The 71,177-nt window shown below is 44.2% G+C and overlaps 4 protein-coding genes across 9 annotated transcripts in view; 3 read left to right on the plus strand and 1 right to left on the minus strand.

Moving 5' to 3' along the window:
• Positions 1-4,270: 4,270 nt before the first annotated feature.
• Positions 4,271-21,563, plus strand: aatkb (apoptosis-associated tyrosine kinase b). 2 transcript variants are annotated; one of them, XR_013767582.1, is made up of 13 exons: positions 4,279-4,391; positions 9,447-9,526; positions 10,227-10,345; positions 10,925-11,012; positions 11,875-12,008; positions 12,471-12,555; positions 12,774-12,895; positions 13,105-13,254; positions 13,702-17,308; positions 17,895-18,024; positions 18,163-18,369; positions 19,293-19,453; positions 19,592-21,563. XR_013767582.1 is itself a non-coding variant. In XM_079182787.1 (12 exons), exons 1-12 carry the CDS (start codon positions 4,289-4,291, stop codon positions 19,319-19,321), a joined length of 4,854 nt encoding a protein of 1,617 aa, XP_079038913.1. In that variant the 5' UTR covers positions 4,271-4,288; the 3' UTR covers positions 19,322-21,563. The 2 variants fall into 2 exon arrangements, 1 of the variants encoding a protein (XP_079038913.1); XM_079182787.1 differs by having other exon boundaries at positions 4,271-4,391; positions 19,293-21,563.
• A 3,344-nt stretch (positions 21,564-24,907) lies between these two features.
• On the plus strand, positions 24,908-41,341 carry plekha1b (pleckstrin homology domain containing, family A (phosphoinositide binding specific) member 1b). Of its 5 annotated transcripts, none has more exons than XM_079183358.1 (13): positions 24,908-24,966; positions 30,076-30,261; positions 31,233-31,289; positions 31,695-31,740; positions 32,407-32,504; positions 33,631-33,759; positions 34,224-34,361; positions 34,647-34,715; positions 35,801-35,868; positions 35,945-36,008; positions 36,441-36,527; positions 37,678-37,751; positions 39,563-41,341. In XM_079183358.1, exons 2-13 carry the CDS (start codon positions 30,121-30,123, stop codon positions 39,801-39,803), a joined length of 1,212 nt encoding a protein of 403 aa, XP_079039484.1. In that variant the 5' UTR covers positions 24,908-24,966; positions 30,076-30,120; the 3' UTR covers positions 39,804-41,341. The 5 variants fall into 5 exon arrangements, with proteins under 5 accessions (XP_079039484.1, XP_079039486.1, XP_079039485.1 ...); XM_079183360.1 differs by having other exon boundaries at positions 37,678-37,718; XM_079183359.1 differs by having other exon boundaries at positions 35,804-35,868.
• Positions 41,342-51,615: 10,274 nt separating this feature from the next.
• LOC306713414 (serine protease HTRA1B-like) lies at positions 51,616-70,785 on the plus strand. The gene is made up of 10 exons (XM_079183090.1): positions 51,616-52,200; positions 55,707-55,806; positions 56,132-56,246; positions 56,536-56,625; positions 64,142-64,336; positions 64,787-64,819; positions 65,345-65,459; positions 66,228-66,285; positions 67,224-67,319; positions 68,663-70,785. Exons 1-10 carry the CDS (start codon positions 51,741-51,743, stop codon positions 68,829-68,831), a joined length of 1,431 nt encoding a protein of 476 aa, XP_079039216.1. The 5' UTR covers positions 51,616-51,740; the 3' UTR covers positions 68,832-70,785.
• Positions 70,786-71,060: 275 nt separating this feature from the next.
• cUnh10orf88 (chromosome Un C10orf88 homolog) overlaps positions 71,061-71,177 on the minus strand; it is a 7,047-nt gene continuing 6,930 nt past the window's right edge. The window contains exon 9 of the mRNA XM_079183121.1: positions 71,061-71,177. This exon is cut by the window's right edge and continues 922 nt beyond it. The gene's annotated coding sequence lies outside the window, so the exon portion shown is untranslated.

Raw genomic sequence — 71,177 nt, forward strand, 5'->3', positions numbered from 1 at the left:
TGAGGTATGTTGGCCTTTGGGTACATCTCTCTGCCAGCCTTTCTTCCTTTTGTCAATATCGCTCCACTTTGAATGTCTTAGGAAGCACAGAGCTGCAGTGTCTGCAGCCATGTTACGTAACATCCTGTCCTTTCTTGAACACTGTGTGTGTGTGTTCATAAGTGTGCATCCAGAGTCGTGTTCCTTGCACACAGCCTAACGAAGATATACAGTGTGAATGATGTGCTTCATGTCTGGTTTGTGTCGTCGGCGGGTCGGACCACCCAGCTCGGACCTGGGTCGGGGTGTGTCCGAGGAAGGGGCCAGGGTGGGAGGAGGGGGAAGAGAAAGGGCGTGAGGAAGGGCATACCCATGAGGCCACAGTGCATCCGGCCTCAGGGCCCCATCTGGAACTAGACACAGCCTCTCCCAGAGCAGGAAGAGGGAATTTTAAGAAAAAAAATAAACTGTAAGAGGAGATGAGAGAGAAAAGCTCTCTGTGTTTCACAGACAGGAAAGATGAGAAACGTCCTCCGACAGCCCTCTCCACTGTAGATGGTCAGAGCTAGGTTCTAACCTTCAGGCTAGCTGTTTCCCCACTTTATTCTAGTCTATATGCTAAGCTAAGCTAACTGTCCGCCGGCTGTAGATTCCTACAGAGCTGTGACTATAGTGAGTGACAAACGAGAGTGACTCCCGAACACAAGTGACTCGGGGGACAAACGTAAAACATTACTTTTAGTCTCCCACAGGACACGAACGGTGCTCTTTGGTTTGACCCATCCACCTCCACCTCCACCTCCACCTCCACCTCCACCTCCACCTCCCTATGTGGACTATTGTGTTCTACATCAGTTGCTCTGAACATTTATTAATGACCAGGCTGGTTAGTTAGCCGGGTGCATCGGTATTAGACGCCTCGGGCCATCGACCGGCCGTCGTATTAGACGAGTCGGGAGTGAGACCGGGTTGAGCAGAATCATTCTTTAAAAAATCTAAAATGTCTTCAAACACACCCTTCTAACTCAGAGAGCCTTCAAGCTCAGAATTTCTCAAAAATCTCCTAATTTGTACGATAACGGGGCAACAGCCTTAAATAAACCTCAAATCAGATTAGAGAAACCCCTTAATAATGAATACAAGGGTGAACATGAGCACAAAAGCAACATTTGGGTCAACAATTAGTTTCTTTTAAGAATCATATTCAGTTGTTAGACCTCTTAAGATCATTCTGCACACACCCCTTCATCTTGATATAAAAGTTGAAAAAGGGTTCTGATGAACGTAAAGCTCCTACTGTACAGGGCTCAAACACACAGCATGCAGTCAGTTTAATGTTCATGTTCAGGTTAAGTCCGTAGTGATGAAGATGAAGGTCAGGAATGAAAGCAGTCAGTGAACAGTCCTCACAAGTATAGCGTTAACCACAAACATGTGTGTGTGTTGTCATGGTTTTGTGGGGAAGGGGACTGCCCTGCAGATGTTCTTTGGCTTTTGGGAGAGAGAGAGAAGAAGAGAGAGAGTGATGTCACATGTATAGTATGTGAACACCCTCTTCCTCCCCCTCCTCGTCTTCCTCCCACTTGTATTTTTCTCCCTCACATTTTTGTGGGGGGCTCAGTTTCTCTCCTCTCCCTCATGAGACGACCTCAGGTTGGGTCTGGCCTGTGGACTGGGAGACAGTGCTCCTCCTCCTTCCTCTCCCCAGCGTCTCCTCTTCTCTCCCTCCGTCCCTCCGTCCTCAGCAGTCTCGGGGACAGTCAGCTCTTCCTCCTCTTCCTCCTCTCTGGACTCAACAATGACACTCTCTCTGCAGAATGATGATGCTCTTTTTCCAGCAGCCGATCCTCCCGGCACCGCCAAGCTCCTGCTGCCCTGCATCCATCACACCAATGGGAACCTTGGGGGGGCCACTGAGTGTGTGTGTGTGTGTGTGTGTGTGAGTGTGTGAGAGAGAAAACCTGAAAGAGGTTGAGATGCTGAAGCCAGAGCAGAAGGTGTTTGTCATGCCATCCTTACCCGTGGACTCTGAGGAAAGGTAAGCTAAGCAGACACATGTACACGCTGAGCGTTGTGCTGCTTCTTTCACCAGCAGGGAAGTCAGCTGAGCGTTGTATTAACATAGAAAGATGGATTAAAAGGACAAATGTTGATCTGTTCATATTTTTTAATAATATTTTTTTGTTTGTTGGACAATTTGAGAATGAAATCAAAGGATTTCTCAACACTTCATTGTTAGTCATATTAAACTAAATGTAAATCTGTTCATGCTTTTTTTGGTTTTAAAACATGTTTTTATTGAAACTTGAAATTGGAAACTGAATTTTATAAAACATTCATGAAAAGATTCAGATTTCAGTTTCTCAATTTGACGATTTGCTGCTGCTGTTTGACATGATTGCACCGTCTTTAAGTTTTGGACTGTTGGCAGAAACATCTTTTATTTTAAGACCTCAGCTTGCATTCTAGGATTGCTTTAGGAATTTCTTTAATTTGCTAATTTACTTTCTTACTTATGGATTAATCGATTGTAAAAATACTAATTATTTGCAGGCCTGGTCTTGGTGCCTTTTTACTGCAGGAAGTATCGAGAGAGGATGTTGCAGCTCTGTAAAGGCTGGTGTGTGTGTGTGTGTGGGTGTGTGTGTGTGTGTGTGTGTGTGTGTGTGTGTGTGTGTGTGTGTGTGTGTGTGTGTGTGTGTGTGTGTGTGCGCGTGTGTGTGTGTGTGTGTGTGTGTCTTTGACAGAGTGTGTGTCGATGTGGAGAGTGAAACCACATGTTGAATGGGAGGGCGAGCGGGGCCGTGTGAAGATTTGGATCTGAGGCCGAGGGAGGGTGTGCACATGTGTGTTGTGTGTATGTGCTCGCATTCTTGGGGGACAGGATGAAGTGACGGACGGAGGTGTGTGTGTGTGTGTGTGTGTGTGTGTGTGTGTGTGTGTGTCTGTTGCAGAGGGCTGCAGCAGGTCACATTTTTCCAGTATTGGGACCCCACCACTCTCCAGCTCTCATCTAAGAGACTTTTATTCTGACATCCGGTCGGTGGATGCAGCCAACTCCCTCCTCCTCCTCCTCCTCCTCCTCCTCCTCCTCCTCCTCCTCCTTCATCCTGCAATGTGTCCCTGAGTTCAACAGACAGAAAGACTCTTTCAGGGGCTCCTCACTGTTGTGTCTCTTTTTTTATTCTCATTATTCATCTTATCCGTTTCGTGTCTCTCAAAGCATTTAAGTGAATACAGAACGGTTTTGTGAAAGACGCTCCACCCAATGAGTCGATCCAGCAAATGAAAAGAAAAACCTATTTCATATACACATACAGATTACAGATGGGGGCGATATATGATTTTATCGTGATAGAAAACACTCACAATAAATTGATTTTGGTGAATTTACATTATGGGATTGAGAAAGCTGTCGAGCTCGCTATCATGGTACAGAAAGAAGAAATAAAGCCGGGTTTAAAAAGTAATTATCTGGAAAGAACAGACTCACAATGTTAGCGTCCCGTGATCCTCTATTAATGCAGGAGGACCTTATGAGTCATGATAACCTGATTCTATATTGTTTGATCGGTTCATAAAACGATGGTTTGTATATGTATGAGTAGAATCTTTAGACATTGATCAGGCTATCAGGCTCTCTAATCTCTCTCGGCCACTCAGTTGTAAAGACGTATTGATCTCCTGCTTGGTGTCATCCTGTGAAGCTGAGATCAGGTGTCAGCTTAAAGAAGTGCAGTAAATCAAGTCAAAAGTCTTTTTCCCTTTTCTCATTATTTTGCGAATATGCTCATTGTGGTTTTTGATGACATCACTTTTGAATATATTACGTTCTGTCCGAAGCGTTTTTCTCTCCAGGCTTCGCTCCAGATGTGATGCTTCCAGAAAGCATCTCAGCACTGAAATCATCAGGCTTAAAATGTGAAAATGTTGAGGATGGAGATATTTGTAATCTTTTGGGTAAATCAAACTGGCTTTGTTTACACTATGATGTTCCAGTCATGAAACACTGCAGCGGGACAGCTGGCTTCAGTTCATCTCCGCTCTGACTCAGTGGTCGAGCCAAAATAGCTTTCATTTTAAATTGTGTGTTTTGTTCATCGATGCAGTCAAATATGAATGCATAGAGTAGATATGCACCCATTATATAATCTGCCACGCCTCTAAAGGCAGATGAAGGCACTCATTCTTGCAAGTTACCAGTTGTGAGTCTAATGCAGTCAACCTGTTCCTTTGCTTGATCTTTGCATTTTTGTGTCTTTTTTTCCAGGAATTCAGGAATGTGGACAGGGAGGAGTACCATGCAGATATGTCCACCTTGGCCTCGCCGGCCTCCCAGGGCAGCCCGGACGTCTACATCCTGCCGCTCACCGAGGTGTCGCTGCCGGTCGCAAAGCAACCTTCTCGATCGGGTGGGTCGAGTCTTCAAATCTGTTCAATTGAACCATTTAAACGCTGTCGGTTCTACCAGTGGCTCCATCTATTGTGAACCAATTTACAGCATGTTGTGCAGCGAAGCACAAACTAAAGTTTCCAATGAGAAAAAGTCACCTTGAAGGTTTGTGAACATTTACTGTTTGAGGTTAAACTTGTTCTGCTACATTCCAGTTTTTCATTTTTTGGAAATCCCCGCTCTACATGTAAGAAGATTTACACTGTTCCCCTGCTGAAAGAGATGAAATATAAGATATATATCCAGTCAGTGCTTTGTCAGTTACATCTTCAGTCTTTTGCTGCGAACAGATGCAAGCCTTGCAATAGCTTTATAAAACCCGCCGTACACTCACGAGTACATTTCAAGGGTGTGAGAGTAAGGAGAGAGCGAGGAGAGCTGTGCATCTGGCCTCAGTCAAAGTCTGTCCCCGGAGTGAGCACCGCCCTGACGCTGGCCTCGGTCAGCTGGGTCTCCACCTATCCCACAATCCCTCACTGCATGTCCCACAGAATGGACTCTGTGCTCCTCGGCTTTCCCTCTCTCCCACAAACATCTGCCTGTTGCGTAATAACGTCCAGGCCGCCGGCCTACACTGCTGCTTGTAGGAATGTCCGGCATTCGAGAGCACAAAACCCCAGTGAGAGTATTCCTCTCTCTCACTCTATCGCTGTCTGTCTCTCTTTCTGCCTCTATGTGACAATGGGCCTTGTTGTGTGTTAATGGGCCGATGCCGCCTGATAAACTGATGACACGCGAGTGTGGCGGGACTTAATGGATCACGCAGTTAACTTGGATCAGTGTAGAGCTAATCTCACATAGACGTGAATGTTTTTACATTCATACGGTTTGACCCACACTAGTTCAATGTTAAAACAAGAACCTATTCAGAGAGAGAATAACGGGGAAACGTTAACGAATACGAAAAAAACGAATCGGACCCCAAATCTGGTGCTAACGCTAGCAGCTGTGGCTAGCCCCGTTCCTTGACCAACGTGCATATCAGCTACACAAGCCAGCATATAGTGTCCTTTGTTTGGATGTTGAGGTAGTTGTTGTGGTGTTTTTGTTCATTATTGGGTGTTCAGAATGGGACTGCTCGTTATTCAAAAACACCAATAGTCTGAAAAATGTCCCATGTGTCCGTCAGTCTGTCGCCCCGGGAAACAAATGCCCATTCTTCCTCAAATACACACTCGCAACAAACGCAAGCACCTGCTGATCTTTATGCAGAATGAAGATATTTGATATAACATCAGTTGGAAGAAAGGATACATACATACATACGTACATACATACATGTCTGCAGGCAGAAATCCGAGGAAAACGAGTTCCATCCGAAGATTATTTCTGCTGCACGAATGTTCTGCAGGAAATATGCAAACATTCATGAGAACCCATAAATATATATTCTAAACAGCTTCTCCTCTCAGTGGGAGCCGTGTAGAACTCAACCGATCCACAAACCTTTTTCCCACTATGTTCTGTGATTTCAGTAAACTGGGTCTTCAACATATGTGAATAATAGAAACCATACGGTATGACAGAGGTCAGGCATTCATTACTGCACCTTCAGGACTGCCTCACCCACTGACATCATGAATCCATCCTACTCTACTGGAGCATGTCCTCTCTTATACTTTCTGATTCTTTGTTCTTATATTTGTTGTTAATTGAACTACGCCAGTTCAAGCCCAAGTTTATTTGTTTACCACCACTTCATATAAATGCAGTTGAAAGTGCTTTACAGGGGATACAATGTTAAAGCTAAAAAGCTAAACTTACACAAAAAACGAAAGGAAGTATAGAAGAATAGAGAAAAGCACAGAACCACAGAGAGGCAAAGAACAGGAATAAATAGGAGCAGCAGTTCTTAAGATTAACATCTGTTGTATAAGAATGTAAATAGAAACGTTCTTGCTTTTAAACAAACATGGTGTAGGTTCAAGTCTCGTATTTCAAATCTCTAATGATTCCTGAGAGCTGAGGTAGACGAGGGAGTTGAAGTACTTCGCTGGTGACTTTCAGCCAACGTTCCCATCTCCTCTGTCATCCTGCTGTGTGCACTGGGACTGTCGAAGGACTTTGTGGAGGAGGAGCTCCTAATGAGACTCCAGTACTGTGAGAGCTTGGCTCAGTCCGGGGCCCGGTCCCCATGCAGGACCCGCCCTGATGCAGCTGCTCCGTGCTGCAGGCTGCAGTGCACAGACTAATGGAGCTCACACACCCGCTCAGAGAGGACATGTGAACACAGAGTAATCTGAGCAGAAACACACACACATTGAGATCTCCTTCCTCTCAGAGCACATACATATAATCTCTGCATCCTTCTAACAAACACTCACTCACATCAGCCTCTACATCAGCACCATGCTGCCGTTTCTAATTGAGTTACACAACAGGAATGGGCACACGTCATAAGTGAATTTAAATGTCGAAGGACAGCTCTACGGCTCAGCACCTCACAGACTCGAATGTACTGGGCTGGAAGAGCATTTATGGGGATTCCATTTGGCTCTGAGTGATTTAGCCGCCGTGCATTTCGCTAAAGACTTCCTGGCTACTACAGCGATTAAGCTAGACGCATTCTTCAGAGAGAGATGGAGCACACAGCTAAGACGAGACCAGACAGGGCGGTCAAATGGAAATTGAGTTAGTGTGTTGGCTGTAAAGACATCTGAGAACTCACCGGGTTATTCAGGGTGTTTCAGAAAGAGAAGAATAAGCAGGATGATCACCCTCCACCCGGCTTTGTCTTAAATAAGGTGATGGAAGTATTCAAATCAGAGGGAAGCCTGATCAAATAATACAAATAATAATAATGATTTAAAAACGTTGGCACCTCCGGTCACCTTGCATGACCCTGCAGGGATACTGAGGCTGCGGCAGCTACTCGTTTGTACGTAGATTTGATTTATTAATGTAAGTGAAGCAGCTCATATATAGTGAACGCTCTTCATTACATTTTAGAAATCGTATCACTTGTTTGCTGACTCAAGGACTTTTCTGTTTCATTGAAATCTGCAAGTTGTTTTCTGACATTCTGTTAAGAAACAGAAGACAAATATTATAATATCGTCTTTGAGAATTTCTCCCAAAAATGTATCATCTTGGCCTCATTGTTCCATTAGTGTTATGAATATTTGAGGTTAACATGATGGCGTTGGTGGGACCCATTGCTCGCCGTTGTTATCTAGAAGTCGTTCATTCCTACGTGTCACGGAGCAGGTTGATAATAGCCCCAGTGTGTGTGAGCACTAACTGGTCCTAACTGGTGCCATGCTGCCCCAAGCAGCCAGACAATGGTGGTTATTCTGCCCCGGGCCGGAGAGAGCGTGAGTGGGTGTAAGGAATGACCAGTCTGTGGGGGGGGGAGAGTCAGGGGTGTCCAATATGGCCTCCACACAGTGACGGGACTGTGTGGGGACGACAGCACCACAAAGACCTGTCTGTCTTCCTCTACACCCAGAGTCTGAGTGTCATTGTGGGAGACACAGAGAGAAAGAAAGGGATGGATGGTGAGGGGTGAGAGATGGAGGGGAAGATTGGGGGGGATGTTGTCGTCAATCTCGTTTCGTTTGACCGGGACGGGACGGTCGGGCGTAGTTCAGCAGGCAGGAAGGACTCGGGTCATCGGGGGATGCTGACAGAGATGCATCAGGGTAGTTGGAGGACAGTCAGTGCCAGAGTTGGCTCAGCAGACAATTAGACCCAAGAGTCAAGTTACATGATTCACTCGAGGACCATGGGCAACGTTCACTGGCATGTTCGGATATTTCCTTTTAGAGACGGTTAATAACAATCGATTGGACAGACGATGGATTCTACAGTGACCACTTAACAACCTGGACATGGTGCGTTCCCTCATCTGTGCTCTCTGTATTTTCTATTCTTTATTATTGACGTTTATGATTCACTTCCATATAAGTAATATATACATATCTTCTGTGACGCTCTCAGACATGATTGTTTCTGTGTGTATGATCTCTTTGGTCCCGACATCATATTGGAAATGAGCGACAACAACAAATCTTTTATCTTTTTCCTTATATTTAAGTTCATCCATTTCATGTCAAGCCAACTTTACATTTATTTCGCAAATGAAATGTTGCACACACAATGTGTCACGTCTCCTTTTAGTTCACGTGTTCATTCTTGGAAATGTAACTGATTAGTAGCTGAAGCGTTTCAGAGCTCTGTATCTCATCCTGTGTGAGACTCAGAGACATTTTAAACTAGATCATTCTAAAAGCATGCTCTATTTAAAAAACAGGATGAAGGATCATTCAAACACTGATTGAAAATGATTTAATTCATGGATGTGCTGGATTGTTTTAGGTCTCCTTTATGTGAATTTTCTTTATGTTTTTTTGCTCTTTTAACTTTTAACTTTTTTATTTTTTAAGCATGTTATCTTTGTTTTTATGTGGTAAAACCTTTCGGCAACGAGCCCCTTTGTGAAAGAGATTCAATATCTCGATGGGATTATTCTGGCTAAATAAAGGTTGCATGAATAAATCAATGAATAGATGTAATGGTTGCATCGTCTTACATGAAAACATTGCTGCCTGTTCTAAGCAGCCATATTGTTTCAATCCATTTACTAATGGTATGAAAATCAATAAGCATTGCTAAGAACTTGAGCTTCCTTGAGTACGATCCATCAGAGTGAACATCAATCCTGCATTATCTGTCCGTTTCATACTATTGCTGTGTGATAATGCAACTTAAATGTGGAATTATTTGCAAAGACTGCACGGCATTTGATTGTTACGATAATGTAACTTTGATAGAAACAGAATGAATGCAGACTTGATGGTCAGTCTGCACGTTTTAAAGGGTCTGCCAATAGATTTTTACATCATATGGAAAGTAATGGGAGCCGATGGCTAACAAACACATGAATTATCTCTGAAACACATTAGCCTGGTATGTGAACTAGTTAGCTGAAATGTGATTCGTAGTTAACAGTTAACAGCTTATCACAACGACATCATTATAACTAACATCCTTTTTCTCTCTCCTTCTCCTCCAGTCCAACTCCTGAAGTCCACGGATGTCGGCCGCCACAGTCTCCTCTACCTGAAAGAGATCGGGAATGGCTGGTTTGGGAAGGTAAGCCCACTTCTGACGCCTTCATATCTTCATAATCTCCCGCCGGTGGCTTTGACAGACGCTCCTGCTGTCCCTGCAGCTACCTGCCAGGTAGATGAAACGCAGCACCAGTGAGCCTCACATCACGGCTGTTAGTCTTTGCTGTGATCCCAGACGTGTGTTTAGGATGAAGTCAGTAAAAAAAAAAATGTCCGACACGCAGAGTTAAGCTGTAACGTCTGAGTGTGTATTGCCAACCTGATCCCCGGGCCTTTGATGTCGGCCTGTCCAAGAAGTGCTAGACTTAAAGGACGAATTGAAGCTGGTAAAAGTGATGACACAGCAGGCTGATCATTGTGTTCATCTCGTGTTTTTACAACCAGATAACATGTTGTTGTCGTTCTCTCTTGTTCTCTCCCTTCTCTCCGTTTCTCCTCCTCTTCCAACTCAAACTGTTCACTCATGACAATACATGCGTCCTCTCCATCCTTGTGTACCTTGACTGGGTATGTCCATCTGTACGTGTGTTTGTCTGCATTTTTCTGTCTCTGCACCATCTTTTGGATTCTCTCCCCTAAAACTCCTGCATGACCGCTTCACGTCTCGTTTGTTTGTCTTCGTGTAACGGTCACTCCCACTCCATGCTCCAATGTAAAATGTCTGTTTGTCTGTCCATCTGTCTTCCCCGTGCGTATATATGTCTCTTTCTGAACGGTTTCAGGTTCTGCTGGGGGAGGTGAACGCAGGCCTGAACACCACCCAGGTGGTGGTGAAGGAACTCAAAGCCAGCGGCAGCGTTCAGGACCAGATGCACTTCCTGGAGGAAGCGCAGCCTTTCCGGTATTTATTTACTCCTCTCACCCGTCACCTGTGTTTCTGGTTGGTTTTCTGTTCTTCTGTCTGTCAGTGATGGTAAAGTAACTCATACATACGTTCTCTGTCAATTCTAACTTTCCCTCCACTACATGTCAGAGGGGATTTTATATATATATATATATATATATATATATATATATATATATATATATATATATATATATATTATATTTTAGCCAAGGGTCAATCATTTTGGTACCTCCAAAATGTATAATATATACAATTTATATATAACACGTAAGGGACCATGCCTCAAAATGAGTACTTTATTTAGTATTTTACAGCGTAGAAGAAATGTTATGCTGAACTTTTACATCATCTCCTTTATTAATTATAACTTGCTCTACTATGCACAAGTTAAACAATTGTTTAATGTTTGATTTAGAATTGGTTTACAATAACAGCATCATTTGTAGTTTATTTTCCCCATAAGTCAGTGTGGGTGTTTAGGAAGTTTTTACTTTCATTCAACTACAACGTGACACCGCTCACTGTACCTGGTGCTGTGATCTCACGCTGTTCCTCTCCTCCTCGGCTCCTCAGTGCTCTCCAGCACCCGGCTCTGCTGCAGTGTTTGGCCCAGTGCACCGAGATCACTCCCTACCTGCTGGTGATGGAGTTTTGTCCACTGGTGAGTATCCAAACCCACAGGTCCGGTTACAGTAAAAGAGATTAGTAAATATTAGGTAACACCTGAAGATAAATCAAACCTGCTGCCTCGGCCCTGCTCTGTTCCCAGGTTGGAAATCAGTCATTTACTTTAAGAATTACATTTTGTATTAAAATCACTGGTCCTTTGCAGCTAAGTGTTTTTTGTCAAGTCTTTTGATCTTTCCTCTTAATTCAACGTCTGCGATACATCCTGTAACAGTTCAGTACATTACATGGATTAAAAACTTCTAATGTTTTGTAGTTTAGATGATTTTTTGTTAATTATCTTTGGCAATAAAAACATTCTTGGCAGCTGCTGTAAATATTTGGCAAACTACAAACTGCAGCCTATCGGCTCCAACAGGATCGATTGGCTCAGAAGATTTAACGCTGATAATTGAGGAGATATTTAAGGAATCAAAGAACTGGCTTCCACTTTAGATCTATACATTTTGAATTCATTCCACAGTGTAAGTGGTGTAAATTGGTTATGGCTGATAGCTCAGGTATATCTGAACAGAAGATGTTCATGAGGAGGAAAGTCAGTCATTGCAAGCTAATCATTTAGTGTGATCAGTAAGACGGAGGAGGATGAAGGCTCTGTCTTTGTCCAAAAACAACCATAATTCCCTCAGATGCCTGTCCATCCCAAACATGTCAATACATATAAAACAAGACACCAGATATGTTCATCTGGTGCTCTTCCATGCAGGATTCCAGACTCTAATAGGAACAAGAGATGGGTGACTCTTGGCCCCATTAAGCACATTATGATGACAATACTGCCCTCCAGTGGACAGAGGCTGTAACATATATATATATATTTTATCTACTGTGTCCAGGGGGATGTGAAGGGTTACCTCCGAAGCTGCAGGTCCTCAGAAACCATGACCCCAGAGCCCTTGATTCTTCAACGGATGGCCTGTGACATCGCCTCGGGACTCTTGCACATGCACAAACACAACTTCACGCACGGGTAGGAAGCTATTTGTCAAGAAGAACACACCAGGCCCGTAGCCTTTTATGTCTTTTATCGATCAGTAAACTCTGCCTTTTGCTTCCCGGTTGCTTCCTGGAACAATATCCTGGTGCTGCCTGAGTGCTCCTTACAGACTCCAGCATCAGTGATTTTGTTGCAGGCGGTGACCCTCATCTCCACAACAACTCAAGCCTCCATCCCGTCGACATTTCAGCACCATTTTCAGAGACAGGAGTGGCGGTTGATGTGTTTTCAGAGACAGCAGTGTTGAACTAGTCTAACTTTGAAAGATGAATTATTTCATTTTGCAGTCAGTCAGTGTTTAGCATGAAGGGCTTCTACAGTAACTATCTGTGTGCCTAAATACATATGAGCATCCTGCAAATGTTTCTTAATAATGAAGATCTGTAACAGCTGTTTACCCCCCCCCCCCCCCCCCCCCCCCCCCTTTGTGACCAGTGACCTGGCTTTGAGGAACTGCTTGTTGACTGCTGATGTCTCAGTGAAGATTGGAGATTATGGTCTGGCCCAGAACAAGTACAAGGTCTGTTTATCACAAAAAAAAACATGCAAACAGTAAGAAATGTAAAAAGTATTATTTTAAATTTTGGAAGTATTTGGGGTGAACTCGACCTTCAGTAAAAAAAGGAACATGTGAAGTGAAGGAGAACTGATTTTTATTTGTATCTTTATGTTTTTTTGTGTTTTTACTGTGCAGCTGACATGACTGATTGTCTTCTGTGTCTCTGTTCCTCGTGTCAGGATGATTACTACATGACATCAGATCAGATGTGTGTGCCGCTGCGCTGGATTGCTCCAGAGCTGGTGGATGAGGTGCACGGAAACCTGCTGGTGGCTGACCAGACCCAACACAGCAACATGTGGTAGGACACACACACACACACACACACACACACATCTATGTAGTGATAAAGTCCCGACTGTGAATGAAAACATGAAGGAAGCAAGATAACCAAACATTGTTTAGCGACTAGCTATAGTATTAATACATAGGGCGGGGATGACATATACTTGTTGTGATTGCTGTTTTTATGTTTCATCATCACATCATCCATGACATGCTGTGTCTCAGGTCTCTGGGCGTGACGATCTGGGAGCTGTTTGAGCTGGGCAACCAGCCCTACAGACACTACTCTGACAGACAAGTGCTGACCTACGCTGTGAGGGAGCAGCAGCTGCGACTGCCCAAGCCGCTGCTCAAAGTGCCGCTGGCTGAGCGCTGGTGAGACTCAAACCAAACCACATTTAGAAACATCTTTAAAATATTCAGATCAGTTGCTGTTTTTTTCAGGAGATGCGCAAACACGGCAAAACACAATACTCAGAGAAACACAGTTCAATTCCTTTTCTTCTGCAGATTCTGATTATCATGCAAATTCTGTTAGTTTTTCTTCCCTCTTACTGGGGACAGTGTTCTCCTCTGTCTATTCTTCATTCAATATTTTATTACCCAGAATGTATTGCACCATAAATATCTGGAGCAGTGGCACGTTCCCTTTTCATATCTATGAACATTCTCGATGGGCCCCTTTTGTATTTCCTGTTGCAATCTTTTGTTAATGCAGCTGATAGGAAGTAAGCTTTGACCAAAGCTGTTGCTATAGCAACAGAATGGCAATGAAAAAGTCTTATTTGACTTTCTCTTTTTCTTCTGCTTGTGCTCCTGCAGGTACGAGGTGATGCAGTTCTGCTGGCTGCAGCCTGAGCAGAGACCCAATGCAGAGGAAGTCCACTTGCTGCTCAGCTACCTGTGTGCCAAGGGGGCCAGCGAGGTCGAAGAGGACTTTGAGAGGCGATGGAAATCCCTGCGTCCCAACACTGTGTTCAACATCCACCGCGGTGCCTCGGCAATGTCCCGAGACCACCCCTCATCAACCAACTCCTCTTTTCCCCTCCTTGAGCAATTTTCAGCCGGCGATGGCTACCACTCGGAGTCCGGGGACGATATTCTCACCGTCACAGAGACCAGCCAAGGCCTGAACTTTGAGTACAAGTGGGAGCAAGCCAGAGCAGACCAGTCGTACAGAGCCCCGGACTCCTCTGGTACCCTGGATCAGGTCACCAATCATCACCAGGAAGCGTTTTACCCACCTGGAGGCATCGTGGGAGGCTGCCCCATGGAGAGTCTCAGTTACGGACTTTCTCCTTCATACTACCAATCAAAACATCTACACGCTCCGGGCGTACTTCCTGTCCTCAGCGCCCACAGCCCCTCAGTAAGCAGCGAATACTACATCCGCATCGAAGAGCCAGTAGACTGTAACATCGACCTGGACTACACCATGTGCTCCTACAGCCCAGACTACCAAGGCAGCAACGGGAGCTTTCTGACCGGGAGCGCCGACTCAGGCGAGTGCATGGCCTGCCCGTCACAGACCAAGAACACGGGTCCTTTTTGGTCAGCAGACATCCATAAGTCAGATATGTACGACTCAAACGACTCAAGTCCCGCTATCTCCCTGACAATGGAGCCCCTTTTAGGGCAAGTGTTGGACAATAGCCCACTGCGACCCTGGGAGTCTAGTCACTATGTGTCCTATAAAGACAGAGACGGCGGTTACTACTATGAGCACTCGCCCCCTTTGGGAATAGATCACTATCTGATCGGACGTGACTCCTCCAGTGAGCGTCATCAGGAGAGCTGGGGGTCGAGGAGCCTGCGTCAGGCCTTGGGTGAGTTGGATAACCCACTGGGCATAACCCCCGCCGTGAACAGCACGCCTCAACAGGCCTACACAGACGCATACATGGACGCAAGTCAGACCTCCGTCATAGGAAAGAACATGACGGGGGGCTACTACGACATGATGGGCTCCCTCAGGAAGACCATGCCCGGCCACACCAGGCACAACAGCCACTCTGTCAGCATTAACATGGAGACAGAGGGGGCGCTCTTCATCGGGCACAGAGACAGCGATACGGAGGAGGAGGAAGAAGAGGACATATTTGTTGAGAGACACACCTGCAACACTTGGCCTTCAAAACACCGCCACAGCAGCGCGGGTCACTACAGCAGCGCGGGTCACTACAGCAGCGCGGGTCACTACAGCAGCGCGGGTCACCACAGCAGCGTGGGTCACCATAGACGCGCTAGCCACAGCTGCAGACAGGACGCCTACGTGGATTTCCACTACACAATGCCAAGTACAGACATTGAAGACTCCTGGCCGGAGGAGCACAGCCTGGCCTTCCACTCTCTTCCCAAACCCGTTGACTATCTGGAGCCCCACCAGGCCAAAGACAACAGTGCGTGCCTTAGTCTGAGTAAACATCATGCAATGGTGCCCTCAGACAACTGCAACGCCTACATCTACCTGTGCCATGAAGGCGAGACTCAGGCGCCGGCATCTGGAGATTGCTGCCACTCGCACTTTGTTGACCCGCTCACAGACTTGCTGGTCAGAAACAACAGCTACAGTCACAGCTACAGTCACAGCAGCTACGTCAGCGATAAGACCGTTGACACCTCAAGCAATGACGAGATGATCAATCTATCACCGGCTCCGGGGGGTCCCATTGTGGCCAAACCTTCTTTGATAAAGACCGAAGACAGCAGAGAGCAACATGTTGACCTTACACCTGATAAAGCTCTCTTCAAAGAGAAGAGGGAGGATGTAATCAAAGAAAATCTAATCATGCAAAAGCCGGCAGAGCCTAAAATAGAAGAGGTGACCCTGACAATGACTGTAACCACTCCGCCTCCTGATGACAACATGCACGTGATGGTGGCCCTCACAGATCCGCAGTCCGAGTTGAGTCACGCCGGCGACAGCGGTGTCGACCGGGGGGGCTCCAGCGTGAGCCTCTCCGACATCCTCGATTGCAGTGACGACGACGTCACGGACGACATCACCGACGTTACCTCAGGCATCTTTGCAGACGAGTCCAGCGAGCTGAATGCCTCTCCCGCCTTCAAGTCGCTCCAGAAGCAGGTAGGAACTCCTGATTCCATGGATTCCATGGAACTGCCCTCTGCAGCTGGGTCCTGTGAAGGCTTCAGCCCCGCGTCCTCCCACCCCTCCAGCTCACCTAAAGCTATGGACAGTGGATACGACACAGAAAATAATGAGAGCCCCGAGTTTGTACCCAAAGAGCCTCATGAACCCCGTGAACAACCTCTGGGAAATGCTACCCTTCATGCAAGCCTGGAGGAGGACAAGGAGCTGGAGGAGCAGGAAGCCAAGGGTGAAGTAGAGCGAGAGGCTGAACCATCACTGGGGATAGATTTGGCCTTGGGAGCCTCACAGACCGGCGACCACAGTCTTCTACCGCTGAGCGATAAGACTCCATACAGAGACTCGGCCTACTTTTCAGACTATGAGAATGAAAGGCAATCCAGGGATGACGGGGAAGAACTGTCAGAGAGACTGAGAGATGAAGAAAATGTTGAAAAGGAAGAAGGCATGGGACAAAGGAAGGGCGAGAAAAGGAAGAACGAGGAGGAGGAAGAGCTAAACGACACCGTAGTGAACAAAGACATTAAACTTGACATGAAACACATATCAACAGGACGAACAGAATCCTCGTCTCCGGTAGAGATGGATGCATATTTGACTGAAGAGTGTGACCAGGATGAGGTACTGGGGCTACATGTGGAGCCCTCTGACACCACTTCAATAGCAGAGGGTGGGCTGGATGAATGGCCCTCTCAGGAAGAGACCTCGTCCCTAGGAGACTGGGCGGCAGAGGTGGTGGGGGCCATGGAAGAAGCTCTTGGTGCCCTGAATGGAGATTGTACCTCCAACGTCAAGTTAGAGGAGGAGGAGGAAGCAGAAGACGCTGTTCAATATTTAGAAACAAGAGAAGAGCCAGAGGTCAAGAGGATTCAAAGCAGAGCTTCGGGGATATCCGGTGATATCCTGCACACTTTACCCAAAGATGAGGTGGCCTTGCAGCACGCGGGCACCAGGCGGTTTTCTTCGTCCTCTCCTCCCCCTCCTTCCACCCCTCCCCCTCCGCTGACTGCAACGGAGGGCCGAGGGTCTCCGGCCAACGGGGCAGAGGCGGACGAGGAGGACGGCGACAGCGATGACAGTGACGAGTCGGATGAGGAGCTGCGAATCTACAGCGTGCAGGAGCAGAGCGGCGGGGAGGAGAGCGATGACGAGTGCTACCTGGTGCCCATCGTGGTGAGCGACAGCAGCGAAGACCACAACCTGCGCAGCCTCCTCAAGATGCCGACCCCGCTCACAGCAGAGAACCTGGAGGAGGAGCTCCAATGCAAGAAGAAGACAGTGTCTTTTTTTGACGATGTCACCGTCTACCTGTTCGATCAGGTGAGTGGCAGAAAGGGTTTAATTCATTCATTTATACTTCAAACCTGCATTAATCAATGTTTATTATATTAACAGTAATTTGAGTAGGGCTACACCCTGAATCCTGATTTGGTTTACAATTAAATTGTTTATTCGAGCCCAATGTTTTTCATAGACGTTGCCTTTTAGAAAACAAACCACGGCTCAACTTGGGGTCACCTACAGATGATTCAACTCATTGACTTTTAGGGGGCAACCCCACATTTAACATGTGGCTTAGTGTAATTATTGTTATTATGCAGCGCTAAAGAGCTTTTTAGAACAAAAAATACTTTAAGTAACCCACTCTGCACTGCCTGCCTAACAGCAAACAGCAGACAATGTTACAGCGAAGCTGGTGGAGGAACTTACTGTATTTGAGCACCAAGAAGGTAGAAAATGGTTATTTTCCTCAGAAGTTAGTGGAGTCAAAAAGGGTGAACATTTAACTTGCATTCATCAGGTGGGCTATATGACTCAGAAGTAATGCTAGTTTTGCAGTAAGAATCTTGCTAATACGTCTGAAGTCCATGGAACAGTTTCTTCTGCTTATCTTCACGGTCGCTAGGAAAGCCCAACTAAAGAGCTGGCCGAGCACGGCTTCCCTCTCGGAGCGGAGGGTCAGAGTTCACGCAGCAAATCCCAAGAAAGGCTCAACGCCTCAGACGACTCTTCAGATGGGAACGTCTCAGAGGAGAGTAAGTAATGCATCCCATAATGTAGATATAGTGTTTCAGCATCAAGAAAACTCATTTAGTTGGCAAATATCAATTCTTAAATGAAAGATAGAAATATCTAACTAAATACCTAACTATCTTATTATGGTCTGCTCTCAGGTGCAGGATATGAGTGGGAGGACGACTTCCCCCTGCTCCCTCTGCCAACATCCTCAGTGGCGTCTGAGTCCCCTCCCCCCCGCTTTACCCCCAAAGCTCCGGACCCCAAACCAGCCGTACAGTTCTCCCGCTTCACCGTCTCCCCCTCCAGCGTGTCTCGTTTCTCCATCACTCACATCTCCGACTCTGACATGGACTCCGCAGGAGGTGGGTGACGTCATCTTTCCTCATAACAGACGTGATTTTTTGAGTTTTTACTGATTTGATTCTCACACATTATAAATAATTTGTTTTCTGAGACTGAGATGCAGATTGAAAATGGTTCATAGATCGAACTTAAGGAGAAACTCAATGCCGTAGCGTAGCCACCATTTTAAGGCGAAGGTGTTTTCACAGCAAAACTAAAAGACTGAAAGAAATGTTTCAAAAAAACGAAACCAGCATTTTCTTGATCTTTTGTAGATTAATGGCACTTTGCGACACTTTTCAACTGATTATGTGTTTCAGTTCATGAGTCCGACGGCTTTTATTGTCTAAGTAAGTAACTATTAAAGAATGTGAGCTCAAAACGCAAACATCATCAATCTGGCCATAATCTAGAGTCGTTCATTCTGGCCTTCTGAAGAACTCCGGCGTACTGGACTGATTAAATGAGATTAAATTACTACCTGTGTTAGTCAGCAGAATCCACCTGAGGGTGCAGTGACACAACCTCCTGGATAATCTGTAGACATGTGAAAACGTTTTAATCAAAGTAATTGTCAAAGTTGGTGCTAATTGTTTCAAAATACTCCGAAATGATCTTAAACATGGTTCCTCTTTTGGAGTAACTGTAATCTAAAGCTAGAAGAATTCCGAATCATGTGCATGTTTTAGTTAATATGGTTATTAAAAGACTTCTTTATCTTGTATTAGACTTGATCCCAGTTTTACAAACTGGCCCATTAAAGATGTCATTGTTTGCTACAGCGTGTTGCCACAGACTGATTTACAGTAAAACTTATGTACCGTGCTGATTAGTTAATAAACTTTCTGGCCAAATTTCATAGAAACTCTGCCAACATTCTGGAGGAGCCAGATGCCTGAAAGCCTGCTCGTTAATCGTCTGTTCCTCGTTCTGTCTGTTGCAGGAAGCAGCGAGGACGGGGACAAAGAGTAACGAGCTGTGGATATTTACTGCCTCTCCATGATGACGACTCGGCCTGCTAGCATGACTTCTACTTTCTTTTTTAACGTCAGGTTTTAGAAACACAGGACAGTGCCTCTTATCGCCCGTCGACACTTTTGAAAGGTCCGTCTCACTGACCTGAGCTGTTTAGAAAAGAGAATGGTTAATATATACAATTTACAGAATATTAATATATACTGTATGTATGATGTAAATAATCTATGAAAGCAGGGGGAACTTTGAATTGTGCATATTTTTCAGATCAAAGAGACACAATGGAAGGACAGACCTTTGAAAAACATCACATTTGCCGCCTCTTTCACCTTTTATTTTACAACGGGAGCGTTCCTGAGAGAGCGGAACCAGCTGGACGAAGACTGAACTGTTGTGCAAACGGTCGCTGAGTTAAAGACGTCACCTTTTCATCAGAGGATCGGCACTTTGAAGGAGACCGCACGGCTCCACAGACTTTGTACTTTGTAGGAAACTGCTTAACTCGTCTTAATAAATATCGACGAGAATCCTTTAGGTATCACAAGTAATATATTGTTAATATTTGGCTTCATCCAGAGACAAAGGACATGCGAGCGTGAAAGAAGGAAAGGGAATTCCGATGGGTCACGTTTGGTTGCGGAATGTTTTTTTTGTGTGGAAACAGCTGATTGAACCTGGACAATGTGATATTTTGTGACTCTTTCTTTTGTATCAGGACCAGTACTGTACTGTTTCACATGAATAAGTGGCTCATTCTCTACCAAAGTGAGTGCCAGCACCGCCATCACGACAAATCCCTCTTTGTTGTAAAGATCCGGCACAACATGGCCACTACAGGGACAGGAAGTCCTTTCAGATTTAACGCTTATTAAAGGCTTAACAGGTTTTTCAATTGAAGCAATGCATGGTTTCAAGTATCTATAGGAATGTATTGCTTAGAGACAAAAAGGGACAGTTTTCTGTTGTTCTGGAGAAGAGAGGCACACATGGTCAGGGAGATCCCTTCCATGTCTGGACTGCTATAAAGACACGAGTTCTCTAATAACGACATGGGCCCATACGGGTGGGCAATGTGGATGCAGTCTTCATCACAGCATATGTAATATTGTATCCTGATAGTGGTACACATCATTATCAAATAACACCTGGCAAATCAAGGTTCGTCATCACATTGATGCAAAGATCCAGTAAATCCAAAATGGCCGGAACGCAGTAATACTCATATTCATTTGCAGCAATATTCACAAAGGCCTAATACTAGCAGAGGTATTAAAGGGAGGGATACCCTGCTATAGTTATGGTCATTATATATCATCATATTGCCCAACCCTATCGGCCAATGTCTCAAAATACAAACATGCACAACAGTATTTAAGAGGCTGTTGGATGATATTTTTGCCTGCTCATTAGTCTGAACATACGTGCTTTTGCGTCTGTAAATCAGCACATCATACATCCAGTATTCCTCAGCTTCTGCTCAGCCTCCCATGTTATGTTTGTGAGAGAAATGAGAACAGCTGTCTGGCTTTACTGTTACTGTCACTTGCTGTATATTGGCTGCACTGAGCTTCATTTCATCCGTTTTGTGCAATGATGCTGCGCTGAACCGAAGAACCTTTTGTGGTTCTTCTAACTCGTTATAAGAAGACAAATCTGAGCATCACGTTGAAACGGTAACAGAATGAGATTTAAAAAGCTGAAATATTAAAAAACCCAGATCAATTCAGTGTTGAAGGGCAATCGAGGGCTGACGCCATGATCATGAACTGTTGCAATGCTTTGCTTTCTGTGTGCATAGATGGAAGGGAGTGAAATGGAAGAGCTGGCTGATGAGCTGCTGGTTGCCTCCTTTCAAAACGCCGCATCAACATATAATGTCTTCTAAGTGTTAGTTTGCCTTCCAGGGCTTTAATATTCTGTAACAGTTAAGCATAGAACCATCTAGACAGCTGTCCGTAATATTTTTGTATCTCGACAAGAATACTTTTAAGAGTATTGCTGTGCTGTACCTGTATATGAGGGAAGGTTAAATGTCTCATGTTTTATTGTTGCCAAAGAGATGTTGTGTTGTTGATTCAGGGGCAACAGTTGCTGTTGTTTTTACCCCAAAATGGAGACAGACAGGAAGAACATTACAGGAGCTTTGGCCTGGCCGTAAAAAAAATCACAAAGGTTTTGATTAGCGATGCTGTCGGTAACATGTGAGCCCCCCCCCCCCCCCCCCCCCGACCTGGTCACATCATTACTTTCTGTACCTTCTATCAAATATAAATAAAGTCTGTTTTACACATCTTAAGATATCTAATTACCTTTTTATTTTGTTTTAACAAAGATCATTTCGTGCTTAATTTGGTCTTAATTTATTATTATTGGAAAAATCTGCTTTGTGTTTGTAAATCTAGGCTTATACGGGGATCAGATTCCCAATGTTAGCCGACAATGGCGTCTAAGAATCTTCCATCTACAAAAAAAGTAAAAGGTTCATATTATTGTTGGTGCCGTCAGGTGGAGGCAAGAATGTCTGACTTTGATCACCTGATCTGACAGACGTGTAGTCTGTAGTCACAGCATTACATAAAAGATGTAAAGTACCATGTGGGTAAATACCTGATTCTTTATTTTCAAAATGAAATAGAAAAAGATATGCTATCAAACATGCTTTTTCGACATACTATACAAGACTTTTGAGTGACTCTTTTCAACATGCTGGCAGGGTCGTGCTTCAGTCAGAGGATCTGTGGTTCGATTCCCGGCTTATTATAAGATTTGTAACACAATAGAAACAGCAAAACTTGACACTGTTTTTGTGGACAAGTGTGTCTCCGCCTCCTTGTTTGTGAGGAGAGACGCTCCTTGCCATTTACCACAGGACCTGAACTGATCCCAGTGCTCGTTGACATGCACCCTGCTACGGCTGTCTGTTTCTTCAGGGCAGTCGGGTCGTCTTGGCGTCGAGCCTCGCTTCTTCAAAACCTCAAACACCAGTTACTGTGGAGCGCTAAGCCTGGCTGAAATCCCTGCGTGGCATGCTGCTGCCCCTGTGCCAACAGCAGCCTCGCTGCCAGCCAAGAGACTGGTGTTACTGTACCATGAGGGGTTCAGTGTTCTGAGCAGGCGTTGGTTGTCGAGAACCTGGCAGAGCTTTGCGGCGGCACCTGGAGTGTTCAGGCATCACACAGCTCTGAAGAATAGACTGGCACAGGGGCTGGCATCGGGACTGGCAGCGCCTTCTTCAAAAACAATTAGGCCTTTGACAGCAACCAGATAGCATCTGTAGGATCAACTCTGGCAGAGACGGAGAGGAAGGAGGCCAAACGACTTACCACCCCGGTAAAATTACTTTTGATGGTTCAGAGAGGAGAGGGGCCTCTGGTTCTGAGCGGCTCCCTTTGTCTTCTGCAGAGCCGTCAAATACAATCCCAAAAGACAATCATTTATCAGCTTGTGTGCACACAAAAAAAGAGCTTTCAGGACTTTGATGGCTCCGTAGAAAGACTCTCTTGATAGATCTACTGAGGGCAACCTGGCCTTCACCTACAACATGTGGACAACTCAAAGAGACACTATACCAACCAGGAAGAGACTCAAAACGACCTCAAAGAAACATAAAACAACTACAAAGATACACGAAATGACTAAAGAGAGACACAAGGTGACAACAAAGACACACAATAAGAGACACTAAACAACAACAAAGAGGCAAAAAGTAACTACAACGTGACCCAAAATGACTACAATGCGACACAAAGCACCTACAAAGAGTCAAAAAATAACCAAAAGGAGAAAATAAACAACTACAAAGAGGCACAAACTAACTACAAAGTGATGCAAAATGACAACAAAAAGACACAAAGCAACCAAAATGAAATGCCCGATGACTATAAAGAGACACATAACATTAACATGCAAAAGGCCCCACAACCTGTCCTACATCTCAGCTCAAGACTTTTAGTTGTTAAGCCTCTTTTTGTCTGTTCCACGGGGCCAGTTGTCTCATAATCAGCCCATGATTATGGAGAATATTTAGGGAGACCTAAACACTGAGGGCTGAAGATCAGCGTTAGATCATTGGTTGTTGTAGCAGCAGATTTTTGATTGTGCAATCATCCCCTGAACCGCTGTACTACAGTCTGTTAAGTCTGTCAGGACACAGTAACAATGTTGAACAACTGTTGTCCTCATAAACACCATTTAACAGACCTGGCATGGCCCTTTACATGTGACTTCCTCTTCTTTGGGAGCTGGATTGAGAGTGTTGTGGGCTCTGTGGTGAGATTTTGATCACTGCCTTTGCAGTGTTAGAACTATGCTGTGATTCCTGCCTGTCACCACTAGATGTCAGAGTTTACACATAATCTCTGTCTGTTGTCATTCATCTCTTCTTTTGCTATCTTGTTTTCCTCTAATCTCCCTTTGTCATCTGTTTTCATATTGTGAGATGTATTCTCTGTTTTATTGTCTCTTACCCCTCCTCCCTGTTGTCCTACCTCCTTAAAGGGAAAGTGACCTTTGACTTCTTATTTCTTTATTGTCTGTCTGTCAGTCCACCTGTTCATTCTGCACTCTTCTCCTCAACAAAGACTTACTATCTATACACAGAAATGCCTTTCCATTGAAATGAACTGTGGCTCACTCAGTCAGAAACAACACACACACACACACACACACACACACACACACACACACACACGTACACACACACGCACACACACATACACACGCACACGCGCGCACATGAAGCATTGTTAGAGCACTCTGATAGTGTTTGTGTGAGACTGCATTTGCCATCATGCCTTGCAAAGACATTGAGAGGAATAAGGTTTAACTCTGGCAGCGGATTGGTTGGAAATCTGCATCAAGGTTTCAGCAAGAAGACTGTGAGTAAACATAGCCTGCCTTCAAAATAAAAGCATAAACGATAAATAGAGAGAGAGAGAGAGAGAGAGAGAGAGAGAGAGAGAGAGAGAGAGAGAGAGATGGATGGATAGATAGATAGTGTGAAACTGAAAATGAGCATGATATATCAGGTTTAAGTAAACGTCTGCTACAATAGCATCAACATATATTAAAGTGCCAAAAGTAAAAGTATGCATTATGCAAAATATGCCATTTCAGGATTGTGATTATTGATGCATAAATGTGTTCATCAACTTGATGTTGCAGCTTGAAGTGAAGCTACTTTTAAATACTTTAAACTCCTGTGTAGCTTGACCTTTAATAACATACTTTATTAATAGATTTACATTTTGTATTAATACCGTAAATCTGCAAATTAGTAACTGAAGCTGTCAAATATATGTAGCGGAGTAAAAGGGAATGTATTTGCCGGCTAAAAATAGCATCAAAATGCAAATATAAGTACCTCATATGTGTACAGTGCAGTACCTACTTGAGTAAATGTACTTAGTTACTTTCCACATTTAATTTTGTATTCACATTTAGACATGACGTCATGCGTGCAGCCCTTTCGCGGTACGGTATTTTACTTTGAAGTCCACATGGAGGAGGATCATAGCTGAGAAAGTGCTTTTATTTGCTTAAGGTGAAACCGGAAGCTGTTTGCTCTGTGGCGGTTACGCCGTGTAACTTTGCGCTCGTGCCGTGGACAGCTGCCACACTGGATTCGGACTGAGCAGAACCGTGTAAGTAAACCCACAAACACGCCGGATTCTGCGGGCCACACGGCCCGTCCGCGTTACACACACACACACACACACACACACACACACACACACACACACACACACACACACACACACACACACACACACACACACACACACACACATCCGCCCAGAAAATATGAATAATGTAAAGTACGGAGTGTGGAGCAGGCGGGTAATGGAGGCGGGAGAGGAAATCAGTCGATGTGTTGTTAGGAAGGCCTGTAACAGTTTGATCTGCACAGGGAACAAATGCGCTCTGATGACCCTTTAAATGGATTTATTTACCACGTGCGGCCGTTTGAGTAGATGATGTCTAACCAGCTGTTTCATTACACTCAATTACATGCAGATCACTGTGGTTAACGTGCAGGAAAGGAGAATAGCTTTGTGTCTTGTCTCGTGTAAAGAAACACGTTAATATTCCTATAATCTATTTTTAAACCTCCTAATATTTCCATAGAGGTCGGTAGTGTGTCTTTGATTGATAATATAATTATAAATATAGACAAAGGCGTGTCTCTCATATAAAGCACAAATGGTTAATCGATTAGTTGATTGAAAGAAAACGAATATTCAATTAATGTGGTAATCAATGAATCACAAACACCCGCTAGATTACGGAAGATATGAGTGAGGAGCAGCTTTACTGTCATGTGTATGTTCTTCTATCATACATGACTGTTTGTGCTGTAAGTGAATGCAGAAGATCAGAGGTTTATTCCCCAACAACAGAGGCTCCTGGAGCTCCTGATGTTGTGCAATTTGGGAAACTGACGTGTGTGTGTGTGTGTGTGAAACAGGCGCTGTCCTTGTCCAACTCTGTCTCAAAACACAGACGAGGCTCATGAACACTTCCTGCTGTACACTGTGAACTTTTCTTCAGGTTGCATTTTGAAATTCGTCTCGTGCAATAAAAAAAATAAGCTTGAATAGACGGCGCTTGTTTATGATCCATGTCAGGAGCCGTGTGAGGACACGGGAGTTCTTTGCGTTGTGTATCGGGACGCCTCTGGAGTTTATCACGCTTCATATCGCTGCTTAGCAAAGAAAAAACACTCGAGCTGTGTTTGTAGTCTGATCAGCTGCTTGTAGCAGCACGTTGCAGCTGAAGGTTTTAAAAAGGGCTGAACGGAGTCTCCTCTTATCTCAGCTCTAATATAATGTACACAGACATAGAACTGAATAGATTATTATCACCGCTAGCTGTGTGGGTCGGTGTCGGCCTGATGTCGGTACGTCTCTTCTCTGGAGGGTGTTACACGTTTCAAGTTCTATTTCACATCCACTGTGCTGTCACAGAGCCACCACTGTGTCACTGTTACTGTCACATGAATGTCATTCTTGAGTTGTTCTAAAGCAGGGGTCTCAAACTCAATTTACCTGGGGGCCACTGGAGCTAGGGTCTGGGTGAGGCTGGGCCGCATCAGGTTTTCAACAAAAAAAACGCATTTATTAAAAACAGAAAAAAAAAGAAAAAAAAACTGTCTTCAATGCTTTTGCTTCTGCTATACCCTACACTTTTTCAGTGCTTTGGTTCCGGTTTTCCACAAGAAAAGCTCTGATAAAACATTCCACTGTTCTCAAATATCTTAATTTTTAATTTTCTACACAAAATAAGATGAAAAAATAAATAAACAAATAAAGAATAAAGAAAATAAATCAATCAATCAGTAATAAATAAATAAAATAATAATAAAACAGCAAATAAGAAAAACTTAAGAAACCACATATAGTTGGTGGGTAGAGAAATTATTTTTTTTCAGATTCAAATTAACAGTATTAACAGTTATTTAACCTTTAACATGAACATTAATGAAACTTTCAACATGAGCTGTTCTGAACATGGCTTCTCTTGCCTACTTTTGGCTAGAGGTCTGGCAGCGCTTCCTCTTGCATAGCCGAGCCACATTTGGCTTGAGGGAGGAAGCAATTGAGACCCTCAGTAGACTTTGAAGATGCTCATCAGTAAGTCTGGTCCTGTACTTGGACTTATTGAAGTTCAAGGTGGAGAAGAGCTTTTCACACAAGTACGTGCTCCCAAAAAGGCACATGGTCCGCTTGAACATTCTGGAAAGCTCAGGGAAGCTGGGAGTCAATTCTCTCAAAAATTGCCCAAGCTTGTCTGCTCTTCCACTCACCTCCCTGAACTTGGCTTTGAGTTCAGAGTTGCACTGCAGGTCAATGAGCTCCATTTGAAGCACAGGAGGGGCATCTTGCACATCAAAGGAGAAGGGGTCCGCAAAAATTTGAAATGTGGCTCTGTGCGTCTTGAAGTCTGCAAATCTGTGGTCAAATTCCTCCTGTAGCTTCAAAATGGCATCAGCATACTTCTCACCACTGAATGGTGTGCCTGCATCCACAAGTGCCTTGCATGCTGGGAAATGGCAAAGGTTTGTCTGAGATAGCTGAACTTTCCATAGCATAAGTTTTGTGGAGAATGCTCTCACATTGTCATAGGCAGCACTGACAAGTTGCCCCTGGCCTTGTAACCTCTTGTTCAGTACATTAAGCTCATGCGTGACATCAACAAGAAAAGCTAAGTCCATGAGCCATATAGGATCACTTAACACAGGAACAGCCACCCCATTCTTCTCCATGAAGACTTTCACTTCTGCTCTCAACTCAAAAAATCTCTTCAACATGTTTCCCCTGCTGAGCCAACGTACCTCGGTGAAGTAAAGCACGTCCCCATATTCTGACTCCATTTCTTCTAAAAAAGCACGGAACCTTCTGTGTTTTAAGCCCCTGGATCTGATGTGGTTGATGCATTGCACAACAACAGACATCACGTTGTCAAATTTCAGGCATTTGCTGCAAAGGGCCTGCTGATGGATAATGCAGTGCAGAGCTATGGCTTCCTCCACACCCTCCTCTTCCAGTTTTTTTTGAACAAGTGCCACCAGTCCATTTTTCCTCCCTGTCATTGATGGCGCTCCATCAGTTGTTATCCCAACAAATCTCTTCCATGAAAAACCGGCATTCTCAATGGCATCACACAGCTGGTGAAATATCTCCTGAGCGGTGGTCTGGCCATGCATTGGCATTACTGTGAGCAACTCCTCTGTCACTTCAAAATTGTCATCAACACCACGGACATATATTGCGAGCTGGGCAGTGTCAGTGATGTCTGTGGTCTCATCAAGAGCGACTGAGTATACACTGAAACATTTTGCTTTCTCACACAGTTGATCATAAATGTCACTTGACATGTCACAAATGCGCTCTGCCACGGTGTTGGCAGAAAGGCTGATGTTGCTGAACTGACCTTTCTTTTCTGGACAGACAATACTTGCAGCCTGTAACAGGCACTTTTTGACAAATTCACCTTCTGTAAATGGCTTTCCTGCTTTAGCAATCATCTCACTAACCACATAGCTAGCTTCGACTGCTGCGTTATTCTCTTTGGTTACTTTCTTAAAAAAATCTTGTTGCTTCAGTAGACATGTTTTAAGATTGGCAACTCGGTTGGCTCTCTCATCTCCCTGGTATTTTGCATAGTCCTCAGCATGTCTAGTTGTGTAATGACGTTTCAAATTGTATTCCTTATGCACCGCAACTTTCTCTGTGCAAATAAGACACGTCGGAGTGCCCCTGTGCTCCACAAAGAAATACTGAATTTCCCACTTTTCCTGAAATTGTCTGTGCTCATCACCAACCTTTCTCTTCACTGCAGGCTTTGAGAAAGACATGTTTGGGGCTGTGTAATATATAATTCCACTAGGTATCGCTGTTGTGTTGAAGTTTAAGTTTTAGTGTTTAGCTGACGTACAAAGAACGTAATTTCCGCTGGTACCAGATTGGCTCAGGGTCCTGCGCCTGCATATGACGTCGAGCACGGCACAGTTAGTGATTGGTTGAACGTCAGAAACCATGGAAACACAAAGTGTTTGTGGTGGCCGTTTAATATTTATATTATAAGTTCTCCCTATAAACGTGCATTTTTTTCACACTGACAGGATCAGATAGTTACAATAAGTGTCCGACAACATACTAGAAAGGAGAAATGAACGTATGTCTACCTTTAGCTTGAGATCGCTGTTTGTTGCGAGAGCCAATCAGTGTGGAGAGTCTCATAACGTTACTGCACACAGGTCCTGTGCGGTGTCCTGCAGGCTGCTGTGCCCGCTGCAGTTTATGGAAGACAGAGTTTACCGACAACCGTTTAACGACCAGGAGAGTTTATGTTTCGCAGCCGGCTCTGGAGGGAGAGAGCCGGTGAATCCCCTGTGAACTTCCCCTGACCGGGGGAATGGGACTGGACCGGAGTTCGCTGGCGGTTTACCTGACCGGGAGTTTCGGAGGGAGAGAACCGGAGGAAAACCGACGAGATTACATACAAAGTCAATGCAGACCGGAGGTTGTTTATTTTTTTCGCGGGACTGGACCGGAGGACTGAACCACTGCTAGCTGGCAGGCAGCCGGCTCAGAGCAGCAGCACTGAAGGATAGAACTGGGGGAAAAACCCACAGTTTACCGGCGGCCGTTTACTGACCATGGGAGTATTTTTGAGTATTTTGCGATTATTTTTGTCGCTTTTGCTGTGAACACCCCTTTAGTCCACACAGCAACAGAACAACAACAAACAGCGATCTCAAGCTAAAGGTAGACATACGTTCATTTCTCCTTTCTAGTATGTTGTCGGACACTTATTGTAACTATCTGAGCCTGTCAGTGTGAAAAAAATGCACGTTTATAGGGAGAACTAGGGAGAATGTGACGCCTCCAGAGGGTATCATGTACCCAGAAATGACAGCGGAGCTTCGGACTTTCAGAGCAGTACAGCGCAGTGATGGTGGTGATCTCAGTCATGGATGATGAGAGAAAAAGCAAAACAGGCGGGCTCGCTCGCGTATGGGCGAGACAAAATCGTGTCAATTGTGTCCGGTGTGCACACAGCTTTAAGCTGTCATTTCTGGGTACATGATACCATACAGCATCCATGTCAAACTCGCGCGGGCCGCACTAACATTAAACTTTCATATCAAGGCGGGGGCCTCAAACTAGCGTCCGGCGGGCCGCATTTGGCCCGCGGGCCGCGAGTTTGAGACCCCTGTTCTAAAGTGTGGCCCCGTCCCGCCTCCTCAGCGTTCCTGTGATGCCCCAGGGCAGGCTGAGCTGGTCCGGGTCGCGATGCCTTATGTGGACCGACAGAATCGCATCTGCGGCTTCCTGGACATCGAGGAGAACGAGAGCAGCGGCAGGTTCTTGCGCAGATACTTCATCCTGGACACCCAGCAGGGCAGCCTGCTGTGGTTCATGGACAACCCACAGGTGAGGGGGGGGGGGGCGTCTCTCACACCTGGACAGATTCCTGTTTGATTAGTCAGCACGGAAAACATCTGAGCACACGACTGCGTCTTTAAACACACCGATCCCTGGTTGTAATGACGGTAGTTTCATAAACTAACTTCATTTTAAAGACATGTTTAGCGCGTAGCATCAGTTCAATGAGAGAGCGATTTCTTTCCCTTCAGGCAACTATTACCAACATCCGCTCACAATGAACATCAACGTGCAGGGACTTGAAACCTGCTTCAGGGAGATAATCATCACATTCATCTTCTAGAACAAGTCAAGTAGTCAAACAACAGTCTTTATTTAAACTAATGAAAGTCCATTCTATTTACAGCGTAAGTAACTCAAGTAAACCAAAGTACAGTTGGGGAGGCAGAAGATGTGCGCGGTGTATAAACTACGGGATCACAGGTCTAAACAGGAAGTTGTGGGTTTACGGGACAGAAGAACTTCACTGAACACAGACGTTAGTGCGTCGGGTTGAAGCAGTTTAAACACTTTCACTTGAGGGTGACGGGCTGGAGAAACACATCCTCTGTGTGTCAACACCAAGCAGACAAACAGGAACCAGAACAGATAATTAAAGGTTAGCAGTCGTAGTATTCACATTCCCCACAGCCGGGGAATTCCTCAAACACAGCAGCTGATCACACATATAGGTATGCAGCAGCTACGGGTTTATTTTAATCATGTTGGGAACATTTGCTCTCCAGAGTTTGGGCTTTAAACTGTCAGGAAATGCTCCTTTTTCTCTTTTAACCAAAACTGTGACGCAGGAATAATATGAACACATTGTTATGAACAGAACTTCATTCTGTCGTCAAATGTCACACACATATATATATTAATATAACTCGTCCCTTAGTGTTTACAAGCCTTCTTTCAGGGGATTAGTACCAAACTTATTCCTTGTTTCACAATAATACGAATTTTGTGTGTTTGTTCAGAATCTGCCTAAAGGTGCAGAGAACGTGGGATCTCTCAAACTCACCTACATCTCCAAGGTCAGTCCTCTCTCTCACACACACACACACACACACACACACACACACACTACAATGTGTCCATATCTTTGACCAAACCTAATGAGTTCAGTTGTACCTAGTGCTAACCAAGGTTAGCATGCTAAGATGCTGAACTAAGTTAGTAATGATCATAGTAGAGCGTTAGCATCAGTTAGCATGGCAATGCTAACTGATGCTATGTTGGTGTCATTGATCTGGTTAGCATACAGACATTAGCATTCTGTCTTCTTCGGCCTGTTAGCAGCTGTGGCTGCAGCAGAGCGTCACACATTTTAACCAGATGAAGAAGACGTCCGTGTATAAAACCTGTCTAATGGACTGAGTGAATGGTGAGTTCATGGGCCTGTGGGACGTTAAAGCTTTACTCTGCTCTCTGTCGTTCAGGTCAGCGATGCCACCAAACTCAGACCAAAGGCAGAGTTCTGCTTTGGTAAGTTCTTCATCTTTCTTCCTCCCTCCTTTTCTCTCCCCCCTCTGTTTCCTCCCTCCTCACCTCACTCTTTGTGTACATCCAGATTTGTTGCACAGTTTGTGTTTGTCCCTTTAACATGACCCCCCCCCCTAAACCCTGCAGCCACGTGAAACATCTGGAGGACTGAAAGCAGAAGAGAGGAGGCTTATAGAGTTCACGTCCTTCTGTCCCTCCTCTCCTCTACCCTTTCTCCTTCATTCCCTCTCCTTCCTCGTTTCCTTCCTTGTCCTTTTCTCTCTCCCTTCTTTTCCTCTCCCGTTAGGTTCGTTTCCTCTCTTTTGTCCCTCGCTGCTCGTTGTGGTTCCTCTGGTGGCCAACAGTAGCTTTTTGTCCCTCAATAGGAGGAAACTGTACAATGACTCTGACGTGTGTGTGTGTGTGTGTGTGTGTGTGTGTGTGTGTGTGTGTGTGTGTGTGTGTGTGTGTGTGTGTGTGTGTGTGTGTGTGTGTTTGCATCTGGATGGGACGTTAACACACACACACACACATCCTCTGAGAAACCAGAAGCCAGCTGATATTTTTAGATCATGATTTGCATGAAGCTCGTGGTGTTTCTCTTCTTCCTCTTGTGTTCTCGACTCGATGTTTCAAAGTAAGAAGACTTTTACGTTTCTGTCTCTCTAGTTGTAAATGCAGGAATGAGGAAGTTCTATCTGCAGGCCAACGACCAGCAGGATTTGGTGGAATGGATCAGTGTTCTCAACAATGCCACCAAGATTACTGTGAGCCTCTCACACACACACACACACACACACACACACACACACACACACACACACACACTCTGGTGGATCAATAGGTGACCCTGTTTCTCCTGCTGTAGTCGGCCGCTGTGTCTTCTGCCTCAGGCTGCAGCAGATGGAACATTACCCATCAGGCCAGAGAGATGAGATCAGGCGTAACAGAGTGTGAAGGAGAAAGAGAAGCGTTCATATCCACCTGCAGCTGCAGTGTTCTGTGGTGCTGAAAGTTATTCATTATTTCACACTATGAATCACATTCAAACATTTGCTTTCACTGATCTTTTTTAAAGGCTCATTAATCTCTTAAAACAGCTGCTCACGTTTTAATCAAACAAATAGTGCATTTGTTGGGGACTATTTTCAGCGGCGGATTAATCCACATTTGGCGCTCTAGTACGTATTTGTGGCAGCAGGAAGTTGTGTGTGTGGGATCAAAATAAACCTGTGTGTTCATGTTATAAAGGAACATCTCTTCCAGGGAAACAGTGAGGCTCATCGATGTAAAAGGTTAACGTTGGTGATATATTACATTGGCTTTATTGTCAACAAGTTCCACAACAGTGAATGGATCCACAAACAAGTGTTCAGTGTGTGTCAAAGCCTGATATCTCTTCTTCCTCTGTGCCATAGAGCTGTTAAACACACATCCACCTTAAAAAAAGCAACAAAAGAAATTGCAAAGTCCGTAGGTGAGCCTGATTTTATGTGCCTGAGAATTGGGTGGAACCTGCAACCCACCAGGAAGTAGACGTCGTTCTGGTCTGTTTGACTCTAAATGGACCATCATTTACTAAATGAACATCATGCTGTATTGAAGAAGACTTGAAACTAGAGATTGAGACCATAAACTCATGTTTACAATGTTTACTGAGGTAATAAATCAAGAGAGAAGTAGAGTCATTTTCTCATAGACTTCTATACAACCAGAGGAGTCGCCCCCTGGTGGACACTAGAGAGAATGCAGCTTTGACACGTGAAGCTCTGGCTTCACTCAGCAGAACCGGAGGCTGCCGCCCGGTTTAAACCCAAACCTCTTAAAAACCTGTGGGTGTGAATCAGGTGTTTGACAGACTGGACTCTCGTTAATCTCTTGTCGTGTCTTCAGGTGCCAAAGTCAGGCGAGGGCCACACGACGGCCCACACAGAGACTCCCCAGGAAGTCCTCGGAGCCATGAAACAGGTCTCCTACAAGACTGAAATCATAGGAGGAGTCCCCATCACCACCACGACACAGGTAACACACTCACACCGTCAGGTGTGTTGCTTCAGCAACTGTTGGCGGCAGCAGCTCAGCAGGCCCAGTCCTGTCAGTGTTGGTATGCAGCCGCAAACACGTGACCCAACACGCGTTCACACAGACGAGTGACGGCTGGTTGCAGTTTAATGGCTTCAAGGCTTTTAAAAGAAGTCCAACTGAGAAATGCTATGAAGCACATTAAGAGTCAGTGTGTGGAATGAGTTCAGTATTAAACACTCGGTAGAGACGGAGAAAGTCATCTGATGATCCGTGTTGCTCCGTCTTTACTGGTTGTGTAAATAAGCAACTATTTGCTGACATGTGCAACATATCATGAGGCGATATTCCACATTATACAGTGTGTGTGTGTGTGTGTGTGTGTGTGTGTGTGTGTGTGTGTGTGTGTGTGTGTGTGTGTGTGTGTGTGTGTGTGTGTGTGTGTGTGTGTGTGTGTGTGTTAGGAGCAGGGGGAGGGGCAGAACGAGGCGGAGCGTGGAGGTTTGAAGCGGGGTCAGAATCAACTGCCCTACTTCCTGTCCAGAGGAGCGCAGGACCAGGCCTTCATCAAGGCCGGATACTGTGTCAAACAGGGGGCTTTGGTGAGAGCACACACACACACTGTCGACTAAAACTATGAAGAATAAACACTGAAATGTTATCACACGTGTTTAAGCTCACAGATGAGCGTGAATAAAGCTTAAGATTGTAATAATTAACCCCTTCATGGTCTTTCCTGCCCCTCAGAGGAAGAACCCTTCTGACTTTGCATACTACCAGGACATTAAACATGTTTCTTATTATTTCTTATTGTTCTCAGTTTTATGTAAACTAGGAGGCTAAACTAACGAATGCACGATGTTCATCGCTCTGCTCCTCTTCCTCAGATGAAGAATTGGAAGAGGAGGTACTTCATGCTGGAAGAAAACGCCGTCAGCTACTACAAATCTGACCTGGTGAGAGAACGTGTGTTACAGCAGAGAGCTGTTACCAGGTTACTGCAGCGCATGAAACACACCGACTGTGGGCTACATTACACCTAATCATGGACACACACACACACACACACGGCTGACTAGAATGTATGTGTGTGTGTGTGTGTGTGTGTGTGTGTGTGTGTGTGTGCGCGTGTGCGCAGCGAGGCTTGTTTTGCCCTGGTTGGGTGTGTGTCTCCACACGCTGCAGTATGTGTCTTGAATTCCTCCTCATATGATCCACGTGTGGACAGATTAGTGAGTTCTAACCGCAGCCTGTCTGCACATAAAGGGACACACCCTGTGTGTGTGTGTGTGTGTGTGTGTGTGTGTGTGTGTGTGTGTGTGTGTGTGTGTGTGTGTGTGTGTGTGTGTGTGTGTGTGTGTGTGTGTGTGTGTGTGTGTGTGTGTGTGTGTGTGTGTGTGTGTGTGTGCGTGTCTTTATTTTCCTTTGTAGGTATTAACCTTAAGCCCCATCTCTCATAAATGAAAACACTGAGATGAATCGGGTAAAGCTCCTCAACCTTTTGGTAAAGATAACATTGATGAGTTCTTTTGGTTTCCAGGATTATATTGTTGACTGAAGAGACAATGATCCTCCATCTTTTGATCTCAACTTGCTTGTATGTTTATGAAGGTTACATTTGTTATATTTATATTTGTAATAAGAGTTTAGACAGCATCAAGTTGGTTGAATGAAGCTTAAGGCCTCAAAACGTCTCTAAATGATCCGTCTTCCATTGTGACTTTAGTAACTCGGGGTGGACCCCGTCATGGTTTCACTCGACCTAAACCTGTTTGAAGCGAGCATGATAACGGCTTCAGAAACAACTGACTGCGAGGTGAAGCGGGGAGAATGTTGTAAATATAGCGTTCACTTAAACTGAAGACGTCCTCAGCAGTGCAGTGCTTGTTCTCATGTCTGCTCCTTTAAACTGTGAGGACGCCGATCTCCATCTAATGCGTCAAAACGTCCAAACTGTCCCTCGAAGATGAGGTGGACACAGCTCAGCTGTGGTCCTGCATGTTTGAGCCGTGCGTGTTATCGTTCCCTCTCTTCTACCTAGCAGGAGAGGGAGGCGCTGAAGGTCATCCCGCTGAAGGAGATTCACAAAGTTCAGGAGTGCAAACACAGGTCAGTGTGCGTCCTCGTTAGCAGGTGAACATGTGCTTCTGCTCGTTAATAACTGCTGCTGTTCTGTGTCCTGCAGTGACCTGATGATGAGGGACAACCTGTTTGAAATGGTCACCAGCTCCAGAACCTTCTACATACAGGTAACACACAGGAAGACTGTGATTCTCATGTCATTTGTTTTTATTTTAGTTAAAGATCTTTAGCCATGCTAGAGACGAGGCTCTGGGGATGTCAGTCTGTCCGTCACACTGAAATATCTCAACAACTGTTGGTTGGTTTCAGGCGGTTAAGCCGAAGCTTCACGTGTTAAAGCTGCATTCTCTCTAGTGTCCACCAGGGGGCGACTCCTCTGGTTGTATAGAAGAAATGAGAAAATGACTCTACTTCTCTCTTGATTTATTACCTCAGTAAACATTGTAAACATGAGTTTATGGTCTCAATCTCTCAGTCCATCAATGTTATGTCTTTGCTGTTGTTTTACTTCTTCCTAATAAGCACTTTATATTATTATATATATATATATATATTATATTACGGCTTTGTGTATTTACAAGCATCTCTTTCTGTGTCAGGCTGACAGTCCGGAGGACATGCACAGCTGGATTAAGGCCATCTCAGGGGCCATCGTGGCTCAGCGGGGCCCCGGACGCTCCGCTACTGTAAGTAGTTTATACTCGTAACAACATAATACCTGAGTCTGCGTTCAGAGATTAAGACCTCGCTACAGAGATGTGCACATTTAGAACGTGAGCATGTCACATTATTGTTTTAAGTAACTTCATTTGTACTCTTTTGAATTTGAATAGAAACACACACACACACACACACACCGTCACCCAGATGATGAAGAGTGCATTTTGTTCAAATCTTCCCTCCCGTTGGTCAGCAAGTCATTTAAAATCCTCCACATGAAGGAGCTCCGTGTTGAGCCTCGTGTCTGATCTGGTGAAGCGGCGCCATCGTGTGGCAGAAGGAGTTACTGCCGAAGACGAACCGACCGAGCTTTAAAACATGGAGCATTTATATTAATAATTTTCATCTTTAGATGAATTAGATGCTTAATTTCTATCTCACATCATTTGTCTCTCATGTTTAGGACGTAATAATAGCTCAGTAGATAATATCTCTATTATTATTTCTTTTTTTTACCCTTTTTTAGGAGTTTCACAACCTGATGATGATGATGATGATGATGATGATGGTGATGGTTGAAATGTGTTTTCACGCCATGAAAAGTGTTCATTGTGTGCACAAAACAACTTCCACTCTGTGCAACACACACACACACACACACACACACACACACACACACACACACACACACACACACACACACACACACACACACACACACACACACACACACACACACACACACACACACCTTTCTCTGTTCTTCCTCTTCCTCATTTCTATCTGTTTGAAGAGTTTCCTTCCAAAGCCACACAATCACCCACCAGAAGAAAGAAGTTAAATTCATATGCAACAATATGAATTTAATGTATATTGATGGAAGTGTAAAGCCGGTCAGAAGCTGTAGTTTAGTGAGCCGATACCTTCAGAACTTGAAAAATGGTTCATAAATAGTTCATATTGTTGCATTCTTTGTCTCGTAGTTTGACGAGTCGACTCTTTGACATTTTAAAGGACTACTTAACGTTTCACGACGAGCACATTTTCACTTTCCTCCACTTTAAAAGAAGACTTTGCGATGAAACGGGGCTCGTCTTCCCCTGCAGACGGAGGTGAGCTGGTTTGGAAAGGAGCTCTTCACGTGACTGTAACCGAGCTGTAAACTGTTGTTTTCAGATCCGTCAGGCCAGAAGGCTGTCCAGCCCTTGTATACAGAGGTATACGCCATTCTGCAGCGGTGAATGCAGCACGTATGTGACCCCACCCCCTCCCCCCATAACCCCCCCATTAACCCCAGCTACCAGCCTCCCCTTTGCCGAGCACTTACCCTGCAAACACAACAGGAGCTCTCTGGTTCTGTGTCCATCTGAGCTCTTTGTTATTAACCAGAGTGAACCCTGCGGTGTTCATCCATCCTGCAGCCTCCTGCTGTTAAAGCGGTGAAACGACCCTCTGAGATCACAGCTGGAGCAGATAGTTTGGGCAGAACGTCAACACAACAAAGCTCTAGCAGTGTGTGATTGCTGCATGAAATATTCCTGGTACTTCCCCTCCGAGCGTGTAGGCAGGTGTGCTTCACTTACTCCTGAGGATCGTTTTCTCGCCTGAATGCTGTTTGTTTGCAGCATCCTCATCCTCCATCCAAACCCCCCCCGACACCATTGCCTCATTCAGAATACGACGGCCCAGATTCTCTCTTTTAACCTTTTTTATGTTGACATGTTTGCAAAACTAGAGCGTTGGGTCAAACTTTTCATTCTCACAACATGAGACCTTCTCTGAACTTTCCTCTTTATCGGTCTCCGCTTTATTTTCTTCATGTTGTCGTTGTTCACATCTTAACATTTACAGCGTTCCTGACTCCCAGCAGAACAAATTCATCCTGAGCTCTTCCTTTCTCCGCTAACCCTCTGTGTCTCTCTGTATTTCCTGTGTGTTTGTGTGTGTGTGTGTGTGTGTGTGTGTGTGTGTGTGTCTGCTTTCCAGAGAGTGAGGTGTGACAGTGACGTACTAACCTTCCCACAATGAGCCCTGCTGCCTACTTCCTGCCCCTCCCACCGCTGCTCATCGCCCCGCTGCCTCTCCGCTTCCTTAGCAGCCGCTGTTCGATTCCCGCCCCGCTCCTTCGGCGACCGCAGCGTTACCCGTTCGTACGTGTTGCTTTTTTAACCGCATGAACCCTTGTGTGTGTGTTACAATCCCGATTCACAGCGTTTTCCTTGTGGACGGATGTTGTGTGACCCTCAGCGGTATAACTGGAGTGAAGGGAGACGTTCACACCTCGTGTTGTGGCTGTGATCTGGCTGCTGTTTAGACTTTCCCGACTAAAACTAAATGTTTGCTTCATTTTAACCCATAAACCCTGCATGATGTTTTTTCTTCTTTTTGTATCCAGAGCGAATGTCGATCACATCACATGTCGACGTTTACCTCAATGTTCCCTCGATCCCCAGCAAACGTGACTTTGTAATCTGGTCTCTGACAAAAGCTGTTAAATAAGAGTCTGATGCTAATGAGGACTATTACACAGCTGACCCTGTTTCTACAGACCATAAATCTGTCTTCTAGATATCCTCTAATACTCACGGAAGCTCTGAGAGGCAAGAGACATGAACACACGTCTGATCTGAATAGTTTTCCCTCCTCTTGTGTTTGTTGTTGTGTGAGAAGGTGCTGCTTGCAGCTTTAATGTTTCGTGACTTCGATAAATGATCCTTGAAAAACCTTTATTTCACTTGTTCTTGAGTCTTAAACACAGAGGAGAGAAACCGGATCACCAGAATGTGTTTTACTTCCTCTCAGGCTTCTGAAGTACTGAAAGTGAAAATGAGTGTTTTCCAAACCATCAAACTTGAAGTTAAATAAGATTTCTGGTGAACGAGGTAACCCGCAGCTTAATCAGCTGCCCAACAACGACAGACTTTCTCCCCGTTTCCCTTTTTATTTCCTCCTCATCCATCATCCATCATCGAGTCATCGCTGTGCTCCCTCCATCCGTCGTTCACAACCGTCTTCCTCTTCCGCCTCTCACTTCCTCTCTCCCCTCCGTCTCTCTCTCCAGGAACCCATTGACCACTCCTCTCCCTCCTCAACGTCCTCCTCCACCTTCTACTACCCCGACCCGGACCCGTCCCACCCGCAGCCCTCAGCGGGCCCTCAGCTTCGCGCTGGACTCCCACCAGCAGGAGAACTTCCTGGGCCTGCTCCCGTGGAGGCTGAGCGGCGTCCCGTCCGTGATGATGCCCCTCCCCTCGGCGCGCTCCCGCCTGTCGCTGCAGGAGACGGTGCTGTCGCCAGAGTAACGGAGGACCAGTCGCCGTGGAAGCGGCGCAGCGAAATGGGGCTTAAAGGCGGCGGCGGCGGCGGAGAGGAGGAGCTGAACAGTCGCACCGCTGAGAAACCTGACATGCAGATGACCCTGATTTGATTTGATGACAATCTCTAAAGGACACACACACACCTACACACTGAACGGTGCTCTGTGTGCTCATCTGCCTGAATGATCCTTTAAACGTCCTGGGACCGTTTAGTGTTTGTATGTGTGCACATGTGGAATCGGACCTTCTTCCTCTGCTGTTTCTTCCTTCACTTTTGTCTTCCTGGATATTATTTTACACATGCAAAGAAAACCCGATGTGTGATGTTGTCCAGTGAAGGTTTTGATGTGAACACCATGAACCCTCGTCGCACAGCGGCGGGCCGGGGTCATGGGTCATGGGTCATGGGTCATGGGTCATGTCGGAGACGGACGGACCAAAGTTTGCAGTTGTGTCGTTTTCTCCAGCAGCAGCTCAGACGTCTGTGTCGACGCTGCAGAGAGAGACGGACTAATCCAGAACCTCCGTGTGTTTTGTAAGACAATCCAGCTTGATGTTAAAAACTCTTTGATCCTAATTATGTCTCTTCTTCTTCTTCTCCAGTAGAAACGTCGTCCTGTCAAACAAACGTTTTAGCGCTTTAGAGCTACTGAGTCCTGATTCACTGATGTTACGTTTCTATGTCTGCACATTGTTTTCATCTTCTTGACCACGTTTCCTGCCGGCGTCGCATAGAATTCTGAGATCGAAGTCGTACGTTGTCAATAAAAACAAACCTTTTAATGTCATAAATTCTGTAAGAAAAAATCTACAATTCTCTCTTTGATTAAAATCACAAATTTACAAGAAAGAACTTGTTTTTTGTGATCAGTACTGAATGAGGTGAAGTGAGTCTGCGAGGAGCTTCAGTTTAGAGTTCAACTTTTAAAAGTGAATGAGAACTCAACTTTCAACCTTAATCCCTAAAATTGACCTCGTATACAAACGTCTAGGACCAGAGATGCAGAGTTAGCTGTTAGCTTCTATCAGTCTGCTTTGTTTTTAAATGATCTGCATGAATTCAGTAACTTTCTAAATCCATAGAAGGAAATCTTTCAACTGAAGCAAAAACCTGAAATGGACCAAAGCAGTGAGGACTGAGTTCTCTGAGCGCTCGCAGTGAAACGTTTCATGTGTTTCTGTTCATAAACGGACTGAAGTGTTTTTATTCACTCACCGCTCTTCTTCTGTGACTCCATCAGCTGTTGGTGTGTTTGTGTCTTTAGTTCCAGGATCTCCTGTCGTCGGTTTGTTGATCTGCACGTTTAGTTTTTGGGGATTTGGGAGCTGCAGGCGAGCAGAAGCTCAGCAGCCGTCTTCTTGTTTTATGGGTGTTTTTTAATGTTCTGGTGTGTTTTTAATTTTGATGATTTTATTATTTACATTGAGGGAAATCAAACTACACATATATGTACTGATGTTTATGAACGCGTGTGCATGGACCCCCCCCCCCCCCCCCCCCCCCCTTCCATTGCTGTTCCCTGTTAACCCCCCCCCCCCCCTTCCATTGCTGTTCCCTGTTAACCGTTGGGTGAAGTGCCTGCATTGTTCTTTCTAAGCGGATAAGATGATAAAATGAGCTGTTCTGACCCTTTTTACTGTGTACGTGATTCAAAGACCATGTGCTCTGTTTATTAAAGACTTTTGAGAATATGTTTTCCTGGATTCAGGTGTTCTTTGCTAACAGGAGGATCGAGAGAACAGCAGCGGCCGGAAGGTTTAAACATAGCAGATGTTTCTCATTTCAAATTTAAGATTTTTTCAAATTTTTATGAGCCCATTGTTTAATTATGATTTGGTAATATATACACATATTTGGGTTGAGACAAAGAAACATACAAACAGGACTTCATAGGACGCACCTCCCACCAACCTGATGCAGTTAGCAACGAGCAGAGAAATGGATGTGAAGTGATGAATAAACGGTTCTGCCTCTCAAAATGCAAACTTGACTGAACCTAAAGAAAAATCCTAAATATAACTAATAGCAACAATCTCAGCTTTTATATGGTCGTGTTGAAGAGGGTTGAGGAGAGCAGGGTCTGTGTGCGTCCTCTTGGCATCACTGTTTCCAAATGTTGTAAATCTTCTCACAGTATTTCGTCTCCTCTCAGGAGGTTTGTCCATTCCTCATGCTGCTCCTCATCGGGTGGAGGCTCTCCAGATAAACTCTCCTGAGGCGGTCGCTGGTCGTTAGGTCATGATTTCTGGACGCCGGCTACAGAGCGACCGTAACGTCCCACACACCTCCAGGAGTTGCGTAAGGCGAACATCATCCAGCGTGATGAGGAAGACATCCGTCTGAGCGGATGCACAGCGCTGTGTGCGTCTCTGTGGACACAAACTCAACTCCAGTTTGAAATTCCTTTTGGACGTTTTTAATGTTATTTCTATTTCTTCCTCATTGATGCCAGAAAGGACACTTCCTGTGTCCTCGTCTGTGCTCAGTGTCTGCAGCTGTTATCAGGTTTGGAGGAAGATGCTATTTTTACATCTTTATTTGTTTGCGCTCAACTCGATCACATATGAATACCACATCATTGTTTCCCTGCTCTCTGCGGATATGTTATCTCGTATATTCGACACAGACGGTGGTGGAGTGGAGCCGCCAGCGTTTCAGTCATTTTCTATGAGAAGTGACAAAGTTCTGGCAATGAGCATGATGGGTAGTGAAGAAGGCAAAGAAAGAAACCTGTGTTCATCAATTTGTTGTAAAGAATTAAAAGATTTCCACTTACGATGTCGGGAAGGGTTAAAATATCTTCTGGAGGTCTTGTAAAGTCAAAACATCTGCAGTGGAAAAGACTTTTAAATGAATGTTTTATTTTCACCAGACTGTGACTAACAACAAGTTTATGATAAAGCAACTTCACATGAACCCACATTTTGGAGACAAAAGTGAGAGTGTGACCCAAAGCACAGAAGGAGTTATAAAAGGGGCCAAACGTGAATGTTGACAGGCAGCGTCTAAACACTGCCTTCACTTCATCACGTCACATCTGTTCTTCTCCAGCTGTTACAGTCAGCGCCGCTCAAATATCCACAAAAATATTTCCAACATCAAGTTGAGTTTGTGAGGACCGCTGAGGCCTTCAAGAGAAACTCCCCGAAACAACCGTCACTTATTTATTCCTGAGGGCGACGTCTCATCCAGATGTTTCCTAGAATGGAGTTTTCTCATTTCAGAAAACATTACTTTTTAAACAGCTTCCGTTGCGCTGAATTCGGTCAATCGTACAGAAATAAATCGGGCCTGAACCTGAGCTAGTCCTCAAATGTTATTGTAAAGTGAGAGTTGTGTTCAAGCTCCTCCAGGAACCGTTCACGTCCAGCAAACATGTCGTTTAGTGAGTTTGCTTTGAGTCTGTGTTGTTTACAGATGTGAAGATGTTCTAATTGGATTTGCAAGTTTTGAAAATCAACTCTTTTCACTGTGGAAATACACAAACGTCTGCAGCTGAAAATGAATCAAGTGAAATGTGAAACGTATTTTGGACAGACAACACTGACATCACATCATCTGCTGGATTCATCTCTGAAACACTGGTTCCACCGTCAGAGACATCAACAGGTTGATTTCTCCTGACGAACCGCTCCGAACTTTCATGCTGCTTTGCGAACGTTTGTATCACGTTCTCAAATGATGCTGAGACAGTTTTAGGACCACTTCTCTTCACGGATTAAAGAGGCAGCGGTTCACTTCAGGCTCAGCCAAAGATCAGCTTGATCCAAACCCACAGAGCGCCGCCGTTAATGGCTCTTTTGGAGCGAGCAGCTTTCAGTTGCTCATCGGCTGCCCGTCCTCGTAAAGAGGAAGTTTGAGTTGATGTGAGCATGTCAGTGAAAGTTAAACTCAATATTCTTTTAATGGTGGTACTTTTTATTACATGCATTACTACAGACCACATAAATAATACATGACAAAATGTCCCCATTTACAAAAGTGCTATCATCATAATACATAACTTAGACGACAGCGTCTTTAAAAACAACAATTCTTATTACTTTTCATGATAGTAGATCGTAGATTGTAGCCGACCCCTCTCAGCCTGGACACAAACTGTTCGTGCCGCTTCCATCTGGCAGGAGGCTGCGGTCCATCAGGACCAGGACCTCACGACGCATGAACAGTTTTTTCCCGTCTTCAGTTGGGTTCATCAACAGAGCCCAGGACCCCCCACTGACTCTGTCATCCCCAGGACGACCTCCTACCCCTGCACATCCCTTCTCTGTTTCTTTATTTAAACACACTCCACTTCATCATACTTGTTTATACTGTTATCTGTTTTGTTTGTGCACTTTATTTTATATTTTTTAGAATTCCTTGTATGTGCAACATACTGTGGCAATAAACGGTTGTGATTCTGATTCTCATGATGCCTCCAAACTTGGGGATCTTTCTCATGCAAACATGCTTATGTTGCAAAGATGAAGTGCTGCATGAACCTAAATGTGAACTAAGATGAATCTTTGAGCACGATGTGATCCGTAGCTCATACAGCTGATCTAGCGCAGCATGTTCGTAGTTCAAGCTTTTGATAACCAAACTTTCAACAAATGGCAAAACTTCAGAGGAGTGAAATGAAGCCAGACACAGGAGCTGTTGCAGCATTTGGTTCTTGTGGACTTGCAGTCAGACCAAGTTCTTGTGAGCAGCTGTTATCGGTCACGGTTAAGAATAGTCCTGCATTCTTTGGAAATATGCTTCATCACTTTCTTGCTGAGAGTTAGATGAGAAGACCGACACCACTGTCACATCTGTACGCTAAATATGAAGCTGCTACCAGCTAGTTAGCTTAGCTTAGCATTGACAATGGAAACAGGGGGAAACAGCTAGCCTGGCACTGCTCAAAGGTTAAAAAGCACTTTTAAAGCTCATTGATCAAAATGTTGTATCTGGTTTGATCCGTGCAAAAGACGATTCGTCAGCCTGCCGTGCAAAGGAACTTCCTGGAGTCTTGTCTCTGGGGAACCACAAAAGGAACTTCCAGGACCCTCATCAGGAACTCAACTCTACTGCGTGTAGACCGGAGGAACCAGGGAGCAGTTTTAGGTACTGAAAATGTTCCTTCTCTGGGTGAAGTACTATTAAACGACCAAAGATCTTCAGTTGTGTTAGATGTGGGGAAAAAACTACAGAACATTTAAAATGTCAAAAAGGTCCTATGTTGCTTCATTATCATGTGTGTTTAAATGATGTTGCAGCTCAGAAAGATGAGTTCTTGGCCTGGCAGCTCACCTCACACACCGTGTCCCGTGCTTCCACCTCCGGTTGAATCTTCCGGTCAGGTCGTCCTGATCTCAGGCTGCTGGTGAAACAGGAAGCTCTTACACAACCTGCTGTCTCCACCCTGTGATTTAGATTCAGCGGTACACTGAGGCTTCATCAGCGCTGGAATCTCCTCCGTCTAATGAAGCCACCGCCACTCTGAGCTGGCTCTGAGTTCACGTTTTTAAACGGGCGCCTGCTAACAGACACCAGAGGAGAGGACCATGTGTTTCTTTACAGAGGGAGACTGAAACCAACCAGTGCTGCCAGTTAAAGGATTTAATAAGAACGAGCCGTGACGCTGCCAGTAAGAACAACATGAGAGCAAAACACTGGAGCCCTGCCTCTCTAAATTCAGCCCAAAAGCCTCCACATCAAAGTAAAAGCTGCTTTATTTGCTTTTAAGTGCAGCTACATGAGTCTCACATAAACTGTTAATACAATGTAAATGCACCTCAGCTGGAGGTTTGTACAGGTTTTCCTTTTCCTAAAAAGACGTCAGTGTGAGTGACTTTTGAGGCAGTTTGCTCTGTCTGAAGAGGGAGATGGTGCCCAGAGAGAAGTCAGGTTAAGTCAGACCTGAAGATGGACCAGAAACCATCGACCTATTACGGTTCAGGTCCGGTCGGGTTCTTAGTCTGCCAAGGTTGTCTAAGTCCAGCGAACAACACGGCAGAACGGAACCAGGAGAATCGAAACCACTGCTGTTCTCATTTGGTCAGATATCTGTTTCTGCTTCTTCTGTCGATCTGTTGCAGGTTGTAGGTTCGTCCTGATTTGATCTGCAAACGTCATCGTTTGTCTCGATTTAAACCAAAATCAGCATCGAAGACCTGATGTTTTTAAGGGATGTGATTACAGCCAATATCTGAAACCACAAACATGATGAGACCCCGACACGAGGACTTCACCGGACTGTTTGGACGGATGTGAGGAGGCCTGAGTCATCTGAGACAAACACACACTGCTGTGTGCAGGCAGCAGACAGCTGCACGTCAGCACACGCCAACTCTAACTTTGTTGTTCTCTCTTTTGTCTGTTTCACGCTCTCTCTATCCAACTCGGACACGCACATGCATAAATCAAAACGTTATTGCTGACTGACTCAACTCGAGTGGAATTAGATTGATATTTCACACACACACACACACACACACGCACACACACACACACACACACACACACACACACACACACACACACACACACACACACACACACATGCCCTGGGTTTCCAGGAAAAGCAGAGCCGAGTGTTTGAATGCTCTCCAGCGGTCTTCATATCATAAACAGGAATGATGACATGTGTCCCCTGAGACCGGAGCTTTTTGTTCATTTATTACCATATATATCTGTTTAATGTGAATTTCTTACTAGTTTTACACGTATGTTTTTTCCAAAGTGAATAATGAACTTGCTCCAGAACGGCTGTTAAAGAAACTGTTTCCAAGAGGTCAAGAATAAACTTTTTAGTTATTTTCAGACATCTCGGGCTCGTTCGTTTCAAGTTGACTTCCACGCAGCAGAGGGAGCTCACACGTCTCCTTCACTCAGTAAAAGTAATTAGGATAGACACTCTTATTATTGTTTCATATGAATTTCATCTTAGAATAAAATGTGTTGTAAAAATTGCTCAATAACTGCAAATAATCATACGACTGACTCTTATTACTCAGCTTGTTAAAATATGTCAACTTTAATTTTGAATTAGATTTGAACAAAGCGGAACCGTTTTGTTTGCTGAAGCCATTAAATGATGTGTGTTCAGTGTCATATGAACAGGAAATTAAACCTCCAATAGTGTGTGTGTGAGGAGAAGGGTGACCTTATGCTTGTTCTCCCAGGACTTTCATGTTCAATCAAAATATGAGACCACATACACTCTTGGCAAAGTCTGCGTTAAATCGTTCCTTATGTTGCTGAGGATCTTGGAATCCTTTCAAGGATCCACAGGACGCCTTCAAGGCCTAAAGCAACCCTTCATAGTCCCCTGGAAGTCCTTCAGTGACTCCTGGAAGTCCTTCAGTGACTCCTGGAATAGTTTTCGGGGGGTCAGTGGAACTCCCTCAAGGATTTTTTCAACTCCACCATGACCTGTTGATGAAAGTAAAGGGTCACTGAAACTCATTCATGGATCAGAAGAACTGATTCAAGACCAGGCCAATAGCACCTCTTCACACTGCAGTCCCCTTAGACCCTTTCAATGACCAGCAGAACTTCTCAACAGATCCCTAAAATTCCATCACACACCCTTAGAGCCCTCTAAAGGAACATTGGTACCCCCTTAAGGACCCACGGGCCTCTTCAAAGACCAATGGATCACGTTTAAAGTCTCGTGGGAAGACTTTCAAGGGTCCCTGGAAGGTCTCCAAAGACCTGTATAACCCCTTGAATGACCACATAAAACTCAATGACAATTTAAATCCCCTCAGAGACCGCTGGAACCCGTTTAAAGAACCGTGAGGAAGTACAGTGAACGTCCACGCATCCTCCCCTTCATTCAGGCGGGGAGTCTTGAGATCATCAGCTCGTTCTCTCTCGGATCCTCTGGAGTACGTCACTATGGCGATTGAGGGTGGCAACATCAACACACACAAACAGAGAGACGGAGACGGATGAAAACCCCCTCTGCATCACGTCTCCTCTCGCACTGATGAGGCGCAGCGGGAGCAGCTGAACGGCCCCGAGGCCTCAGAAGGATCCAATCATCTGACGGGGCGCTTATAAAAACTTACTCATCCTTCAGTAACTTGTGAGTATGTCTTTCTGGATCACCTTTTTAACATCTTTGGATTGAAACAAACAAGACATAACGTGTTCATTTGTGAGCTTAACAGGTACCAGTAAGTGGATTTTGTCACTTACAGACAGCTTGGCTTCGTCTTTCCCTTTCTTTCCAGTCTTTGCGCTAAGCTAAGCTAACCAGCTGCTAGCTACATTTAACAGACAAACAGAGTGGTATCGATCTTCTTCTCATCTAACTCTCCACCACGTAGTTCCCTAAATACAGAGATGGGCAGTATTTCTATTACTTGTATTTGAAATACGTATTTCAATTACTTTTGAGTATTTTGTAATTTGTATTTGATAGGGCAGATTAAAAATCTAACGTAATTTGTAACAAAATACTTTAGAGTGGAGTAATTTTGTATTTAAAATACTCAAAATACTTTCTCCACGAATCAAAAAACAGTTCACGAGTTCAGTCTTCAGATTTTCAAGTTCAACGGATTGTCTGTCAAGTTAAATATTGTATCTGAGTGTGACAGATGTCAACTAGCTTGATGTATAACTTATGTCTGGGTCTGGCTACATAGCCTATTATTGTATATACATGGTGATGGTTATAATATCAAGCTAGCGATCGATGCTAACATGCTAATAACGCTAGCATGCTGTCTAGGCTAGTGCATAGCCAGTGTTTAGCAAGTTAACTTTTCAGTCGAGTAGCTAGTGTAAACACATTAAGAATAAGCTTAACAAATATGCTATATATTTGTAAACACTGCTGTATATTTGTAAACACTGCTATGTATTCGTAAACACTGCTATGTATTCGTAAACACATTTAGTGAAGCTTAAACCATATGCTATGTGCAGTAATCATAATATGTCTTTAAGTTTAAGTCACAGAGTGAGGCTGCAGTGATTCTCACCCACGCAGAGGCCCATCGTTAACTAACCAATAGCAGAAACCAGGTACTCCCGGTCTTGCCACTGCTTGGTACAAAATAACAGTTTCAACAAAGAAGCAGTTAAGCGACCTTGGCCTCAGAACGCACTCTCAAACACACACACACACACACACACTGATCTGACTCATCGCTGGAGCGGCTATCCGGGTGCCGGTAGGGACGGACGTCCTGTGCACCAATGAGGCTCTCAGAAAGTTTAGACCAAGAGCCGCCTCCAACAATAGTCAACCAATCACAAAAATGCCCTTAAGGACTATATAGTTTTGTGTTCTCCCTTAGGGAGCGCCTTTTTCTTTGCTGTCACAGATAGTTTTGATTTAGGTCCGAGCTCGTATTGATCTGCTGCGTCAGAATACTCCTGTTATGAATAAATACTTTGTTTGATTTTAAGTCTATTGAGTTCAGTCTAGTCTGTGTCCTCTTTCACTAACACTAGCTATAGGAAGAGGGAGATTGGGAGCTTGTATGTCATATGTGATGAATATTTTCTTGTTGATACAAAGCCAAAGTTTATGGGCTGTATTAATAAAAATATATATATACATAATCAAGTTGTTGTCTTTCAATAGCTTTGCTTAGTTACACTGACATTCTGTGACTGTTCTTCCTGTTTGTGGGGTTCACCAGAGCTTTGTGTACATTATATAAACCTGAATGCTCTGCTATACCAAATTGTGAGAAAACAGAAAATCTAGAAAAAAGTATTTCCTATATTTTAAATACAAAATACATGTATTTTGTTACATTTTCTGGCACCAGTATTTTGTATTTTGTTGTAATACATTTATTTGGGGGTATTTTGTATTTTGTATCAAAATACATTTTGATGTATTTTTGCCCATCTCTGCCTAAATATCCAACTAGTCCTTTAATGCTTTTCATCTCCTGGAGGACTGCTGCTCAAGGTCATTTTCCATCTTTCCATGTCAGAGCAACTTGAAGGAGGTGATCATCGTCCAGCTATCACAGTCTCTCCTGCTTTATTTCATTGATGATGGTCTTTCTTATTTTAAGCATTAAGTATAGTTAGTATAGTATAAGTATTAGTAATGAATGTATACCTCTAACACCCCTCACATTCTCCACACAGAGAGAATAACTAGTAGAATAGCTGAGGTGTGTATATCAGGTGAGTAAAACTATGTTCTGGAGCGTTGATGATGGGAAACAGTTCAGTAGAGTTTTTGGACGTGTGAAAGTGTAACACTAGTGTAAAATCTGTACGTAGTCTCCATGAATGTCCACCAAAGGTTTCCAAAGACTACGGCCATCTGAGGTGTGAGCTAACAGCTAGCGACCTGAGACTAACTTTAAGCGTTAACATCATTTAAAACAGGTAAATTGTATGCAAATTCCCCCCCTTACATTTGTCACGAACGTGGACATTAAGTATAGAGAACAAAACCGTGTTTTGTGTCAGGCTGTAAACGTGCTGTAAAGTTGGACATTTTAACATGGAGGTCTGTGGAGATTGACTCACTTTTAGAGCCTCAAGTGACAATTTGAGGAGGTGCAGTTGTTGTTACTTCAGCATTGGCTTCATTTTTCAGCACCAGAGGCTGACGCTTGGTTTTCAGACACAAAACCATAGCTACAAAACATTACACTATTCTATTTTATTATAGTGCAGCGGAAGTTAGAGAGAGAGGGGATGACATGCAAGAAAGGGTGAGGAGTCGGATTCACGGTAAAGACACAGCCTCAGATACTCGCTTTACCAGGTGAGCTACCGAGCTTTACTTTGTGCTCCGTTATTTACAGATTCAGACGTTTTCTAGTTCCAGAGTTGCAACAAACAAGAGTTTTATGACACATCTCTCACGTGTCTCACGTCTTCTCTCAATCGGACAGTTATTGGTAGAAACAGAAGAGAGAGAGGGGGGGGGGGGTAGTACTGTATGTGTCTTCACCTCTCAGCTCCCGTGACACCACAAACATTCAGATATTTCACAACATAACTGTTGATATTGCAAAGCCTGGACGTTCTTATTTTCAGCTGCATGTAGTAAACACACACATATTGACGTACTTTACATGTTGGGGTCAGACAAGTACATAACACACACACACACACACACACACACACACACACACACACACACTTATGAAAACACATTCATAAAGACTGATAAAACTAACTTCTTGGTTGGTTTAAAAACATTATTATTCGTGGGTACAAATATTTGCTGACACTTTCACCCTCTGTCTCTCTCTCTTCCTTTATCACGCTATTTATTTGTCACCACATTTATTCCTGAAAAATCAATTGTTGCCCACCAGCACTCACTGACTGACTGGAGGTCAATGGGAATGTGCAGAGTGAATGATGAGGAAAGAAGGACAGAAGGCAGACAGAGACAGAAGACTGTGAACTATGTTATCACATATAGTGGTAGAACAGTGTCTTAGTGGCTAACAAACATACACCCAATTCACATCAAATTATATTTAAACAAACAATCCATGAATAACTAAGAGCAGGTGAGAAAAGCTGCAGTAAAACCGTCTCTTAAATTGGGTATCGCAGTGCGAATGAAAGAGTCTCTTTATGAGCAGAGGTGCAGAGAAGCGGCTGTCAGATGGGAGCAGCTGAAAGGAGTGATGGAGGAACATTTCAGAACGTGCACAGTTACTGTCCAGCATGCACGGCTTACATCACATACACACACCTCCATCACCCCTCCTCCCCCCCTGACAGACGTCACACGCGCCCTCCAATCGCCTCCTGTGTTTATCCGGCAGCTTTTATAAACCGGGACAGCCCGACACTGAAGTTCCAAACCGATCAGTTAGTCAGTCGTGACCTCCGCTCTGCATCCGAGCACACTTTAACTCTCATAGACTATCACCGAGCATTGCATTTAAATTTGAACTCCAGCTCCCGGTGTTTTCTTCCAGAGTCTTTCTGACTGTCCCACCATGAGTCTCCGGTTTGTCCTCTGCGTAATGGCCCTGCTCGTCTGTCCGCATCTCATCGCCGGGTCGCGGATAGCCAAACGCTTCGCCATCGGCTGCTCTGAGAAGTGCGACAAGTCCAAGTGCGCGCCGATCCCCGCCGACTGCTTGGCCGGCGACGTGCTGGACCGCTGCGACTGCTGCCCGGTGTGCGCGTCTGGCGAGGGCGAGCAGTGCGGCGGCACCGGACACCGCGAGTGCGCCGAGGGGATGGAGTGCGCGGTGACCGACGGCGTGGAGGTGTCCGCCACCGTGAGGCAGAGGGGGAAAGCCGGCGTGTGCTCGTGCACAAGGTCCGACCCGGTGTGCGGCAGCGATGGTGTCTCATACCGGAACATCTGCGAGTTGAAGCGTGTCAGTAACCGGGCTATGAAGCTGCAGCAGCCACCGGTGATTTTCATCCAGAGAGGAACCTGCGGGAAAGGTGAGAGCTGTGTTTGTGTGTGACTGTGTGACTGTGTGTGTGTGTGTGTGTGACTGTGTGTGTGTGTGTTTTGAACTTGGATGACCTCAGCAGCAGGTCAACACACAGAATGAACTTTCTTCTCCTCCATCTGTTCATCAGAGTTGTCAAACCTCAGATCTTCTAAATAATCCGTTTTCTAATGAGCTTTATTCTTAATTGACACATTCATGAAGTAAAATGTAAAGTTTATATGTTTAACTGAGATAACTGAGTAAGTTATCCTGTAACTGTAAGTTGTGGCCACAGTGGCCATTGTTCAGTAAATGTTACAGTCCAGCTTTAATTCAAAAACCATAGATCCATAAGCAGCATGTTTGTGTTCTGGGCCGCTGCAGGTGTCGTGCAGATTTAATGCGTTTCATCAGAACTTCATGTAAAAAGGCGTTTTAATATTTAGAAAAAGTTACAGCATCTGTGTACATATTATCTGACATTGATTACTTCATTAGAAGCTGCTTTTTTTGGTACAGCTTTGCTCAAGCTGAACGATTTAAAAAACATGCAATCTGCAATTACAATATGATTTGCGATATTAGAGGGAATGATCACTTTTACATTATTATTCTAATTTTCATTGATAAAACCACATGAAATGATGGTGTGATGTTTGTGGGGTTCTTTACCAAACAAAGCTGTTTTTCTGAAGTCTGTAGAATATGATGTGATCTCCTCCTCTTCCTCTTCCTCTTCCTCTCTCTGTCTCTCTGGCATCTTTCCATTTGCTGATCAGTCAGATTTGCATCGGAGCCTCACACTGCACCAAACTCTAAAGCTGGGGTTGCTTTTCCTCCCTCTCTCTCTCTCTCTCTCTCTCTCTCTCTCTCTCTCTCTCTCTCTCTCACACACACACACATTCACACACTCACATGCACACTTGTTATGATATCTCATCAAGGTCACAATGTCTAGAAATTAGGCCAGGAGGTCTTGAGTGTCTCCCTGTGCTGCAAAAACAAACAGTGTTTCCTTGTGAGTGTGTATGTGAGAGAGAGAGTAATGAAAGCATATTAAGGAGCAAACACACACACACACACCTACACGCACACACACACACACACACACACACACACACACACACACACACACACACACACACACACACCTCTCCCCTCATTTCTCTCATCCTCTTTCCTCCCCTTCCATATTTAACTCCTCTCCTCTCCTATCATGCCTTTTCTCTTTCTGTCCATTCATCTCATCTCCTTTCCTTGCACGTCTTATTCTCCCTCACTTTCTCTCCTTTCCTTCCCTTCTCTCCTTGTTGCTAATTTACTCTCGTCCTATCTCTAATATGTCCAACCGAGAGAGAGTGACAGGATTGTCTCATCGCCTCTTCTGAGGATTTGAACTTCTTGAGCACGCACTTTATTAAGTCTTCTGTAATGATTCATCTCTTGGAGCTGATTGGCTGGTTGTGTAACTTCTGCAACAGACACAGATCTGGGTCAATAGAAGTTATTTAACCCAGATTTGAAGGGATCCTTTTATGGATTTATTTTATTATTTCTGCTTCCTGTGCAGTCTTATGAGCTCTTTGTCAGATTGACAGGCTTGGATACAGAATCAACAAAACACGGTTGCACGGTGACTCAACTCTTTCAGGAACTGGAGGAATGTTTCCCAGTTCAGGCTCGTCCAGCTTAATGAGATTTCAGTTCAAAACGTGGTATCCTTCGGTTTCTGGGTGGATGGAATCTTTTTGAGCTGCTTTCAGGACACAACGTTTTTTGTGTTCGAAACAAAAAGCTTCTCAGCCAACTTGTAAGTGTGGAACTAGTTAAAAGCTGCTGCAGCTTTATTCACTGAGTCAGTGCAGAATTGACCTTTTTCGACCTCAGTCTGTTACCGACACCTGCAGTGTGTTTCTCCGCTCGTCTGACTGGCTCCATTCAGTTCACTTCAAAGTTGCAGCAGCTGGCGCACCACTAATCCTCTGGCCAAACACACACACACACACACACAGACACACACACACACACACACACACACACACACACACACACACACACACATTCGAGACGGTCGGCTGCAGCTGAGGCTGAAGTGGACATTCACTACAAACAGCAGCTCAGTCAGAAAGTCAGCAGCAGCACCGGAGGAGGTCCTCCGACTCGAGTCCCGTGAGTCAGACTTCAGACTCAAGTCAAGATTACGAGGACTAAATATGCATGTTTTTATTGAAGTTATGCGGCATGTGCTGACTTGAAATACTTTCCAAAAAGTAAAACGGTGTAAAGTTGCATTATGATAAAGTAAACTAAAGTAAAGAAGATCATTTAACAAACAATCTGATTATTGCCTGTGTGAGAGCTGATGTAGCTTAGTTCCAGGTTAGCTTAGTTCTTTATTTTTGTAACAATAACAGAATACACATAATTGATATGCACCAAGAGCTGCAACGATGAGTCCATCGACAGCAAAACAATCGGCAACTATTTTGAATATTGATTAATTTTTACAGAAAGGTTTTTAGCTACATCAGCTCTCACAGAGACAACAAGTAGATATGAGATCAGCCCATTGATCAAAATCAAAAACTATAGATATGCCTAAAAAGAACTCCTGATTCCTCACTGTTGAAATGTTCCTGTTACCTTGTAGTTGTCTTTGTTTTGTGGTGCAGATTACAAAAATGCTAAAACCTGGATTCACTCCGTATTTAGCTGTGCATGTCCTCGAGACGTTGGCTGCCAGCAGCAGGGTGTTAGAAACCTGTTGCCTGCTGCTCACAGCCATCATGTTCTGATTAGTTGATCTGAACGCTGCAGTGTTTCTTCCTTGAGTTTATAACGAGTCCAGAAAATACTGTGTTTTTCTGCACCAAGAAATGTTGGTGTAATCCAAGTGTACAGAGAACACAAGGGATTGTGGGTACTGGGAGATGGGGTGCAGTTCCTCATGTTTAGAAAGCCCACAGGTCAATGTTGAAGGGCAACACACGCTGGTGGAACAATGGAGACGGAGGGAGAAGTGAAGGGACTGGGAAACACGTGAAAGTTGTATCACGATGCAACATGATCCTGTTCAGTATTATCCTAAGGTCTCGTCTCGTGCTGCTCCACATCATTCTGCTGTGATAACACATGTTGTTGACACCAACACACATGGATGGGAGAGAGTCTCCTGACTGGTCCCTGCAGGTCAGAGTGGGAGGGACGAACACAGAAACCGACCAGTGAAATGAGAAAATAAAGATGTTGTGAAACCAAATTGGGGTTATGTAAGGTGATACATGGACTGGTAAACCCCCCCCCCCCCCGTTATCCCTCCATATCATTTGAGGCTCTGAGTCATTTCCTTTGTTTTATGAGCATCGCTGAGCAGCTGCTCTCAGACCTACAGTTCGTATACTAACCCAAGTTATCATGAGGTTTGCCAGGATGGGGATGCTTTCTGTGTGTGTGTGTGTGCGTGTGTGTGTGTGTGAGATGCAGTTCATTGACCGTATGTTTTCCCTCCTTCAGGTCAGCAGAACCCTGACAGTCTTCGTTTCAAGTACAACTTCATCGCTGACGTGGTGGAGAAGATTGCGCCTGCTGTCGTTCATATTGAACTGTACCGCAAGTAAGAAAAACGACCTGAAAAACTCCCAGCTAACTACTCTAACAATGATCTGGTGGTCAACTGTTGGCATCAAAAAATGTATTCCCTGATATTGCCTCTATAGCGCCACCATGAGGTTGACGTTTGTGTTTTTTAATTCATATATTAGATCGATCGTCAGGCTGCGTTGTAATAACTTTGGTCATCGCCTGAATTGAATCTTGTTTATCCGTGTCTTCACTTGATTCCTCTTAACCTGTAGTTCAGTGTAGAAGAAATGTACATTTAGTTTTTAGTTAACATGAATTCATGTGATTGCTGCCGTCTCATGACTCTTTCTGCTCAGGATGATGTTCTCAAAGCGGGAGGTGGCGGTGGCCAGCGGCTCCGGGTTTGTTGTGTCTGAAAACGGACTCATTGTCACCAACGCCCACGTGGTGGCCAACAAGCAACGAATCAAGGTACGCAGAGCGGTTTCACAGCTGTCCACACAATATGCCCAGATTATGTTCTTGTGATAAATTGTATTTTAATGTTGTTGTTCATTTCTCATATTCATTGTTTTCCAAACGTGTCCACTTTATGATTTTTGATTCATGGTTGAAACAAACATTGTCAGTGATGATGAGCTTCAGTATGTCTCTGCATTTAACATATAATTCATATAATAACCAAAGAATATCAAATGAAGTGGCAGTTTATCAGAGACAAAGGTTTTGAGTCAGATCACTTTTCTTTTGTTTCCTCCAGGTGGAGCTGAAGAGCGGAGCGACATTCGACGCCAAGATCAAAGACGTGGACGAGAAGGCCGACATCGCTCTGATCGAGATCGATGCACCGGTGAGCAGAGAGACGGATGAATGGATGGGATGGTTCTTATTCCTGTTTTTAATTTCTTTATAGAGACTTCTGTCTGTGTTGCAGTGTCAGCCTCTCCGTCCATCACGCTGGATGTCTTAGACGTTCACTGAGGATCATTCCCACAATAACGTTTCTTTGTCTTCTTAAAGGTCCGCAGACGTTTTTGTAGTTTCTTGCTTCGTCACAGAGATATTTAGCTGCTGCAGTGTTTATTTATGTGTCAGATTTTTATTTTAATCTGGAGGAATGATTCATTTCACTTCATTTATTTGCTCATCCATTTGCTGTCATATACTCTGATTTATGACAAATCTTAATCAAGAGGAGAGTTGAAATGTAGCATAAAATAGAGAGACTTGTGTTTTTAATGATTTCATCCTTTCATGTTATCTTCTCTTTCCTGGTGCAGTTTTATGATGCAGCTCTCTAGAAACCTCCACTTCCTCTCAGACACATCGGTCTGCTTCTCGCTTTTTTATTTTCCAAAACAGAATCAAGTATTTATTGCTTTTTTGGAAAGAAAATTGCTTTTATTTTTTCCTGAGCATTCCCTGAATGGAAAGCCTGGTTTTTATTTTAGCTCAGTGGGCTATTTGAGGCGCCTCAGCTAAATAATCTCATGACTCATGAAAGCCGATACGAGCGGGTCCGGAGACAGACGGAACCTTTTCATGTGGGTTCATCTGAGTTCTTGTTTCTTTTGACGCAGCACTTTGATTCGGTGCAGGGACGACGGGACGGACAAACCTAGTTCAGGAAGTGAGGTTTTAGTCTTTGAAGGACATTTAAGCACAGACACGGCACTCGGAGCTGCAAACCAATATATAATGTATCCATGCTAATTAAAGGTGTGGATATATAAATAGAAAGAATAAGGAGAGCAGACAATGAATTAAAGGGGCTGTGCCTAAAATGTGGATATTAAATGTCCACATATACGCTGCATGAGCTACTCAAGTTACATTTGACCTTAAAATGTCATTTCCATCCCCATCATTCACAGAAATCACCGATTATATGACACAGAAAACTCAAGAATACAACACTGAACTGTTTCTTTGCCTCCATTCTGTCTGGAGGGCCGGTTCAGACCTGCTAATGCCATCGAAACACAAACGTCCTTCCTGCCATCTTGATCTGCCATCAGTGGAAAGCAGGGGTGTGTGTGTGTGTGTGTGTGTGTGTGTGTGTGTGTGTGTGTGTGTGTGTGTGTGTGTGTGTGGTGAAGATGCTTCCATAGACTCAGACGAACACACAAAAGAACGCAAACATCACCACAAGCATAAAATAATGTCATCTGTCCAAAGACTGTTTTAGCAAACATTTTAATTTGCCAAATAACAAACAGGTTACAATTGGTGTTTTGGTTTTGTTATTTTAATTCAATAATTAAGGATTAGTTTTGGACATGATTGCACTCCCTTTAATGTAAAAATGTTCTGTTTGAGTCTATATGACCCGCACATGCACACACACACACACACACACACACACACACACACACACACACTGCAGGATGTGTGTCATGTTTGCCGGTCAGACGGAGACGATCGTGGTTTTCCTCGGCGTGTTTGGGCGGAGAGCAGTTTGGGAGGAACTGGAGCCTCGGGAGATGAAATTGTGCAGAAATCCACAAACTGCTCAGCACTTGTGGTTTCACACAAAAACCCAGAGACACAACTCTTCTTCTGCACAAATGACTTACAGCCCTCCGCTCTCCCAACACACACTTAGTGTAATCATTGTAATGCTTTTTCTAGCTCTAAATAATGTCGGTGAAAAGGCCAAATATGAGATTCAATGAGATACAAATTACAGCAGAAAGTTATAAAATCACCACATCAATACTTTGATGGTGTTGATAGGAATAACAGTAATAAAGGCACTTTTCATTACAGTCTGAGTGGCACAAGACTCCCTGTGTGCTCTACACAGCGCAGGTCGCTGTTGAACAGCGTTCAGGTGTAATTATCACAGTAAAGTGTTTGCAGACGAAGCAGCCTGACGTGTAGCTGCATGTTCAGGGCAGATAAGCTGCTATCAGAGGACAGAGCCTTAAAGGTTTTTGTTCACATTATGAGACAAACTGTCTCGTCGTAATCTTGTGATAAACAGACAACGTTAGCGAGTACCTGTTGGATGTAGTGAAGCATTTAGCAGCTAAAGAGACTCAGTTATATTTCTCAGGAGTTGGTGGAGACCAAAAGCAAAGTTAAAAGGAGAGAGAATGTTGGACTTAAACTTCACCTGGTGGCCAGAAACAGGACTACGAATGAGAGCTTACGTTGCTCCATTTCAATGAAAAAGCATCCAGATTTCTTTTTATATTTCTATGTTAATATCTTGACAACATACCACCGCTCTACCCATGGTTGTATGGTAGGCTAGCTTCGCCCCTTTGCTTTTTATTAACTATTTGGCTGACAATCATTTTATTTGACATAGTTTTTTCGCCGTGAACACCAACCGGAGGACGTCTGCTTCATACTCTAAATAGACGAGCTCGTCACTGATCGATCTGACAGCTGTGACGTCAGAGACAAGGAGAGACGAAGCATTCAGTGATATAACAGTAAAAACACTCAGCAGCAACCTTCAGAGTCAAACCAACCGATCTGCTCCCACAAATTGGCGTTTGGGTCTTTGTCATTATCGTGTCTGTCTGAAATATAAAGATGAGCTTCTCCATTTTTTCTACAGCGCTTTTCTGAAATGTTCAGAGATTTTCAAGTTCATACACACCAACACAGACCTCTTCTCAGGACTGTGTGTGCACCAACTGTGACTTAACTCTCACCCTGTTTCACTTGTTAGGAAGTTATCCTTCCTATTAGCAGCTGGTGAAACCCCACTGAACAGCATGATATTACTTATTAAGTGTGTTTCAGTCACCTGTGCTGTCGCCGCTGAGGCAGGTGTCCTCTGAGCATGTGCAGACAGCAGCTCTTTGATGTTTGTTTTTGAGTCTCGACTCCTCACGGCGATATTCCATCTTCATCCAGCATCCATGAGCAGCTTATGTCCCGTCTGGTATTAATTGTAGCACGTGTTGTGTTGTGTTGATGGATGTTTGCACAGAAAGTGAACTGGCTGTGCTGTTCTGTTATCTTTTGAGTCGAGGCTTTTATTCCTTCATATGAACATATTGATTACAGCAGCTTCAGACTTCATATTTAGAGTCTGTCTCTCTGTCGCTCCTCTCCTCCTCACCACGTGCACTGGTCCACTTCCACTGATCCCTTGACAGATCGTCATACTTGCCATGTTGCCCGGTTGTGTTTTGTGTTCGTAAGCCTTTCAATGTCAACAAACCACTGACTTCATTAAGCTCCATCAACTCTCTGCGTTTAGATCCTTCCCTCTTTCACAGGAAATGTAGAGTTCTTCAAACTGTCATTGTGTTTGGTGCTTAGAGTGCTTTAAAACTAAATTCTGTTGCTACATAAAGCCAGAAGGTCCTGCGTGGCTCGATGAGTGTCGGTGTGTGTTGTGGGTTAACTGACCCTGGAACATGCTTACATACTGAGGAATGAATGGGAGAGAGATATGAGAAGGAGAGAAAGATGAGAGAAGAAGAAGAAGAATGTTCCTTTTTGTGGTGTTTGGTTGTTTGGTTGCATTCTGCTGTGTCGGCGTCTCTTGAATTACAGCTGAACACGGCGCCTCGGCTTTGAAGCCGGACAAAGTGCTGTCATCCTGAAAACCGCAGAGCGAGAAGAATCGTGGTGATTTATTTCCTGGTGGGCGGCGCTCAGCCGGCTGCGTGTCGGTGGACGAGGGCTTCAGATGATTTGAGTTGTGTTTGTGGTTTGGTGCAGAAGAACAGAGCAGCTTTATGTTTAAGCTCTGATTAGAAGAGCTCAACGAGTCCATTCATGACGTCTTGTTTATGTCGGTATAGGCTCGATGGGGATTGACTGAGGTAGTTTGTGTGCGTGTGTACAGTGGTGGTGTGTGGACTGACCTCATTAGAATAACTAATTGGGATTTATTATATAAGTATCAATCTATCTAGAAATGTTCTCTTGTATGTATAGTTAACAAGTATCGGCTCTAAGTAATACGCTGCAGGATCACTCAGCCTGAAGGAAAAGAAAACTCATTCAAATAGTTGATGAAGTCCAGATCGTTCCTGGAATGAGTTCCCTTTCTTTTGACATGAATTTGCATATTTGCTTTCTGAGCAAAAAGTAAACATTTGGAGAATTTGTACTGATCGTCTGCGTTGTTTGAATATCATGGCACCATGTTTACCAGCCGTGACAGAGACCCTGGTGTTGTTTTCGCCTCGTCAGTCTGTGTGTGAGTCATCACGGCGGAATGTGGTCCTCTAGATACCGACTGGAGCTGGAACCTTTTAGAACTTTGACAGGTGTTTGTATTTCTGTCTGTGTAGTTGAGAGTAAAATGAAGGTAGAGTTTGAAGATGGAATGAAGACCATGAGAGACGCACAGTGAAGCTGCTGTGTCAGCACACTTTAATCTCACATTTTGGCTTCTGTTTCAGGACACACATTTTATTTTGCTTCGTTTTTTGCCCTAACTCATCCAGACCTGAGGACACACACACACACACACACACACACACACACACACACACACACACACACACATAGACATGAATGCACATACCCAAGGTGTTGGTCGTGTACAGATGTGTTGAGCATACCTGAATGTTTTTGGACATTCTTTTCCTGCATATCCATCAAACTCAGAAACAGAGAGAGATTCAGTTTGCATGTCGTCTTCATTGGTTGTCTGGAAATGTCTTCATCACTCCACAGCTGCCCAGATGTAAAACACATTCACATCTGTCTCATCGTTCATTTCATTCATTCTCTCTCCCCCCTCGTACCTTGTTGCTCCTTCCTTCTCTCTCTTACTAAACCAGAAGTGGGTCAGAGTGTTCAGGCTTGTTACTTCACAGAAGAAATGGGCAACACATGTGTTTAACAAACACACGCTGAGCGACAAACACACTCTTGTCATGCTCAGTGGTGTGAGGCGTTGATGAAAGATGGGTCTTAACTTCACGGCTGCTTTATGCAGAACCCAGAACACAAACTATTATAACTTTGGCAGAAGAACTTTCCACAGGTTTGAGCTTGTTTAGCTCCAGGTTGACCCCCAGCAAACACACACTGCTCAACCTCCCGTCTGTACGCAGACTCGTCTCCGTCCCCTTCACAGATCCTCAGTGCCGGTGGGGGGTCGTTTGGGAGAGATGGTTGTTTGATGATGGGGGGTGTGAGAGTAGGCTTATCAAACCTGCAGTAGAAGACATTCAGGTCGTCAGCCAGTTGTAGTTAGTGAGTACTTGAAGGCCTCTCCACGCTGACGAGGGGTCGCTGACTGAAAACTTTCCAGCTTTTCAGTGCAGCTCCTCTTTGCTACCCTGATCTCCCTTGTCAGTGTGTTCCTGGCCTGGTTGTGAAGGATCCTGTCCCCACTTCTGTAGGCCTCCTCCTTAGCCCGACGAAGCTGCCTGAGTCTTGCAGTAAACCAGCTTTATTGTTGTTGTATGTGCAGAAGGTTTTAGTCGGCACACATGTCCTCACAAAAACTGATCTATGATGTCACAGTGTCAGTGAGCCCATCCAGGTCTGTAGCAGCAGCCTCACAAACACTCCAATCAGTGCAGACAAAGCAGGACTGTAGCTCCAGCTTTGCCTCGTTGGTCCATCTCCTCACAGCCTTCACCGCAGGCTTCACCACAGGCTTTGCAGATTTTAATTTCTGCTTGTAGGTCGGGAGAAGATGGACCAGACAGTGATCAAGAGAGTCCCAAAGCTGCACGGGAGACAGAGAGAGAGAGAAAGAGAAGACAGAGAGAGAGAGAGAAAGAGAAGACAGAGAGAGAGAGAGAGAGAGAGAGAGAGAGAGAGAGAGAGAGAGAGAGAGAGAGAGAGAGAGAGAAGACAGAGAGAGAAAGAGAAGACAGAGAGAGAAAGAGAAGACAGAGAGAGAAAGAGACAGAGAGAGAGAGAGAGAGAGAAGACAGAGAGAGAAAGAGAAGACAGAGAGAGAAAGAGAAGACAGAGAGAGAAAGAGAAGACAGAGAGAGAAAGAGACAGAGAGAGAGAGAGAGAGAGAAAGAGAAGACAGAGAGAGAGAGAGAGAGAGAGAGAGAGAGAGAGAGAGAGAGAGAGAGAGCATTACAATTCTACTTATGTTTACTTTAACAGATTATTACTTATAAAAAGTCTTTACTAGGCTCTTTACGTCCAGTGCCAACATAAACTGTGTGTGTGTGTGTGTGTGTGTGTGTGTGTGTGTGTGTGTGTGTGTGTGTGTGTGTGTATGTGTGTGTAATAGCAGTCGGGCACTCTCAGCTTTTATGTGTCATGGTTCTGTACTGGAAACTGTAAAAGCTAATCATTTCCAGCCGTTCATCAGAGATGCAGCCGTACAAACAACAGTACGAATACACATCTGTTGATACTCACAAAGTTATCTAACTGGACTTGTTCTGGTTCTCCTCCCACCTCATGCTGTAATGACACATCGGTGGGATTCATTTGTTTGGCAATACTTTTTTTTGCACATTTGCGCAACTGTAGAAAACTGCCAACAGGCCACATGTTGATGGGATAGAAAAATATGAGACAACCTCACAGATACAATAGATAATGGACAACATCCTGCTTTTATTGGAGTGTTGTTTTATGAATTAAATGAAATAGAATGTGGTGAGAGAGAGAGAGAGAGAGAGAGAGAGAGAGAGAGAGAGAGAGAGAGAGAGAGGGGGGGGGGTTCCCAGTCAGTGCCTTATACCTCTTGATCCTTTCATACTATTTGTGTATTTTTCATCACCGACACTCACAGCGTCAGATAATAACGTTGACTGACTTAATTCTTGCAGAATAAAAACTGAAAAACTGAGTGAATTAAGAAGAGTCACCGTTGTTCCGTTCTGCTGGAGATGAGGCTGAATCGTCGTCTATGCTGAGTTTGTTAGTGAGAGTCTGAGTCCTGAATGAAGAGAAGCATCGTTCCAGAATGAGAGCTGACTCAGCTCTCGACAGGAAATCCACGTCTGTCTCCAACAGCTTAGAGAATAAACTGCTGTTTACCTCTGTGTGATTTAGTGTGTGCGTGTGTGTGTGTGTGTGTGTGTGTGTGTGTGTGTGTGTGTGTGTGTCCTGCCAACTGTCCGGTGACTGTGCTGGTGTTCCTTTGAATCTGTTTTCTCCACCAAATTTGGATGAAAAACACGACGTGATATTCTGCATTTGAAGAGTTTGAAGGATAACATTTTTTTATTTTTTAGCTTTTTCCAAACCATAACCGTTATAACCGAATAAAAGTGTAAGGATGTGATTTAACAGTGAGTTCATCTGTTTTTAAGCTTTCTATTGTCAGCTGTCTTTGGCCACTACTTCAAACTCCATCTGAAGACACCAAAAGGTTTTGTATTTTGTGTCTCAAACGGCATCGTTTCTTCGACCTCACCATCTTCTCTCTCTGTTTCCCTCGTGTGTGTCTGGTGGAGCAGATGAAGCTGCCGGTTCTGCTGCTCGGCCGGTCGGCTGACCTGCGTCCCGGCGAGTTTGTGGTCGCCATCGGCAGCCCGTTCTCCCTGCAGAACACCGTCACCACCGGCATCGTCAGCACCACCCAGAGGGGAGGCAAGGAGCTGGGCCTCCACAACTCCGACATGGACTACATCCAGACCGACGCCATCATCAACGTGAGTGAAGAGAGTGAGACGGACAGACAGACAGACAGACAGACAGACAGACAGGTCTGTGGGGAGGCTGTCGTGATATTCAGCAATTATGCCCTCAAAAGTCTCCAAATTCTGCAAAACCTAGCATGACACAACCCAAATTGTTTGCATTTATGATAACCATGTGTGTGCGTGACTTAGTATAAATAGATGTTTTTGATTCAATGATGATCCGACTGTTTCCAACTCCTGATTAGTCAAAGTCTTCTGCATTGATCGGCTTTAAACATCTTGTGATAACATCAAACCACAGCACGGTGCACATAGTGCAGACGCTGAAGCTTCATTGCATCTTCACCAATATGCAAAGATAGTTAATCATACATCTATCACTTCAGAATGATTTTTGCTCTGACCTGCTGTGATTTTTTCTTGCTTTTACATTCTGTTTGCTTGTTTTTTTTCTTGCAGTACGGCAACTCAGGAGGACCACTAGTCAACCTGGTGAGTGAAGGAAAACCTGCGAGAAACTGAAGAACTGAACATGAAGCATGTTGTTAAGGACTCAAATGTTTCTGTAAATTACATTTCCAAGATGTTAAATATGATAATAGGTTGTTAATAATCAATCATTCATTATTTTAATGTATTGTCATAGCTAAAATTCAATGTAAAAAGGCCACGTTAAGTTAATCTCACCCTGAGATTCAAATGAATTGAACTGTTACATCACCTCTGTCTGAGAAACAGAGACAGAAAAACTTACTTGGACCACATCTATAACAGAGCTGTACGTAATCTCATATAAACAAACACCGAGACCCCTAAAGTCCTTGTTAAGCAAAGTAAATAAAGAGTTTAGGTAACGTTTGGCTAACGGTCGCAATCCGCAGCTGACTCTGATTATAAGCCTGCTTTGGGCCAGCCGTGTGACTAAACGAAGGACGGTGCAGTGCGCTGCTCAACGAGCTGCATGTGTTGGACTGTTACTCGGAGGGATGACGGTGAACTGATGTGTGTGTCCTGCAGGACGGAGAGGTGATTGGCATCAACACCCTGAAGGTGACCGCGGGAATCTCCTTCGCCATCCCCTCAGACAAGATCAGGCAGTTCCTGGCAGAGTCGCACGAGAGACAGGCCAAAGGTCGGCTCCAGTTTCACTCTTTAGTTCACAGAGAGACCGTCAGAGACACAGAGAGAGATCAGGATAAGGATGTTTAGTGTCTTTGTAAAAACATACAACGAAAGGAAGTTGGCAACTCATCAGTCAGTACAGCAGCAAGAGAGGACGACATGCGATGAAGATCTTTATCTTCATCTTACTCTTTATAACATACAGGAAGTGAACTTCATGTTCTAACCAATACATTTATGTTTTCTATTGTTCTTTGTTTAAGGGAACGACTAAGTATTTGGTTTATTAGGATGCAAAATAGAAATGAAAGCCAGGATGAGGAGGAAAAGCCCTCCAGACTCCTCACGCATGCATTATCAAAAGATGTTATATATTTCATATTTCATATAGCGACGTGTACTTTCATGTGGGATGAGCATAACACAGAAATGAAAACTACAACTTACCTGATAGTTAAAGGTAAGGGGAGTGTAAAGAGAGATTAGAGTCAGCCAAATGATAGATATGATATATATTATCTTGAGTTTTCAGTGTCAGTGTTTTCACAGGCTGCAGAATGTGTTCATAGTATTAATTCACTAAAACCTACTGCCTGCCATGTTGCAGAAATGATTTATTGATGATTTTAAAACATGGACATCACGTATTCAGAACGCTGTTTGTCAAAGGACTTTAAAGAAGATGTGTTTCTGTACTTTACTGAGTTGAAAGAAGATGATAAGCTTTACATTTTCTAACTCAACTATACAAACAGCACGTTTCTTCATGTTTTTCCAGGTAAAACATTCCAGAAGAAGAAATACATCGGCGTCAGGATGATGAGTCTCACGTCAACGTAAGCTTCTGATGGCATCACGCTACAGTCAGACATGATTGAATGTGTAAATAGAATGGGAGCTCTTTGTGTAAAAACACTACCACTTAGTATTTTCCTCATATGATAATGAAACTCCTCGACTATCTGCAACAACAAGGCGTTATCTTGTGTATTTCTATCAGATCAGACTGTTCTGTTGTGTCAAAGAAACGCCACTTAAGTCAGAGAACTGCAGTGAGACTAATTCATCGATTAATCTCCCTGATCCCTGAAAGTATGTTTCTCAATCCGGACATTCCTACATAACAAGGGTGGGGATGGTGACCTCATGCTTAAGGTACCTGCTGTCAAATGATGAGTTTAATTAAGAATGCGGGTCAACCCAGGCCACGCCCACAGCCTGCAGAGCGCCAAGCGCCCCTCCAGAGTGTGTCACAGCAGGAAACGCCTCAAACACCAAAACAAGCATCACTTCATGCCTTTTAAAGGGACCGGTGGGGTTTAGTTCAATCATTTACTATCCGTCATGATGCTATCATTATGTTGTTGGTGACTAAATGTTCACTGTGATGATGATTATGTTTATGTTTATGTATTAAAAAACTGCAAACTGGTGTAATAATATACAACATACATTTTAAGATCATTAAAGTGGTGGTAGTTGATAGAAGTGATTTGGTCAGTGGTTTTGAAAAATGTCATAATTTTATCTTAAACTAGTTTTCAGAAGAATCTGTGGAGCCTCAACAACCTGATTGAATTAGTACATGGTGACTGGATGATCAGCAGCAAGACGCTTCCTCAAAATCAGACCATTGTTGAGGTTTAAAATGTGCAGTTTTACCACAATTAATCAGAGCGATGCTTTACATGTTGAACTTTAAAATGAGTCCCAATGCTTCAACCCTTCAAGTGGAATTAAGAGCTCATGTTTTGGCTGTTTTTTCTCCCGTCAGGCTGGCGAAGGAGCTGAAGGAGAGGCAGTCCGACTTCCCAGATGTCACCTCCGGGGCGTATGTCATTGAGGTCATCAGCCGGACTCCAGCTGAGGCGTGAGTGTCTCTCACATCACTTCTTATTCCCACATTATCTGGTGTTCACTGCCCAATATGTTAAACGCAGGTTAAAAGATCCGAGTGTGAGTAATTCTGCATTAGTCATCTGAGGTGAGCTTCACGCCAGTAAAAGCACGAGTCTTCATGGAGTTCAGACTCAGTAATGAAGCTCGACACACGTGAACAAAGATGAAGGGTGAACGCTGGTTGTATCCGGACTCATGAAACGCTTGTTGACAGCAAACCGCAGCGTCCCACCTGAGAAAACAGCAAGGAGAGTTTGTTTTCTCATTGTCTGATGGGTTTCTGTGGAGCACAGGGTGATCTGATCTTGCTGAAAGGACATTTATTTGATTTGAACTCTCTGTGTGTGAAGACTGCAGGATATGGAAAGTTCACTTCTGGTTTCAGAGCTGCTGTTTTGCATTTGGAACGGGCTGAGAGCTGGCAGTGAAGGGATGAGTGTTTCCCACCCAGAATGTCCAAACTCCCTCTGGCAGGGCGGACAATCTGCTTCAGTCATAGTCCAGAAAATTCTGATTCATTTTTTCGCTGGAGCCATCCACATTTAAGGTCTTGCTTTAATTATAAAAACGTGGCTTTAAATCTTAAACATTTCTGTACAACATTATTCATAATGACTACATAAGCAAATAGAAACGTACACTCAGTAGAGTGTGTTCTCATTTTAACCTATGCAAATGTCTGCACCAGCTCTGTGCAGCTAAACTGCAGTTCCCTATTGAACACTTCATGTTGACTGTTTTAACGCTTCCTCTGCCTCTTTGTCTGTCCACAGTCCTGCTGCGTTTAGTTCCGTTAGCTCTGTTAGCTGTATTAGCCCTGTTAGCTGCTAGCTCTGATAGCCAAACACACTGTAGGACTCTCATCGGCTGCTAACAGCTAAGTAGCTCTCCCCCTACCCGCATGAGAAGAAGCTCCCCTGTTGTAGATAGCGCTTGGTTAAGTTTGGAATTTGCAAAGTGATAGTTATACATACATACATGCAATTGTTTTACCTAAGGCTGCAAATCAAGAGAGGTACAAATCATGGTATAAAACAGTCAATGAAAGGGTTTTCAAAAAGTGTGAATCCCTGCAACCTGAAAAGAAAGAGGTCACTGAGCAGACAGTAGTATGTGAGATGAGCCGTGGACAGACAGACGTAGGGATGCACACACACGACTGAATACATAATCTCCATGCAGAAATAACAAACATAGTTAGTATTATAGAAAAAAAGCTTTTCAGGGCCTTTACAACAAGACAAGTGGAGTATGTATATGCTTTGATAAGGAAAAGTTATAAAAGAGATAAAAGCCCTTCTTTCTTGGTAACAGAGCTGGCCTGCACGAGAAAGACGTCATCATCAGCATCAATGGCGAGCAAATCACCTCGGCCAGTGATGTCAGCGCGGCCATAAAGCGGGACGACACGCTGCGAACTGTGGTGAGGCGAGGCAACGAGGACGTCCTCCTCACCATCGTCCCCGAGGAAGTCGAACCGTGACCCCCCTCAGCTGAATGAGCAAACAATCAACAACCAGTCGACCAATCCCGAGCTGGCTCTCAAGTGTTTTTCAACCAATCATGAACACTTTGAAAAACATGGCAACCAATAAGGTGGTGTGCGTCTGGGGCCACACCTGCTGCGTTTATGAACTTGTAATTATTAGCACTGCTCTTCCATGTTGACCCTGGGAACTGAGGCTTCAACCCTGTACTCGTGCTTCTCGTATCAGTTTTTCTTCTAATCTTTCCATCGTCACAGACCTTTTATGTTCTACTTACTCCATCTGTCGCGACAACGATTTAACTGCAGGTTACCGTAGTTTTGTTTTGTTGTGTATGTTCTTGATGGAATATTTTTTTTTAATAGTATTTTTGTCCTTGATTGTTTAATGACAACAGTAACTTTTGGTGAATTTAGGAGAAATCTAGAGACTCAAACAGACTAAGTAGTGAAATAAAACACCTTACTATGCATTTTTTACGTTTTCTTTCCAATAGCCGTGTTATAGAAGCAACCCAACATTTCAAAATCTATCGGTGCGTGAAAAAACAACAATGTTTTTGCTGGGGGTCTCTTAACGTAATAATCTGTGTTCACTAACTACAAAGTGCTCTCAAATTACTCAGGCTTTGATGGTCAGTACAAAAAAGGTTTACGGCACAAAAAACAACATAATTAAGAGATAACAGAAAGACTACTACTATTATTATCTCTGCAAATGTCTTGTCTTGACTTCTCTTTTATAATATCATATTATACATATTATATCACCCATATTATTAATATGGGGACTTTTGAGTGTGATTCAGTTGCCATCTGGCAGCTTATTTTGCTTCGCTCTGCTAACACGAGGCTGAGGTGCTCACACACTCACTCAGCAGAGGTGGGCTGAGAGGTGAAGTGGGTTCACCACTAAAACATCACTGAATGCAGAGAAACGACGTCCAGCAGCAGGAGAAGAGGAGCAGGGAGTGTTTCCATCATTCTGACCCCAGTTAGACGAGGTGTGAAAAGAACCAGTGTGGTGGAAAAAACTATTTAATAGTACCGAGTGAGTCCTATAATACTGAATACTGAAGTAAGGAACATTGAGAAAAAAAGTTTGTCTTATTTATTCTCTGTGCAGTGAAGGCTCAATCATCCCACTGAGGGCCTGTGCAGTCCCTGAAGAGCCCAGGCTGCTGGATGTACAACTTTTAAAGGATCAGGTTTTCTACAACCGTTCCTAATCTAACGTTTACTACCTCGAAGTAAACATTCAGTGATCTGTACTCTCATTCGGTTACTTCCTTTAGTCTCGTCAAACATTGAAACACACACATGCTTAAACATTATATATAGTCTTGTTATTGAGTAAGGCACATAAGCTGAGTCACAGTCAGTAAACCTTCGATCACACCAGTGACCTGATTGACGGAGCAGATTATCTCCCAGAGCTCTCTTGTGCTGACTCAGTGCCTGTCCTCCACATGTCTAACCAAACATCTGCACATCATCTTACAATATGTTATCCTCCTTATGTAATGTGTGACTCATTTCATTTCAGTCGCCTCAGCTCTCTGCTGCCAGTCGGTTCATGCATAGTGCCTTTGGCATCGACCATCTCCTCGACTAACGGCAGCGCTTCTCCACATACAAGGAACCTCAGTGACCTTCATGGTTCAATTCCTTCCAGCGTTGCTGGAAGGAATCATCGGCTAAGTTGATTTGAACTTTTCGGGAAACTCTTGAGCAACGCTTTCCTGTAACTGCCTCTGTCGTCTGCACATAAATCAGCACTGTCAGCTCTCAAAAGTATTTTCTGACTCACATGTTTTGTCAGCGCTGGAACCCAAAGATACCAAACTGAACGCCAAAATGTTCTGCTGGTTGTGGTGCCATAGTTAAAGGAACTGTGCCGTACAGTTTTCTTATGTTAAATTCTTTAATAAAATGAGATTTTTGTGTTGTTCTTTGCAGTCCCACGTAACTCATTCAAGGCCCTTCTCCTCCAGTGTCTTGCTGTCCTCCAGCTTTCTGAACGGCACCGAGCTCTTGCTCAATAAAATCACCTCCTTTATTCTTTCCTCTCTATTCAGGTTTTGTTGTAATTTACTCCTCTTTGTTTTTAGAAGAGAAGTTCAACCCCCCCACAAACAGAATACATTCATCTGTATGAATATATATATTTTTTAATATCAGCATAAAACCATCAACATCAGATCAAAACTGTCTTTTTAATAGTTTACATTGCTTTATGTTACAGACATGTACATTATTTAAAACATTACAGTGTCGTATTAAAACACATTTTAATCAGTTACATGTTATATATATATATATATATATATATATATATTAATA

This window comes from Pholis gunnellus (assembly GCF_910591455.1).
Source record: "Pholis gunnellus genome assembly, chromosome: 21".
In the NCBI taxonomy this organism is placed as follows: Eukaryota; Metazoa; Chordata; class Actinopteri; order Perciformes; family Pholidae; genus Pholis; species Pholis gunnellus.

Excerpts from the sequence above, each read along its gene's own strand:
- LOC306713414 (XM_079183090.1), top strand. The coding sequence starts at position 51,741 with ATGAGTCTCCGGTTTGTCCTCTGCGTAATGGCCCTGCTCGTCTGTCCG. Across the intron at positions 65,460-66,227 it reads GCACGAGAGACAGGCCAAAG|GTAAAACATTCCAGAAGAAG; the intron begins GTCGGCTCCAGT and ends ATGTTTTTCCAG. Across the intron at positions 66,286-67,223 it reads ATGATGAGTCTCACGTCAAC|GCTGGCGAAGGAGCTGAAGG; the intron begins GTAAGCTTCTGA and ends TTCTCCCGTCAG.
- aatkb (XM_079182787.1), top strand. The coding sequence starts at position 4,289 with ATGTCCACCTTGGCCTCGCCGGCCTCCCAGGGCAGCCCGGACGTCTAC. Across the intron at positions 10,346-10,924 it reads GAGGAAGCGCAGCCTTTCCG|TGCTCTCCAGCACCCGGCTC; the intron begins GTATTTATTTAC and ends TCGGCTCCTCAG. Across the intron at positions 11,013-11,874 it reads TGATGGAGTTTTGTCCACTG|GGGGATGTGAAGGGTTACCT; the intron begins GTGAGTATCCAA and ends TACTGTGTCCAG.
- plekha1b (XM_079183356.1), top strand. The coding sequence starts at position 30,121 with ATGCCTTATGTGGACCGACAGAATCGCATCTGCGGCTTCCTGGACATC. Across the intron at positions 34,362-34,646 it reads GTGTCAAACAGGGGGCTTTG|ATGAAGAATTGGAAGAGGAG; the intron begins GTGAGAGCACAC and ends CCTCTTCCTCAG. Across the intron at positions 36,528-39,562 it reads GCCCCGGACGCTCCGCTACT|GAACCCATTGACCACTCCTC; the intron begins GTAAGTAGTTTA and ends CTCTCTCTCCAG.